Source organism: Sceloporus occidentalis, unplaced genomic scaffold (genome assembly GCF_023333645.1).
Source record: "Sceloporus occidentalis isolate IW3139 unplaced genomic scaffold, rSceOcc1.0.p SCAF_199, whole genome shotgun sequence".
NCBI lineage: Eukaryota > Metazoa > Chordata > Lepidosauria > Squamata > Phrynosomatidae > Sceloporus > Sceloporus occidentalis.
In genome coordinates, this window is record NW_028317179.1 from 390,362 (window position 1) to 461,504 (window position 71,143).

Consider the following 71,143-nt stretch of genomic DNA (forward strand, 5'->3'; position numbering starts at 1 on the left):
GTTTATATTTATATGTGCAATAAGAAAACGCAACTGGGGAAGATCCTGCTTTATTTTTTTGTCGCGTCTTTCTGAGCCACGTTTAAAGGTTTTCCGAGACTCCTCAAGAATATTTTTATAAACGCATCGCGATCTCGTACGTAGATTTGCTTTTCTAGCGTCTGGAATAGGTGTTCTAAATTCAAACGTTTTGCGCCGAGGATCGGATGCGGAAAATGGCCAAAAAAAAGAGGGGGGGGGGAAGAAAAATCCATTATTTGTGGTATATTTCGAACCAAGCTGTAGGGATCAAGGAAAATAATCAAAAAAAAAAATAAAACGAAAAAAAAACAACTTTTTGTTGAGCTCAAGGTTTTAAAATGTTAAGATTTGTATGGAGTTGTGGTGGAACTAGTTAAGTTAGAGCTTTTGGTATGTAATGACTATTTGCTATGGACTGATATTAAATGTTTCAAAAGATTGCGTTCTTAAATTTTTCTGGATTTTTTTTTTTTGGTTCCATTATTTTGATTATATTACAGTTTTCTTTGTATTCTTATCACATTAAAATATATCTCTGGGTCTCCAGTATTTATTTTCCATTGTTATACTAATTTTTTTTAGGGAACACTTTTTTTTTTTTTTTTAAATAAATGTTTTTAAATATATAATATATATGTGCACACACTGCCATTCAAAAGTTTGGGGTCACTCAGCTGTTTTCATGGAAAACGAAGACGTTTCTGGCTGTAATATAATTACAAAAAGGGTTTTCTAACCATCAGTTAGCCTTTTAAACTTGGATCAGCGAACACAACGTGCCATTGGAACACAGGCGTGATGGGAGTGATAAAGGGCCGTTGGAACACAGGCGTGATGGGAGTGATAAAGGGCCGTTGGAACACAGGAGTGATGGGAGTGATAAAGGGCCGTTGGAACACAGGAGTGATGGGAGGGATAAAGGGCCGTTGGAACACAGGAGTGATGGGAGTGATAAAGGGCCGTTGGAACACAGGAGTGATGGGAGTGATAAAGGGCCTCGGTATGCCTAAGAAGAGATTCCATTAAAAATCAGCCGTTTTCCAAACTTTTGGATGATAGTATCTGTATATATTAATATATATTTTTCTTTCAAAGGGTTTTGTTGTTTTAATCACTGGACGGCACTCGGCAAAAATCGTTTGTATTCCATTTCTTTCAAGTCAATAAACAGAATGAATAACCGGACTACATTTTTTTTTTTTTACCTTTTTAATGTCTCAAAAAAAAAAAAAATGTATATAAAACTAGAGGTCCTTGGAGCAAAGAGTAAGCTAAACAAAGGCATTTAGAAGGCAATTGGGTATGATTCGCGAAAATTACAGGGGGGGGGCCGAATGGGTCTTATCTCCAGGCAAATACTCTCTATGGATCAATCGTTTCTATATTCAGTCGGTGCTAATTTAATTGCAGTTGCCCAAACTGCACAGTATTTGGACAGAGAAGGCACAAACATTTTTTGGTGGGCGCACGCTCTCGTGCACCCTTTATACTTTAATATAAAGAGATTAGGTCCCCCCCCCCCCACGATATTCCTATTCATAGCCCTTAAGCTTAGTAGCATAGTATCAATGCATATATTTAACAAAAATAGTCTCTGCTTTTGCTATGCATGATGCAGGGCAAGCTCTGCTCTTACAGAAACAGGGATTGCCCATCTTAATGAATAACCAAAGTGAGAAGAAAAGTCCCTCAGTGCACCTCAGCTTAGTGAATAATGCCCAGATTCTGTGTATATTAATCGTTCTCGCCGTCAACAGGAAAATTGAAGATTTCCAAGAAAAGCTATTTATTGCATTGTTCAACAGATTTACAAAGAAACAACCCGATCACCCCCTACCGGGAAATATTTTAAAAAGGGCTCGGCTCGCTAAATAAATATAAACCAGAGCCTCATCTACGAACAAGTAAGTAAAATATACTTATAATCCCATCTCGTTGTATGGTGCCACCTGTTGCATTGTGGATTCTAAAGCAGGATAAATACCACAAATGTTTGAACTGCAACTCCCATGACCCTCAGCTGCCTGGAATGTGAAACTTATTTCACTTCCCGGGATTCCAACACGTTGCAGGACTATCTGAGAACGGCTCGGAGAAAAAAAAAGAGCCCCCAAGGAATGAGGAGGGGAAAAACACAAAGTGAATGATTTTTTTTTTTCTTTTTACAGGTTTATGTTAAATAAAAATACAGCAAAAATATTTCTTTCAAAAAGGAAAAGAAAAAATCTTGCAGTAAGGGATTTAAGGTCTTGGCTGATGTTGATCACTGCGGCTCTGCTGTACGTGGATGCAGCTAGACGTCTCAGGGCTTTATCTTGCTGCGCGTTTCAGTCGTTAATTAAGGCCAAGATCATGCTGGGGGGGGGGAAAAAAAATTATATATAAAATAAGGCAAGCTCATGCTGTATTAATCCATTTAGTTTATACATTATATGGGGCTGGCTTGGCACCTTCATAATGAATAGTGAAGTAAGGGAGCTGGAACCACAACACACCTGCCTAACTTTTTAGGACCTCGGAGGTTACAGCATCACCTTAAACCAACCCAGTTTGTAATTTTAATAACCCTTGTAGTTCTGATGCTGCTGTACTGCGGTTGAAGTTTATAGGAGTTGCAATTAAACAAAATGCTGCTAGCCTGCCCCCCACCCCCTTTACTACAGGATAGTTTATCAGATCTAATCAGAGTTAGCAGAAATGCTTTTGACTTGATAAAGGGAGGACTCCCGAAAGCTCGTCTATTATTTTAAATACTGTTAGTCCAATAAAAAAAGGTATTACAAGATTCTGCAACATTCTGTTTTTTTGCATTCAGAACAGAGAAACGATTACAGATTCCCATTTGCCGCCAGAAGTGCCGGTATGGTCATGTGTTTTAAAGCCCTCAACTGTCTCCTCGTCAAACATTATAAATTACCGGGTACGGGACCTAGCACTTTATTTATAGCCTGGATGAAAGCACTCCACATAAAGAAATAGGTCAGGACGTCACTTAAGCTGTGACTAAGTGGATTTAATTGGAATGATGTTGATCTTATTGCACTTCCCTCCCAATATGACTTATTACTAAGGCATTGTTTTCGGATTCAGGTTGGTAGCCAAGTGCATGGTGGTTACAGACTCCCCCTGCTGGCAGCATAGAGCATTGCATCAGCCTCGCAGCACAACAACGCAGTATTTCCCGAACGGCTTGTGACCCATCCTGCTCATCGGCTTCAGAAGCATTAGAATGCCGTTCCGTTTCCTATTCACGCTGAGCAGGCTCAGTATATATATTCTACGCTCGTGGAGCCAGGACATTGGGTCTGAACCAACATGGGCTCTGCCAGCTGTAACGGAGCGTGTACCCACCTGTACAAGTAGATAAAGAAGCATAGTAGATGAAAGCCAAGCTTGATCATAGCTTCCTTCATGTGCGACTTGAGCTGCCCTCGGTTGTGGATCTCAGTTGGATCAAAGACCCCGAGGTTTCCGCTCGGCACCATGATAAACCTACCGTTTCAAGAAAACGCAAGTTATCGCCCTTCCAGAGCAAGCATAAACCCCAGCTCTGTATACAATAATATAGAAGTAGTGACAAACACCATAAGACCAACAGCGGAAGTAGAGAAAGTTCTGTCAATGAACAGACCCCTCGAACAGGCTTTTATTAGCAATCTCATAACGCGATCGCAAAACGTAGATTACAGATTGTCATTTAAAATAAATAGAGATGAGAAAGCTATTTAAAGTGCTGTGAGCAAGTCAGACCCAGGCCCGGCTTCCACGCCTGGACATATTCCTATCTATATACTCACCGATATATATTCCATGTCGCTACAGGTAAGTTTAAGAGGAAGATGAACCAATGCAAAAAAATCAGCATCAACACGGCGACCAGAGTATGGCCGATAATCTCCGGGCGCACCCACTGCAGGGAATGGAATAGAAAGAGTCAGATAGAGATTATGTGTATATATATATATATATATATATATATATATATATATATATATATATATATATGTATACACACACTTATACAAAATCCAAACAACCTATGGGGCTGGCTTTGGTTGGAGTCCGCTGTATAAACATAAAGGGTGTATTCACACAAGCTGTTATGAAGGGCTATCATGAGCAGCTTGATGGGCCCTGTATAATGTATAGAGAAGCCAGCTCATTGAACTAGACATATGGGGTCATCCAAGCTCTTCATTCCAAGCTATTCATCACCGGGGAAGGGTCGTCATAATGCACGGTGTATACGGACGGTACAAAGCAGCAACTTTATTACCACTAGAACACATTCTGCAACATAAACCGGGGAAAGGAATCATCAACGCTGTCCAGATATCTAGCACTGGATACCCTGGAGCACATTGAGAAATCGGCACATAGCATATATATATATATATATATATATATATATATATATATATATATATATATATATATATATATATATATATATACACATATACACACACACACACACACACACACTCCCAATGGTTTTAAAAGCAGATGTGTTATATAAACTACTTTTTAAAAGTTGGGGGTCATTCAGCTGCTTTCACATCTGTGTGAATGAGTGTGTGTCTGGGAATGAGGGAGCGGAACACACGTCACGGGCGGTAACGGTCAGAAATTCAGCAGGAGCGGGTTTAAGAAAACAGTCTACCGTATTTGCTCGATTATAAGACGAGGTTTTTTCCAGAGCAAATGCTCTGAAAAATACCCCTCGTCTTATAATCAGGGTCGTCTTATAATCAGACCTCAAATAGGTCTGATTATGAGACTAAGATCCAGATCCCCCGCAGCGATGCAGAGGACCTGGATCCTCCTGTGTTAATCCCCCCCCCCCCCCAATTTACCGGTGCTTCTGAGTCCCCGGTGCTTAGTCCGATACAATCTCGTAGAGCTCTAAACGCTGCCCGGACTAAGCACCGGGGACTCAGAAGCACCGGTAAGTTGGAGGGGGGGGGCATAACACAGGAGGATGCAGGGGACCTGCATCCTCCTGTGTTATGCCCCCTCCAACGTACCGGTGCTTCTGAGTCCCCGGTGCTTAGAGCTCTACGCGATTCGCGTGGAGCTCTACATGCTGCCCGGACTAAGCACCTGGGGCTCAGATGCAGGGGACCTGGACCCTCCTGTGTTATGCGCCCCCCCCCCCCCAACTCAGAAGCACCGGTAAGTTTGGAGGAGGGAGGGGGAGTGTTAAATGTGGGTTTGAGGCATTTCTGGAGGCAGAGTGCTCTGTGAAATGCCTTTTAACCCCTTTAATGCCACTCTGCCTCCTGAAATGCCTTAAACCTCCCTATATGCCACTCTTCCCCATAATATGCCTTTTAACCCTCTAAGTGCCAGAGTGGCATATAGGGTTAAAAGGCATATCATGGGGCACAGTGGCATATAGGATTAAAAGGCATATTATGGGGCACTGTGGCATTTAGAGGGTTAAAAGGCATATCATGGGGCACAGTGGCATATAGGGGGTATAAGGCACTTCTGGGGCAGATGTGCATAACTGGGGGACAGGTTGGAAAATAGAAGGAAATAAAACCAAAATATTTTTCTCAAGCATAGCTTTTATTAAAAAAAGTGTTTAAATGAATTAACATTTACTGGTAAAACTTTTTTCCTATAGGGTCGTCTTATATTCAGGCTTTTTCTTTTTTTCCTAAATTAATATTAAGATTTGGGGGGTCGTCTTATAATCAGGGTCGTCTTATAATCGAGCAAATACGGTACTTCAATGTACCTACAATACTGGGTGTCAGATTGCAGGGCGCATGTGGTGTTACGCCATTTTTACACATGCAGGATATTTAGCATGAAGTCATCTGGGTTCCCAGACGCTTCCACGCGCAATACCACGAGTCAGACCGACGGACTGTACCTTGTTGAGCTTGGAGCAGCACGAGCGAGCGTTGATGTAGTCGCATTCTAAATCAGACAGCGTGATTATCTGGGCTCCAGATAAGGACAAAACATATTACATGAAACATGTGAAGTTACACGGGGTGCAGAGTCCACAGCGAGAAATAGAACATTAAGCAACACTACAGCTTACAGTATCTCATACAGGCTGACGGTGTACTCCACCCTACACAGAGATAAGCAGGGCCAAAGATTCCACGGGGAAAATACAGCAGCTGCCACCTAAACCGCATCTTTTAAGCTTCAACTGGTACACGGAGGGAATGAAACAGAATCTGACAGCAGATCAGCCCCCCCCCCCACTCACTTTTTCTTCCTGTAAAGTCTGAAACCTTAATCAGTCGTTGGTCTCACCTTAGATTCAGGAGCCGTATGTCTATCCCATGCATGTTTAATACCCCCTCACTGTAATACCCTCTACCACTTCTGCTGGGAGGCTGTTCCACTTATCAACCATGCTCTCAGCACAGTAAAACATCCTTACAGTTAACACTGCCTTCCTTAAGGTACATCCAACAATTAGAGTGTCTTATAGATTGTAAGCTCTTTGAGCAGGGTCATCCCCTTTGGTTCAATTTGTTGAGACATCATGTTTACCCATTGTACAGCGCTATGGAATATAATGGCACTATATAATATATATATAATTTACCATCCCCGGTATTCCCACCACAGAAGAATCCATAATAAAGTACTGATACGACGCATGAGACGGCCGCAGAGTCCCCTTAAAGGGCCAAATTTAAACATTATTTCTTAATACACGTAACAAAAGCGGAGGGTTTGGGGCAAAAAGCCAACCCTTCATTCCTTCAGATAGGGGGTATTTGGGGCAGATAATCTATACAGGCAATCCAATATCACTCTCTAGACTAGGGCTCTGATTACCCCTGACCCCAAGAGCTAACAATCTAGAGACAGCTCTATGCTGTGTCTGCAGAGGAAGTGACACAGGAAGCAAAGCCATAAGAAGTAACCCTTCACGTGCCAGAGCATGCTGTACCGCTGTGTGTGTGTGTTTGTTTGTTTGTATGTTTAAAAGCCCATTTCCCTCAGTCAGGCCCCGGCATTACTGCGGCAGCACCCCTGGGTAGGCACGGTGTACGGAGATCTAAGGGACCCCGGTACCGATGGGCTTGGTGCCTCGCACCCACCTTTCCCGACCCCGAGAACCCCATCCACAAGCCCGAAAACCATCGGAAACCGGGACCGCAAACCTCCCGCCTCCGCCCCAAAGGATACAAAGTAAACCGACAGAAAAATCAAGGCGCAGCAATCAATGAGGGAGAAGATGAACAGCGCGGCCTCCATAATGCCGCCAGCAGAGCCGCTCCAATCCGCCGCTCCCCTCGCCGATCACGTGACAACAGCGTCTGCACAGCATCTCGGGACATGTAGTCTGAGCGGCGCCAGAGCGGTCACGTGCTCCACATCCAGCTACAGCAAATCAAAGAGCCCGGCCGTAATAATGTCACTGCCTTCCAAGCAATAAATTATGATCACTGTATGACATCATCGCATGATTGGCGTCATATTTCTGATGTTTAACAGGAAAGACAAATTAAAAGTGTAAATATCGAGTACAGGTTATCTAATGCTGCCGGGGAGTTAATGTGAGATGCACGACAGCACTTGGAGGTGACATTGCTGTTTATGCGCTGAATGTAACCCTGTTAAAGCTCACTAAGGTTACAATAGCGAGGGATCATAGTAACATAGTAACATAGTTCATAAGGTTGAAAAAAGACCAAAGTCCATCAAGTTCAACCTATATACATATTGTGTCCCTACTGTGTTGATCCAGAGGAAGGCAAAAAACCCTTATGAAGCAGATGCCAATTGCCCCATACCAGGGGGAAAATTCCTTCCCGACTCCAAATATGGCAATCAGAATAAATCCCTGGATCAACGTTCTGTCCCTATTAATCTAATATCGATAACTTGTAATATTATTGCTTTCAAGAAACACGTCCAGGCGCCTTTTGAACTCTTTTATTGAGTTTACCATCACCACTTCCTCTGGCAGAGAGTTCCATAATCTCACCGCTCTTACTGTAAAGAACCCCCGTCTGTGCTGGTGTAGAAACCTTCTTTCCTCCAGCCGTAGAGGATGTCCCCTTGTTATAGATACAGTCCTGGGTATAAATAGGTCCTGGGAGTGATCTCTGTACTGTCCCCTTATATATTTATACATAGTTATTAAGTCCCCCCTAAGCCGTCTTTTTTCCAAACTAAATAACCCCAATTCTGATAATCTTTCTGGGTACTGTAGTCCTCCCATTCCCCTTATTACTCTGGTTGCCCGTCTTTGAACCCTCTCCAGCTCCACTATATCTTTCTTGTACACTGGTGCCCAGTACTGTACACAGTATTCCATGTGTGGTCTGACTAGTGACTTGTACAGGGGTAGAATTATTTCCTTGTCGTGGGCATCTATGCCCCTTTTGATGCACCCCATGATTTTATTTGCCTTAGCAGCAGCTGCCTGACACTGGTCGCTACAGGTAAATTTACTGTTAACTAAAACTCCTAAGTCCTTTTCCATGTCAGTCGTCCCCAGTGTTTTCCCATTTAATACATATTCCCAGCCTGGATTTTTCTTCCCCATGTGCATAACCTTACATTTATCTGTGTTGAACCTCATCTGCCACATCCCAGCCCAAGCCTCCAACCTATGCAGATCCATTTGTAATCGTGCGCTGTCCTCTATTGTGTTAACCACGTTACAGAGCTTAGTATCGTCTGCAAAGATTGATACTTTACTATACAATCCCTCTACAAGGTCATTAATAAATATATTAAAAAGAATAGGACCCAAAACTGACCCCTGTGGTACCCCACTAGCAACAGTCACCCACTCAGAGTATGTACCATTAATAACCACCCTCTGTTTCCTATCACTGAGCCAGTTACTTACCCACATACACACATTCTCCCCCAGCCCAAGCATTCTCATTTTATGTACGAGCCTTTTATGTGGCACCGTATCAAATGCTTTGGAAAAATCAAGATATACGACATCCAGCGATTCACCCCGATCCAGTCTTGAGCTCACCTCCTCATAAAAGCTGATCAGGTTAGTTTGACAGGACTGATCCCTTGTAAACCCATGCTGATATGGAGTCATACACTTATTTTCATTGAGATACTCCAAAATAGCATCTCTTAGGAAACCCTCAAACAGTTTACACACAACAGAAGTTAAACTAACAGGCCTATAATTCCCCGGGTCACTTTTTGCCCCCTTTTTGAATATTGGCACAACATTTGCTATGCGCCAGTCCTGGGGAACAGACCCTGTCACTATAGAGTCCTTGAATATTAGAAATAGGGGTCTGTCTATTACATTACTTAACTCCCTTAGAACGCGGGGGTGAATGCCATCTGGACCTGGTGATTTGTCTATTTTGATTTTTTTTAGGCGGCACTGCACTTCTTCCTGCGTTAGACAGGCGACATGTACTGGGGCATTTATCTCATCCTGCTGTATATTACCTGGCATTTCATTTTCCTCTGTGAATACAGCAGAGAAGAATATATTTAATAGATTAGCTTTTTCCTGATCCCCGTCTATAACTTCTCCCTCATTACTTTTTAAGGGGCCAACGCTTTCATTGTTAACCTTTTTACTATTTATATAGTTAAAGAACATTTTGGGGTTTGTTTTACTCTCTTTGGCAATGAGTCTTTCTGTCTCCAATTTTGCTGCTTTTATCTGATCAGCGTCCACAAGATAATACCGAATAGAAGATGCCGACAGACAGGCTCAACCAGTATAAGATCTAATAGCCCTTTAACAGGCATTTATATGACAATACTTCCCAACTTTCCTTCTTTAGGAACCCAAATCCTTCTGGCACTCATTCCTCCCTTGATGCCCCTCTTTGCAGGGTATCACAGTGTTCTATGGTCCTAAATTCTTCCCTAAAAGCATTACTCAGACACATAAATGATAATAGGTGACAAACTGACATAAAAAGTCTGGTAAAGCTCCCCTAGTCCCTATTTAGCCAATTGCAATGTTTGCAGATATGGGGCAATATTCACACGGTAATTTCATATCAACAGCAGTCTCGTTAGACTGTTCCCCCATATTTCAGAATTCATGTATATTAATCACCACACAAGACTCGTTAACATGTGCATGCTGTCATCTGATTCTAATAAAGTTTAAAAATTCAATCTTAGCTGCCCAAATTACTGCCTGTAAAAAAACACGTAACAACAAACAGCATTTAAAGCATGCAGTAGTGTTACTTCGCTACTGAATCAGAATAGTAACCCAATAATAGTAATTATAAAAGCACCGCGAACGGGTTTATCTGTGTAAATTAACGAGATCAGGCAGCGAATAGGGCAGCCCTCCCTGGGGTCTTTTGCTCACACATGGTGCTGAATGCCCTGGAACATCCGGATTGATACATGTGATTGGGGTTCAGCATGAAAAACCGGCTGTCATCCCCGGGGATTGACGGGAGATTGAAATATAGATTGGAACAGGTACAAGCTAGTACGGGACAGCGGCACAGGCCGTTTATATAATGTCACCTCAATGTATATGAACTTATAATGGTTTTATGGGTGAGAATGGGGCTTCGCATGATAAGTGATACAGTCTGAGTATTTAGGTACATGCTGACAGGACCTGTTAGAGTGGAGATACAATGGCATTTAACTGTGTATATGTGTAATATATATATATATATGTGTACAATGACAGCAGTCATATAATCATTACAGTGGTCTACAGTCATTTAGATCAGCACACAATATGTATGAATACATTAGGAAAGGCGGTCCCTGTCCCTTAGAGCTACAATATAAGATGTCATTTTTGTTGTTTCTTAACCCATTATAGCTGCTGGAATGTTCCCCATCTAAAATGTTTACATCCGTTCTCCTCCCTAAAATAGCTTTTTAGAAACCTTGCCCTAGTAACTGCCTTAAATAAGCTCATTATCAAGTTAAGTAACTCAATTAAACAGGATCGCTCCTGAAAATGTTGGCTTCTGGCTATTATGGAGTGGAGTTGGACTGTCTTACTTTATTTCACTTTATTTCTTACGCTTTTAAGCGGTCTTGCATACATTTCTGACATTCGTAGAAAATACATTATTTATTTATAAAACGCCGGCAGATTCCGCAGCGTGTAGTCATATTGTACTGGATTGGAACCTCCCTGTCCCTGTAGCTTGTAGTGGGGTTCACATTAAAGGAGATGTTAAATGTCCCTGGCAGCCTTAATCCTCTGTACCCTGAGTATTTTAATATACGTTCTCTAAAAACTCTTCTCTGTCACTTACCCTCACTCTCTCTCTCATTCCCTCACTCTCTCTCAAGCTCTCTCTCCGCAATGTCTCCCTACCTTCTCTGCAGACGCTTCTGTTTCCCTGTCTCCTTTTTCTCTTGTTTCTCTGTCTTTTTCTTTGTTCACTTGTCCCAGCATCAGCTCCGTTATCCAGGCGCTTCCGCAAAGGGAATGTGCATTATAGTCCATGTGATGGCTGGAGTGTCCCTTTAATCTCACTTCAGGTCCTGCAGAGGATGATGCATTCTACGTGTATGTTGGTCAAAATATAATTTTTGAACCCTTAAATAAATAGAAAACAAATATGCAGGAACAGCAATACTCCATACCCTATATGTGAGAGCCTTTAAAGAGAAGTATCACCACCAGGGCTTTAGTAGAATTAAAATATTTTATTTAAAAAAACCTGCTTATGGTTTGTGTTATTTTTTGTCACAATAATTGTGTTTTGTTTTTTCAGTACCTCAGCAGTAACAGATGTGGCAGTTTTGTGGATATCGCGGTTGTCGCTGCTGATCTTCAGAAAGCATACAGGTAACACACATAATTGTGCAAATAAATGCAGCTAATTGTGTGACTTTGTCTCGTCTGCAAATAAGAAGCTGTTAGCATGTCTTACGACGAATGTACAGGTAATGTATAAAGACTGACTGCAATTGGGTGACAATTTACAATTCTGGCCAATAAGGGGTTAAGTAGGAAGAAGTGATATTTTTTTTTTATAATTTGGGTTATTTTCCTTTATAAATGTTAATAAAGGTCAAATTAATTATTTGCTACTCCTTTCCTTTTGCTGACGGCTGCTTGGGTTTATAGCGAACCCGTATATATTATTAGTGATGAGATTGGTGACTTCTAAAATTGTATATATCATATATATAATATAATATAATATGTTTTATAATTTACAAATATCTTATTTGTTTAGAGCGGAGTATGGGAGAAGAAAACAAAATGCCTTCAGATTACAGGTAGAAAAAGGTAAGAACGTTAAATGGCTAATTAAATATTCTATATAAAATCTGTGCCTTGCCGAGTATGTTGTTGTTGTTATTATTATTATTATTCCATCAATATATATAATAATCTATAGCGTCTGCTAAGTGTTTTTAGAAGATGCTGTATCCTAGGTACTATTGAGCCAGAATAATTTTATGATGAAACACAATTTATTTTTTTCCTTATTCACCTTATAGCCTGTCGTATATTTTTAATTTCCAAAATCACATCAGTTTCCCTTAAATATATCATTTTGGATTCTCTAAATAAACACACAGAGCCTTTTCCTTCTGGTTTATGGCCACTTTTATAAATGAAGTTCCGATCGTTACTGTAAGCCTGAGACTGTCCCCCTGTTTTCTCTTTGCAGTGTTTAAGGTTATCTGCAGCGAGAACGAGCAGTTTGGGAATCTAGAAGAAGCGCACGTGGCAAAGAGAGCAAGAAGAGGAGATGGAGGGTGAGGGGGCATTCTGCGGCTTAAAAAATAAATAAATACTCGTGTAAAGGGGTCTATTCCTCAGAATGTAATTAATTTGGAACTATATGTCGCCTCTGCATAAGAAGTACTTTGCAACATTCTTTCCAGTAGTTTTTTTATTTCTTTCTTTTTACTGGGAAATACGTTCCCGCAGTCCTCAACCTGGATGCAGCCGAGTGTTAGCAAATGATAATGGGAAATTATTCAAAATATGTTCTGAGCAAGAGGAAGAGTGTCAAAAAAACCAGTATAGAAATATAGACTTTGACGGCAGATACAAGCTATTTGACCCAAGATCGGTCCAAGATGTTGTCTTAGCCTGTTTGAATTCCCTTGCTGTATTAGCCTCTACCACTTCTGATGGGAGGCTGTTCAGTTTATCTATTACTGTCTCAGTAAAGAAAAAAAGAGGTTTATTGACTAAAGAGGGAGATGGCTGGAGAGTTGCACTTTTATCTCTCTTACTCAGTGAATAGTATAGCTCCTCCAAGTCCAGCTTTACGGCACATTAAGGCTAGAGTGCCATTCGCGCTGGCATGGCTCAGTCTTGGTCTGCTTGCCAAGCGGTGACATCATTTCCCCTTTAATCTGGTATGCTTTTGCCACTCTTTGTATGTCGACCCCTTAACTTTGTGTTCATATACAAAGTCTCCCTTCGGTATTTGACGAGGGGGCGCACGGCATGAAATGTGCGAACCGTGCCTCATCCGGATTAAACTAAAAATTCCTCCGAACTCCAAGGATTCACGCCGTACTTTAGTATTTTTAGAAAGCAAGGCTTGGACGAGTATTGGTATTTTAAATACCGGATATGTATTCATTTATTTGTTCACTTTTGCTTACAGGGATTTAGAAAGTTTTTCGGGGGACTCCACAGACAGCGATGACATCGATTACGCCGATCAGCCTGTAAGTTGTGAGAATTTAAGAGGGGGCTGACATCATATTAAATGTAATATCAGATTTTAAAGGCACCCTTCATTTCTTACACCATGTAATATCATATTATAGTAAAACTACACTTTATTTTCCAGAGAAAACAGTTAATAACAAGGGTTGCAGGCTTCCAATTTGCTGTTTTACTCCTACTTATGATTTTTTTCCCAAAAAAACCTTTTTGTTTCTCTCTGTTTTGTCCTTCTAGTCCTCTAATCACCTGAATAACTCCCTGCTGTCCCTGTACCGCAAAGGAAATCCAGACTCCCTTTTGGAAACCCCTTCCAAAAATGAAAACCCGGACACCAGTACTCCAGCCCCTGCCAGAACTACTCGGAGAGAGACGGACGAGACGCCACGGGATGCCAAGACCCCGGCAGCCGGCTGGTTCATTGATAAAACCCCAAGCAGGGCGATCGGGCAAAGCATCCTGATAGACCTGAGTGAAGATGTAGAAGAAGAAGCAGCAGCCAAATGGAGAGAGGTGCTCAATTCTCATGAAATATTGGATATGGGTTTTGGGAATAGCGTAGGGACTGGTGTATTATGCATTGTGTAAATTAAGAATCGCTTTGCTCCACCATCATCAGCGTGTGGCCCCCAAATGCGGATTAGGGTTTCTCCATTTAGCATGCAAGGCTACATGCTAAAGTTCTACTACTACTGTGTGTTTAAAGTCCGGTTCATAGTCCTACCTTGGTCCTGGCTCACGATAAAATATATGGCATGTTTGCATTGCATGTTCATGGAGGTTGTTAACGGAGCATAACACGGATACAGATAAAATAAATGCACCCCCCTCTTTAAGTGCTTACCGATAGATACTATATATTTCCATAAAATGTTAGTAGGTTTCCCGCTGTGATATGCTGAAACCTCCTCTTTGTTAGACACAGAATCCTACGGATGTTTCTCTTTTGGAAAGCGAAAAGAAGAAACCTAAGTTCAAGAAAAGCCGAAAGGTGAAGACCGTGTCCCAGGACCCCGACAAGGAGATAGAATCCGCTCTGCTTAACGGCAAAGGTACTGTGTTACACATACACTGAACTACTAACTATATATATATATGTATGTGTGTGTGTATATATATATATATATATATATTATTAGTATTATATAATATGTGTGTGTATATATATAATATATATTATTATTATTATTATAAATATATATTATTAGTAGTATTATATATATATATACATATTATAATACTAATATATATATATATATTATTAGTATTATAATAATGTATATATATTATTAGTATTATAATGTGTGTGTATATATATAATACTAATAATAATATATATATACCGTATTTGCTCGATTATAAGACGAGGTTTTTTTCAGAGCAAATGCTCTGAAAAATACCCCTCGTCTTCTAATCGGGGTCGTCTTCTAATCAGACCTCAAATAGAGGTCTGATTATGAGACTAAGATCCAGATCCCCCGCACCGCTGCAGGGGACCTGGATCCTCCTGTCTCCCCCCCCCACACTTACTTACCGGTGCTTCCTGCTGTATTGCCGGGGCAGCGGGTTGACGTCTACGCGATCCGCGTAGACAACGTCCGCTGCAGCCGGAAGGAGGTGTGGCTAGCAGCGGGGGTTGTCTGCGTCCGTCGCGGATACCTTCCCCGACTGTCAGAAATCAGAGTTCCCCGCACAGGTGCCGGAACTCTGATCTCTGACAGCCGGGAAAGGTATCCGCGACGGACGCAGACAACCCCCCGCTGCCAACTCCACCTCCTTCCGGCTGCAGCGGAAGGAGACGTCAACCCGCTGCCCCGGCAATACAGCAGGAATTTGGAAGCACCGGTAAGTGTGTGTGCGTGTGTGTGTTAAATGGGGGACATAGGGCATTTCTGGAATGCCTTATACCCCTATATGCCACTCTGGCACTTAGGGGGTTAAAAGGCATATTATGGGGCAGAGTGGCATATAGGGAGTTATAAGGCATTTCAGGAGGCAGAGTGGCGTTAAGGGGGCATTTAATAGAGCACTCTGCCTCCTGAAATGCCTTATAGAGTGCTCTATACAATGCCTTTTAACTCCCTTAATGCCACTGCCTCCTGGAATGCCTTATACCTCCCTATATGCCACTCTGCCCCATAATATGCATTTTAACCCCCTAAATGCCAGAATGGGATATAGGGGTATAAGGCATTTCTGGAGGCAGAGTGGCACATAGGGGGTCAAAAGGCATACCATGGGGCACAGTGGCATATAGAGGGTTAAAAGGCATATCATGGGCCACAGTGCCATATTGGTGTGGCAAGCCTGGGGGCAGATGTGCGTAACTGGGGGACAGGTTGGAAAATACAAGGAAATAAAAACAAAAAAAATATTTTTCTCAATCATAGCTTTTATTTAAAAAAATAGTTTACATGAATTAACATTTACTGGTAAAACTTTTTTCCTTTAGGGTCGTCTTATATTCAGGCTTTTTCTTTTTTTCCTAAGTTAATATTCAGATTTTGGGGGGTCGTCTTATAATCAGGGTCGTCTTATAATCGAGCAAATACGGTATATATTATAATACTAATAATATTATATATATATTATTATTAGTATTATAATATGTGTATATTATAATACTAATAATAATATATATTTATAATAATAATAATTATTATTATTAATATATTGTTAAATGCTTCACTTTAAGGAACAGTCTAGTCCCCCAAATTTTTTTTTTATTTTTTAATCCATTTTTCATTTATTTATTTTGCAGTAAGAAAATTAGAATTCTGTAATTTAAGCAGCAGCTAATTGCATGTATGATAAGAAAACATCAGTGTGATTGGTACATGTAATTGGTTGCTGCTATTTCTATGGATTTTAATAAATAAGGGGGGTTTACAGAGACCTGTATTAGGTCATGTTAGCGACCCCAAACCTTTGGACGGTAGCATGTATGCTCAAGACAGACATAAAAATTATCCCAGAAAAGTCAAACAGCCTGGTAACAAAACGTCTGCTCTAAAAACAGGGCAGTTCCATTTAAACTCACAAGAGACAAAACAAAGCAGATTGGTCGGGATAACAAGTAATTCTATCTTTATATGGAATGTTTTTCGGTTGCTGCGTAAACCGTCACCATCTCTACGTTTACATGCAGACGGTCATAGGAAGGTACAGCGGTGTATGAGCATTCCCAACTATATAATGAGCTAGAAGCAGAGATCTGAGTAGTCCTGAAAGCTTGCAATCTAATACAATTAAGTCACCCTTACGAAATTTTCTTATAGCCGGAGTCTATGTTTTTATATAGGATCGTCTCGTCCCTACAGCTCGCGCTCTCTTTCTAATCCCTGTATCTGATTTCCAGGCACAAGAAAAGTTTATGAGATGCAGCGTTCAAACGTGAGCTTCCAGGACGTGGGGGGCAACGATAACACTCTAAAGGTACATTTTTGGTTTACGGAAATCCTTTTTTTCCCCCCAATTTTTATTTGACGTACCCTCTTTTCAGATTGCCGGACTGTACAGGGAAACCATTGTTACGTTTTTTTTAACGTGAGGCTTTCCAGTCGGTCTCCTGGTATGATGTCATTCATTGATCATGCGTGTGGCTGATCATACAATGTCTTTACAGGAGGTCTGCAAGATGCTGATTCACATGCGGCACCCTGAGGTTTACCAGCATCTGGGAGTGGTGCCGCCGCGGGGCTTTCTGCTCCACGGACCCCCGGGGTGTGGCAAGACCTTACTGGCTCAGGCGATTGCTGGGGTGAGTCTGCATCATCAACACCCGTCTAAATATACCAGCCATGACACCCCCCCCCCCCATAGGGTTATTATTGAGTCTACATTGAAATATTAAAGCAGGGCTTATTCACTAAACTAGGAGTTGGCAGGACAGTTGTGGTTTCATACCCCAACTGCCCCCCTCCCCGAAGGGCCATCCCTGGTAAGTTTGTCTGGAAGAAGAGCAAATCTATTTCTGCATAATGTATAGTTCAATCAGTGAGGTCACATTCGAGCAAGTTAATTATACATTATACAGGGCTAGCCAAGCTCTAGGCCTGCAGCAGAAGCTCACTGGGGTTGGAAACTGTCAGTGGCTCTCCTGCCAGCTCCCTCTTTACCAATGCATGTTGTATCTCAAATTCACCCAATCCGCTTTCTGGAAACAATATCCATAAAAAGAGACTGTTGTGCTTCCTGAAAACCCAGAATTAGGAACTTCATTGATTCTCTGTTCTAATTTTTTTTTAGGAACTTAATCTGCCGATGATTAAGGTGGCAGCCACGGAAATGGTGTCCGGCGTGTCGGGGGAGTCGGAACAGAAACTCCGGGAGCTCTTTGACCAAGCCGTGGTGAGCCTCGTGTTTCTGCGTCGTGTAATACCTGCGCGTTCCTCTCGGGGGCAGGATTTCCATGAAAATGTCTAGATTGGGTTTTTGTAATGTGATGTCATTTTATTTGTATATGGTGCCATGCGGTGATGTCACAGCCGAGGGACGGATCCAATGTATATTTTTATACATTATACACAGATAGGGAGGTCTGAAGAACTTACTGCTGTTGCTTTAGATTTTATTGCTTAGAATCTTCTGGATTATTTAGGTTAATTTATGTCATTCTGGAGACTGAAGCCTTTTCTTCCCGGGTTACGTATAGCGTTCCCACGTAGTCTGGTATCTCGGTTTAAATTGAGTTGGGAGTCTCCTGAAAAATGTTCTAAAATGAGTGGGAACCCTTGCCGAGCCAGCACTGGCTCTGACTGGGGGTGAGTCTGCGGGTCTGACTGGTGTGAGTGTGCGGGTCTAACTGGTGGTGAGTGTGCGGGTCTGACTGGGGGTGAGTGTGCGGGTCTGACTTGGGGGTGAGTGTGCGGGTCTGACTTGGGGGTGAGTGTGCGGGTCTGACTGGTGGTGAGTGAACGGGTCTGACTGGGGGTGAGTGTGCGGGTCTGACTGGGGGTGAGTGTGCGGGTCTGACTGGGGGTGAGTGTGCGGGTCTGACTTGGGGGTGAGTGTGCGGGTCTGACTGGGGGTGAGTGTGCGGGTCTGACTGGGGGTGAGTGTGCGGGTCTGACTGGGGGTGAGTGTGCGGGTCTGACTTGGGGGTGAGTGTGCGGGTCTGACTTGGGGGTGAGTGTGCGGGTCTGACTTGGGGGTGAGTGTGCGGGTCTGACTGGTGGTGAGTGTGCGGGTCTGACTGGTGGTGAGTGTGCGGGTCTGACTGGTGGTGAGTGCATCACGAGGGGGCACGCGTAACGTGCATATGACGGCTGTCCCTTTAGGTCCACTTGTTTGCTTTGGGCAGAGGCAGCTGGAGAAGGTGACGAGCGTCTCGTTTAACTCCTAGAACCAATTTGCAAGCAGTAAAATACGCTGACGTCCATGCAAAATAGTCTGCAGTATGTACTTTACATGAAGTCGGGGCCGGTGCGGACCTCTCATGATGTTGTTATAGTTTTTATGTTTTACCGGATGGAATATCGTCCCTCTGCGACAATTGTTTTATGTTTATTAGACGTTGCTGGAGGGCACTTCATTCCTAACTCCACTTACCTATAGCGTGTAATGGAGTGTAAGCTCATAAGCTCAGAATCGTCTCCTCTTTCAGTTCCAATATGTCTTTTTTCTTTTGTTTTGTATATTGTCTTCTTTTAATGCTGCTGTGTAATGGAGCCGTGTAATCGGCTGAGAGTGAATGGTTTGCAGGATAAAAATGCAGCAGAGAAGTTTATTTCAAAGGAGGAGAAATGTTACAACAAGAGACCATAATCTAAAACCCTGCTCAAAGAGTTTACGATCTAGAAGAGACTTTAATGGTTAAATATGCCTTAAGGAAGGCAGTTTTAACTGTAAGGAAGTTTTATTTATGGTAGATAAGTGGAGCAGCCTCCCAGCAGAAGTGTTAGAGGCTAATACAGCGATGGAATTTAAACATCCGTGGGATGGACATACGGCTCCTGAATCTAACACGAGACCAACGACCGAGTTAAGGTCTTTACAGCAGGAGAAACGGGCAACTAGATGGGGCCGAATGGGGCCGATCTGCCGACAGGTTCTATTTTTCTATAAATGAAGGGTACGGTAAAGGTTACTGATTGGCTATTATAAGATTAATCTGTTGTGCAATTAAGCCTTGGGGGAGATTTATGATCTTAATCGGTGTTAAAATAGTTCTATAATGTGTGCGTTTATGTATGTGGAATATATGTGTGTGTGTGTGTGTGTGTGTGTGTGTGTGTGTATATATATAATGTGTGTGTGTAATATATATATATATATATATATATATATATATGTGTGTGTGTATATATATATATATATATATATAATGTGTGTGTGTAATATATATATATATATATATATATATGTGTGTGTGTGTGTGTGTATATATATATATATATATATATATATGTGTGTGTGTATATATATATATTGCAATCCCCCAGTCTGTAAGGGTCTTGAAGTAATTGTATCTGTGACGGTTCTCTGAAAACTAACCTGCTGAACCACTAATCACCAGCAGGTGTCGCTATTCTTCAAATCCCATGATCCCAGATAGGACCACGTTGGGCACCTTTTATATTATTTTGCATATTTTTACATATTTTACTCAGTATGTTTATTATGGTTTCTATTATAGTAAATACCGAATGAATCAGCCATGTATATCCTAAATTAAAAGTAAATGTTTTCCATTAAACAGCGAAAACATAGAAACATATAATTTGCAGGCAGATCAGCCCCGTTCGGCCCCCATCTAGTTTCTCCTGCTGTAAAGACTCAAACCTTATTCAGTCGTTGGTCTCGTCTTCGATTCAGGAGCCGTATGTCTATCCCATGCATGTCTCGGTTGTAGTGGCGCAGTGCAGACCACACATTAACCCCTTTGCTACCCTATAGACGTACAGCTATGTCCACAAAACCAGAAGTACTGAAAATTCTACCCTATAGGGTACTCTGTAAGGGATGTGGCCCCCCGGCAATCGGGGAATGTTCACGAATATAAATTGGGTCATTGTTGATCAGGGGCACCTAAAGTGTAGAAGAAATTCTAAGCAGAATTACATTAAAAAACTAAGCATGGAAAGAGTTAATGGATAAATGGAAGAATTCCGTCCCGTTTGCATAGGGACTGTGATACGATCTGTCTCTGCAGCCAGATACTCGCTGACCTGGTCTGATTCCCCTATTCTGGGTTTTGGGATATATAGCTGTATAGAAATAAATGCTATATAGGGCACCCTAGATATGCATACCGCGTGCCTTCCGTGGCCTGCCGTGTTTTTTGCTGAGACAGCCGTGTTTTATTCCGGCAACACGTGACATTCCGTGCGTTCTGCGTGCAGCATAAACTATCTGTATAGATTTCAGTTGCTTTTAAAAATGGAAATGGTTTCAGATTTTATATAAAATAATATTTTGTATAAATATAATTTTATATATATATATAATATACAGTAGGTTTCTTCTAGATGTCTTGGATTTTTTATTTTAAGTCTTGTATAATTTATTTTTTTATATTATTATTTTCTTTTTAATGTGATTTGGCAAAGCTTTGGTCGATCACAAGGGAAACGGAGATTAGCGGCACCACGAATGGGATATGGGCTTTGACTCATGGGTCCCCTAGGCCATTTGGTTAAACCGGCGAGATGTCGTATGATTCGGTGGCAGCTCAACCCTTCCTGCCTGAGAAGCTCCGCAGGGTCGGCCCTTCATACCCCACAGATATTTACTGATATGTCTGTTGTTTCTCCAGTCCAGCGCTCCTTGCATCCTCTTCATTGATGAGATCGATGCCATCACTCCCAAGAGAGAAGTGGCTTCCAAGGACATGGAGCGACGGATCGTGGCCCAGCTGCTAACCTGCATGGACGGTCGGTAACGCGTCGTCGTGATCCTTACCCCTGGGCAGCATCACTTTCTGTTCTGAATGCATGCGATCTGATGTACACTACCGTACAACGTTAGAAATGTGAATTTTGTCCATTAAATAACATGAAATGGATCAGAAATCCAGAGCTGTATCTGGAAAGGTTGATTTTCAATGGAATCTTTTCCTAGGTGTACAGAGGCCCTTTATCACTCCCATCACTCCTGTGTTCCAGTGGCTCTTTATCACTCCCATCGCTCCTGTGTTCCAGTGGCCCTTTATCACTCCCATCACTCCTGTGTTCCAGTGGCTCTTTATCACTCCCATCACTCCTGTGTTCCAATGGCCCTTTATCACTCCCATCACTCCTGTGTTCCAGTGGCCCTTTATCACTCCCATCACTCCTGTGTTCCAGTGGCCCTTTATCACTCCCATCACTCCTGTGTTCCAGTAGCCCTTTATCACTCCCATCACTCCTGTGTTCCAATGGCCCTTTATCACTCCCATCACTCCTGTGTTCCAACGGCCCTTTATCACTCCCATCACTCCTGTGTTCCAACAGCCCTTTATCACTCCCATCACTCCTGTGCTCCAATGAGGTCTCTTCCAGCCCAAAGAATATCCTTTTCCAGACAGATGGATGCTTTTTGAAGCTTAAAACCGAAGTGTCACTTTTACCCAATCATTATTATTAATTTTTGTGATTTATGTAGTGTGGTCTCATTCTGCAGCTCTTTGTTGTGCAGTTTTTGGTAAAAATAAAAAAATCTTAGTTTCCTGTAAAAAGTAAATCAGCCCCCCTAGCTTTTTAAGGCTGGGAAAAAAAACTGCATAGTTAAGTGAATTTAGTTACGCTGAATGGTTCCCATTTTTTTGCCCCCTCTATTCGTGGAATCTTTTGATGGTTGGCGTTTAGCTCCCCTGCCAATTACCCTCTCTGTGCTGTTTTGTGTGATTTGGCTCTTCTAATGCTTTTGTTCCCCTTCATAGATTTGAACAATCTGGCTATCACCGCGCAAGTCCTCGTGATCGGAGCCACAAACAGACCGGATTCCTTAGATCCGGCTCTGAGGCGCGCCGGCAGGTTTGACCGAGAGATCTGCCTGGGTATACCCGACGAAGGGGCAAGGGAGAGGTAAGTCAGCCCTGGGATAATAAAAAAAGTCTTTAAAGAACAGCAAAAAAAACACAATTTTTCACCAATCTTGTAATCCTGACAGCAGGTCAGCCCATCTTTATCGCTGGGTAGGTACCTATAATCTTTAAGTACCCTTACTTATAAGCACACACTGGAGTCATTGCGAAACATATAGGGTGCTTTTTAAGGTTACAGATGGAAAAATCAAAGTTTTCAGATATCAAATATTCTTAGTGTTCTAAATACGTTTGCAATCTCACCGGTGCACACTTTGCCCAGTAATGTGCTTTAACTACACGAACACAGTGTTTAATGTACCGTATTGGCTCGAATATAGGCCGCACTTTTTCCCCCACTTTAAGTCTTTAAAGTGGGGGTGCGGCCTATATTCGGGGTCGGGCGCCGGGCAGGGTTAGGATACCGATCCCCCGCAGCGGTGCAGGGGACCTGCATCCTACTCCCCGATACGCTCAGACAGCCTCCCCTGCCAGCACTTTCCACGGGGGGGGTGCCGGCACGGGAGGTTGTCTAAGCGCATCGTGCGGATGGTCACCGGCTGCGGAGGTTGTTTACCCGCATCGCCGCAGCCAGTGACCGTCCGCACGATGCGTTTTACCTCTGCCCCCAAGACTTACCAGAGGAGACTCCCGGGTGTCTTGCGGGGCCGGCGGGGGACATCTACGCAATACGCGTATACAACTTCCGGTGCCAGCACATCAGCTGAGAGCCGGCACCGGAAGTTGTGTACGCGTATTGCGTAGATGTCCCCTGCCGGCCCCGCAAGAAACCCGGGAGTCTCCTCTGGTAAGTCGGGGGGGGGGGGGGGGCAGAGTGGCAGCATATCTCGGGGGGGAGAAGGACAGTGGCAGCATATCTCGGGGGGGGGGAAGGACAGTGGCAGCATATCTCGGGGGGGGAAGGACAGTGGCAGCATATCTCGGGGGGGGGAGGACAGTGGCAGCATATCTCGGGGGGGGAAGGACAGTGGCAGCATATCTCGGGGGGGGAAGGACAGTGGCAGCATATCTCGGGGGGGGGGAGGACAGTGGCAGCATATCTCGGGGGGGGAAGGACAGTGGCAGCATATCTCGGGGGGGGAAAGACAGTGGCAGCATATCTCGGGGGGGGGACAGTGGTAGCATATCTCGGGGCGGGGGGGGAGACAGAGTGGCAGCATGTTTTTTTGGTGCTTTTTTAAAGAAAAAAAACTTTTCTTTAAAAAAGCACCAAACTTTTAGGGTGCGGCCTATATACGGGGGCGGCCTATATCCGAGCCAATACGGTATTTAAGGATTAATTAAATTATGATAGGATCCCTTTTTTTATATTTTTTACTCCATCTTATTATTATTATTATTTATTGTTTTATATAGCGCCATCAAATTCCGTAGCGCTGTACAATTTTAATGATGAGGAAATTAGTCAGTTATATTATTCATGATATTTTTCTGGTTTTTGCACAAAGCTGGTTGGTTGTAAAAAAAAAAAAAAAATAACTTATTTGCACCTCTCAATACGATAAAGTGATTCAAATTGTGCACCTCTCAGTAAAAGTGAGTGAGCATCTGTCTCATTATACTCCTCCCCCTGGCTGCTTCCGCTGCAAACAGGAAGCGTACTTAAGTACACTTCCTGTGCGTTTTCAGGAGCACTCCTGTTGAAGTCAATAGAAGTGTTTCCGCTAGTATCCGTGCACGTGTCTGCTGCCGTAAATATTAAACGACTCCAATATCCTAAAGGTTCATGCATCGAGTACACGCAGTGATATAAAGTGGAGTCCATGGAAAGTAGGGTCCCTTTTGTATGTTACGTGAAGACAGGGCTGGGAGTGTTCCTGGAGTGGTCCTGCTTGTTGGAGTGTGCTCTTCCTTACCCGCGAGTTTTATTTTAGCGGCATTTTAGCTTCTCGGTATCGAGCTGACAACGTTCATTCTTCCGCTTTCAGGATTCTGCAGACTCTGTGCCGGAAGCTGAGACTCCCAGAATCCTTTGAGTTCAAGCGCTTGGCTCACCTGACGCCGGGCTACGTGGGGGCCGATTTGATGGCGCTGTGCCGGGAGGCGGCAATGTGTGCCGTAAACAGAGTCCTGATCCGGCTTCAGCAGCAGCCGCCGCTGCCGGATCCCTCCGCGGCAGAACTTCCCTCCGCGGCAGAACTTCCCTCCGCGGCAGAACTTCCCTCCGCGGCAGAACTTCCCTCCGCGGCAGAACTTCCCTCCGAATGCCCCGCGTCCCAGGTCCACGCATTGGAAATAGTACAGGTAACTCACTTGCTCCATTCCTTAACCCCTTAAGGACCAGGCTGTGTTTCACCTTTGGGACTCATTTAGTGAACCCACACAAGTTATATGTTGTTATGTTCAAGACAAGAAGGGCTTTCTTCAGATACCATTTTTTATCATATTATGTCATTTCCCATAAAAAAATACGATGAAAAAGGGAAGAAGAAAAAAAAACAAAAAACACATTTGCTGACTTTTACACAAAAAATCTTTTACTCATCCAAAAAAGCTAATGAATAAACCTGCTAAATAGAGTCTACTATTCTTCCTGAGTTTAGAAATACCCAATGTTTTTATGTTTTTTTTGCTTTTTTTCCTGCAAGTTATTGGGCAATAAGTACCAGTAGCGTTTTGCTATTTTAAAACCATTTTTTTCCCCAAAGCTGGTCATTCGGCCCCCATGTGCTATTTCGGGTATCTTTGAAGCCGGCCAATGCAATTTACCCCATCAAACCATGTAGTTTTGAAAACTAGACACCTCAGGATGAGATGGCAGCGCAGCTTTCATGAAGGCATTTATTTTTGTTCTTCAGGATGAACTTCGCAGGCTGCTGGAGCTCTTGAAGAACCAGGACCCGATACCCGAGGAGCTGCTGCAGAGCCTCTGCATCGAAATGGATGACTTTCTGGACGCTCTGCCCTCCGTCCAGCCGTCTGCCAAGCGTGAGGGCTTTGCCACCGTCCCCGACGTGACCTGGGCTGACATAGGAGCCCTGGAGGAAATCCGGGAAGAGCTAACGATGGCCATATTGGTAAGAGCCGCACAATGCATAGGCGAAGCCGCGTGTTATTAGCCGTAGCTTCCTCCGGTAAAGATACAGTCTGCGCCATATGGATCCACAAAAAAGTTCTTATCACATGTGTCCGATTTATTTTTCTTTAAGGCGCCCGTGCGGAACCCGGAGCAGTTTAAAGCTCTCGGCTTGATGGCACCCGCGGGTGTTTTACTGGCAGGACCTCCCGGCTGCGGCAAGACACTGCTTGCAAAAGTAAGAAAGGTCTTTGGTCTTTAAACCCGTCCCCGTTTAAAGTCGACAGCAGTTTCGGGTCACATGAAGTATATCATTAATTGGGGTTAAAATTGGCAAAATATACGTAACAATAATACGTGTTAAAGCAGACTGGTGCAGCTCTGCCCTTGTGAGCTCACAATCTAATAATGCCTCTACTCTGATTATGAAACAGGGAAGCAATTTCAGGGGGTTCTATTTAGATAGAAGAAACGAATACCCCAGCCCGTTCATTATATTTAGCATATATCACTGTCATCAATATGATTTGTGTTTTTTTGGGGCACTTTGGGAGGTTTCGATTAGTGGGGTAAATGTACAATAAGGGCAGTTTTCTTCAGCTACAGTAGGTGTATGCAGATTAATTATAGAAAAGCAAGTGTTCTGTTATATAATGGTTTGGTTTTTAGATATTAAACCAGGTACACAACCACTGTGATGAATGTTCTTTTTTTTTTCCTCCCCTTTCAGGCCGTTGCAAATGAATCCGGTCTCAATTTCATCTCCGTGAAAGGCCCGGAGCTGTTAAACATGGTGGGTTTCTATTCAGATAGGATAGATGGCTCGATACGCCGATTAATATTTAACTTCTAGTGAAGCGATAAGAGGAGATAAGCTATGTGATGTTCTGCGCGGCGTCACGTACTCCCTGCCTGCCTGGGAAGCTCGGGCTGGTGGCAGCTTGTGGCAGATCCAGCATTATGTATTTTCCCGTCCTGAAGTTCTCTCCCCATCCACACTAACGTTTCCTGAAACAATCAGCAACTTAATGAGGAGGAATAACCATGTGGATCCTCAGAAGAGGAAATAAAGATGGCGGCTCCCATTGGAACACGCATAAACCGGGCCTCCTACAGCATGAACATATTGCTCGTTTTACTCTACTGTTCTGTGAAAAAGTAATTGCCCCCTAAACCTAAAAACACTGGTGGAGGGTTTCAGCTGCTTAGCGGATAAAACACCCCCCCCGGCGCCCCTTCCGCTTCTATATGCGGGTGTGATATCGGCGCAGCGATCACCGCTAACCCGGCCCCAGGAGCCCTATTTGCAGGTCCGTTTTTTAGCGATCCGTGTTTTATTCAGCTTCGTTAATGGCAGAAAACACCTTTTATTATTTAAAAATCCACTTGAGGCAGTCTTGGGCTAAACCACACAAACCCGACGTGCGGTTGGGTTCCTTACGGTATGTTGGAGATTCCGTTCGCTTCTCGCTGTTAGGTTTGTACGCATACATTGGTTTTTATTTAATAAGATGAGGGTTTCGCTCTCTGCCTGCCGCTAATCCATCGCTCCTGCCGCGTGTCTCTTTCTCCGGCAGTATGTTGGCGAGAGCGAGCGCGCCGTCCGGCAGGTCTTCCAAAGAGCCGCTAACTCTTCCCCCTGCGTGATCTTCTTTGATGAGATCGATGCTTTGTGCCCTCGTCGCTCTGGCCATGAGGTGAGTGCTGTACGCCCTAAATCTGTAAACTGGTGTTAGATTGGTATCATCTAGGGAGCTTTGCCTCCCCTCCCTTTATCGAATAATGGTGTTATCCACTATTACCCCAAATAGCCCAGAGCACCCGTTACTGTGATGATCCGCAATGTAGTACCTCTGAGCGCTCCTTAGTACAAAATAACTTATAGATAAGAGCGGCAGGTTGGGCTGTTGGCTGAGGATGATGAGAGTTGTAGTTATCAAAGCCACAGAGTGCATTGCTGCCCCTAGTGTTTAACGGGTGTTAGTGTTTACCAGTTTCCCGTGTGGCCGGCTGGCAGGCGTCGGCAGGAGCCGGCGTGTTCCTTGGCTTGTGTGCCACCCTGGGTGCTGTCTTCATGTTTAATGATTATGACATCACCTCTCCCGTTAGTGTGTCCTCATCACCCCGTACCGCAGGATTTACATACAGCTGGAACATGAGAAATGCAAACAACATAATGAATGTGTGTTTACAGGCAGTCAATAAATGCCATGTGTGTTCCAACAGTCTGGCAGCGTGACAATCACGCGGCAACCTGATCCGGCGCTCTCCCAGCCAGGCGCGTTTCTCAACAGAGAGATAAACCTAAATAACGCTCCAGTTATTCTGGTCCAGACCCTGGGAGCCGCCGTTGCTGTCAGTGATATTTTGGGCGACTTTCCTGGCTCAAACACCACACTGAGCTGATGCTTTATGGCAACGCTAATGAAGTCAGTTCGGCTAGGTGATTAGGACTGAGGCATTCTTTTATTTCCCGCAGTCGAGGGGTTTGATTAGTAGATTAGGGTACAGATAACAGAGTGAAAACAGTGAGAGCTGCCTGAAAACATTAGGAAAACCTAAATTTTTTTATTAAAAAAAATACTTTCTTGAGCATCTGATGCTAGTAATAAAAAAAAAAAACAACAATTGTGATTTCTTTTTAACGATCTCTCCTCCTACCCCGTAGTCTGGAGCCGGCGTACGAGTTGTCAATCAGCTGCTGACAGAGATGGACGGCTTGGAAAGCCGGCGTCAGGTCTTCATCATGGCAGCAACTAACCGACCAGGTGAGTCCTTTAACACCGCACGGGGGGTCCGCACAATAAGACCCCCTAAACAGCACAAACCACATCCAGAATGGGGGGGGGGGGGAATACTAGGAACATTCATTCAAGTATAACATTCCACGTTCAAGCACAACGTTCTCTTTGGAGATTACTTGTAATACCATGAATTCCTTACCCGAGGAGCTTTAATGTAGTGTTACGGATATGCTGTGAATAGAATAAATCAAGTGAGGCTCCGTTCAATCATTCATTCAATCGATCATTTATTCATTCGTTCATTCATTTATAAAAATACTCAAAAGCCTTAGCCTTGAAGTTTGATTCTGAATGAGTTAAATCTGCCCCTCTTATCCGCTTCTGCTCCGTCCCCACCGCTTGAGTCCTACGGAAAGCCGCACACATGTTAAATAAATACCCCCGGGCACTGTGTGCTCTCCTCCTTTGTGTCCGCTCAGCCTCACGGTCTTGGCTTCTGTCCTAAAGTAAACTCCATTCTCCTGAAGTCATCTCTCAATTACTTTCAATTGGCGAATACTTTGGCCGTGCCGATTAGATAAGACCACGTTACAGTAGCCGGCCCCGTGTTTGCTCTGGGTAAGTGCTGTTTGCTTAATGAAACTTTTAGTCCTTGTTCACACAAATGAAGGTAAGAGTTCACATCACCTGGACTCTGATACCTTGTGCTGCCAAAGGCATGCTGGGAAGGTTTGAGTGCTGTCTCAAGGAAGGAATAAAACTTTTCTTATTATTATTTGGGTGGGAAAAAGGTGAATTAAATGTTCTATCACAAAAAAGAAAATGCTAATGTCACGTTCCAGACAGCCCGATTCATCTTTAAGGAAGTCTAAAGCGTTCCGCGGTTCTATACTCTCGTCTCCAGGGTTCCAGGATTAAATCAGTGGGTGTCCTGTCGGAACGATAGGGTTTTTCTGGTCAGCGCTGTAGTATGTTGGCCCCCAGCCCATCTCGGTTTTGCCAGCCCTGTTTGTATTGCTCTATGATATAGCCGGTTGTCCTATTTGCTGAAGAGCTTCCCTCGAGGGGCCGCGTTTAGAAACGTTTGCCGTGGCCTCTGACGCTCCACTGCTTCTCCCAATCTTTCAGATATCATTGACCCAGCTATTCTTCGGCCGGGAAGACTGGACAAGACCCTGTACGTGGGACTCCCTCCCCCCGCTGACCGGTTTGCCATATTAAAGACCATTACCAGGGTGAGTAAGAGCTTCCGCCGTACATTCAAGAGGAATGACGCTGACCTTGAAGTTGAACCTCAGCTTGCAGTACCTAGCGGAGCTCAGTCTTTACTCCTGATTTCTTTATCACTGTAACCTTGGACTGACTTCTATTGTGTACATTTTCCTCCACCACATGGTATTAGTGTCTGTGTCTGGAAACCTGTTATATAACACTATTGTGTAACTTTTTTTGTGTCATATTGCCCCCCCTCCCCCCCCAGTCATCTGCTGGTTGGAGTATCCATGTCCACGTTTCAACTTTTTTTTTTTATTCTCTCTCCCAATTTTTCATTCCCTCGCCTTTTACTCACAGGATGGGACTCGGCCGCCTCTTAGCTCAGATGTCAACCTCGAAGTAATTGCTTCCGATGAGCGTTGCGACTGCTTTACGTGAGTTTGTCTCTCCTTGTTCCTTATACGCGGTTTATGTGCTGTCTATATACTGCACATGTGCACACACAGTCTTCATTCATACGCACTTTAATGGATAGGATAGCTGAAACGTCCTCCCGTACGCATTTGCCCCTTTCCCACCCCAGCTATTTGCGCGCATAAGATGCGTTCTAGTAAATGTACTTACCGCCCCAGTGCTGGGTCGTCTGCTGGGAGTCGTGCCCATGTGTGGAAGGCCCTTCATTCTTCCACCTATCGTACATTTACAGAATATTAAGTAGTGCATATTCTCCCCGTTACCTCCAGTAAGGAAGTTCCGTGTTCCAGAGAAATGACTGTTGGCCGTTCCACCCCGTGTTTGTTGATGTTGTCAGTTCCTAACAGACCTCTTAAGAAGTTACCGTTAAGGATGATGTCATTTTAACCCCTTCCAGTAGGGAACATACTGTTCTCTGCCACAGTGCATTTATTGTGTTACCTTTAATCAATATCGACCTCGTTGACCTCGATTCCGAGCTCTGTGTGATTTCTGTCTTTCTCCGTCGCGCAGGGGTGCCGACCTCTCTGCGCTGGTGCGGGAAGCATCCATTAGCGCCTTGAGACGTGAAATGCTGCAGAAGAGTCCGGCCGCCGGGACAGGTGAGCGGAGGGTGCCGTATAAAACATGCCTTTACCAGATGGGGAGACCACGGGGGTCTGGGGGCTGAAGCGTATATTTCAATGTGATTATTGCATAAAATATCAAAGCGGAATATATGGAGATAAACTACTGGTCCCAGATCAGTGGCGAGTGGATTGCCTAAAATGTATTGAATCCCATGCCAGATATTTAATTATATATTATTAATCCTACGGGGTGATGAAAATCACAACATCCCATCATCTGTACAATGTGTCTGTTTCCCTCTTTTCCTCCCCGATGCCCCCTATTTTCTAGGAGGTCAGAATGTTTGCTGGTTACGTTTTTTAACCGGTCCCTTGCTGGTTCATGGCAGCCTCTTTAACACTTTGACATTTGCTGTCAGTCGGTAATAACCAGTCGGCTGTTATAAGCCGTGTAAACAGACGCTTCAGTCCGCTATCTACACTTGAAGGTGACGATCACAGCGTGGACTAAGTACTTTATCATTAGAAGGCAATCTGGGATTTATATGTGAAGAGCGCGGTGCCCTTCCTTATCAGTATTGGCGTTACAATCAGCGCATGCTTCCTCGACATTACTGTATACAGCGCTGGGGTTATATTACTGTATACAGCGCTGGGGGTTATATTACTGTATACAGAGCTGGGGGGTTATATTACTGTATACAGCGCCGGGGGTTATATTACTGTATACAGAGCTGGGGGGTTATATTACTGTATACAGCGCCGGGGGTTATATTACTGTATACAGCGCTGGGGGTTATATTACTGTATACAGCGCTGGGGTTATATTACTGTATACAGCGCTGGGGGGTTATATTACTGTATACAGCGCTGGGGGTTATATTACTGTATACAGCACTGGGGTTATATTACTGTATACAGCGCTGGGGGTTATATTACTGTATACAGCGCTGGGGGTTATATTACTGTATATAGCGCTTGGGGTTATATTACTGTATACAGCGCTGGGGGGTTATGTTACTGTATACAGAGCTGGGGGGTTATATTACTGTATACAGCGCCGGGGGTTATATTACTGTATACAGCGCTGGGGGTTATATTACTGTATACAGCGCTGGGGTTATATTACTGTATACAGCGCTGGGGGGTTATATTACTGTATACAGCGCTGGGGGTTATATTACTGTATACAGCACCGGGGGTTATATTACTGTATACAGCGCTGGGGGGTTATATTACTGTATACAGCACTGGGGGGTTATATTACTGTATACAGCGCTGGGGGGTTATATTACTGTATACAGCGCTGGGGGGTTATATTACTGTATACAGCGCTGGGGGGGTTATATTACTGTATACAGCGCTGGGGGGGGTTGTTCCTGTGTTTGGTGCTCATGGGGAGGAAAGCCTTTAGTAACGCGTAATTAATCCTGCTGCTTTGGTGTTAGTAGCGGGTTGGTTGTTGGCGGTTGAGTCGCCGGCTCGTCGCATGCCGCTGCTGTAATGTTTTTTTTCCTCAATGTTCTTCCTGGTTTTTTCTCTTTTAGGGGAAATCAAGGTCGGCCAGAAACACTTTGAGGAGGCGTTTAACAAGGTGAAGCCGTCCGTTTCCAAGAAGGTGAGAGAGCGGATCGTTGTTCCCTGCGATGAATGTCTCTGTCGATGGTGTTGACATCGGATGTGGCTCTGCCATGCTGGGGGGGGCAGCTCGGAGGTGTAATTAGTGCCGCCTGTGCTGATGCTGATCACTCGCCACGTGCCAGCCCTTGTAGAATGACCTGCTTCCCCACTCCAAAACGCTTAGAGGGATTGTGGCTGTCCTTTGTAATATTGCTGGACCCCTCTCTTCATTCAGAGACGTTGCCGGATTGAGCTGCCTCCGGCCCCCTGGATAGCTGAGGTTAACGGGGGTTGCAGTAAAGCACATTTATGAGGCTTCCTACTCCTGCTGAGAATTCTCCAAGAGAAATTCATCACGTTTGGTCTACGTTTGGTAAATTTGCAGGTCAATCTTACAAAACCTAAATCGGTGACAAGACGCACAGCTTAGCAGAAACAGTTGCTGGAATAGAATATGATTACAGGGGAGGAATAACTGCATGTAAATTAACACGCGGCCGCGTCCTGTCTGTGTTTTTTTTTTTGGGTTGAGATCCTCCGTTTTCGGCTGTGATTATGTTTCGCAATTTGTAACCAGTCTATAACTTGCTTTATTATCTCTCTGTGTTTAGGATCAGATGATGTATGAGCTCCTTCGCCAGTCCCTGAGCCGGTGACCACGTTAAATATTCATCATCGCAAGTATTTATCTGCTCCGTGAGTGGCGGCGTTTAACCTGTCGGGGTCAGAATGGAGTATTCTGGGTTTTTAGTTTTTTTTTTTTTTTTTTTAACCAATCAAAAATTATACCGGACCCCAAGAAAAGCAGAGGGACTTTAATGTGATCATCGATTTCCTCCCAGAATCTATACGTTTATTTGTACAACTAACCAGCCTCCTGTCTGCAATAAAAGAGAAAAAACGTCAAATGAGGACGGTGTCGGTAAAAAATCTACAAATAAATGTCGATTTCACACCCTTCGTGTGATGCCCAAAAAAAAATCTTCTAGTGCTTTAAGGGTTAAAAGGGTTGAATAGATTGTTCCAGAATCTAGAATTTATTAACATATATATATATATATATATATATATATATAATTTTTTTAATGAATAGGCTTTGCTGTGCCCGGTTTGGACCCCGTTCCCCGCCGCCTCCCCGTATGGTCAGGGGAAGGTGTTTGGAGGACCCGGGTCTGTCCGTAGAATTCCTTGGTGTTATGTTACTGATATGGGGATAGTCAGATTATTGTTAAGCCTTTACCGGGGTTCCTGTGCAGTGATTAACTCGTGAAGCCGCGCAGGGTGGTTTACCTCCTGCTTCGGGCTTTCATTGTATTTTATCAGCCAAGCGTGTGCCGATTGGGGGGGGGGGACAGGGTCAGGTTTCAGATCTACGAGTCTGTTAGATCCCTCGTACCACCTGTCGGTACCGCAAGCGGGGCGGAAAAACATTTAAATATTTAAAAGGCATTTAACAACGTACAGGAGGGACATTTATTTCAAAGGAGGAAAAAAGTTGGAACAAGAGGCCAGTTTTACTTTACTGAGGGGGTGGTAGATAAGTGGAGCAGCCTCCCAGCAAAAGTGGTAGAGGCTAATACAGTGAAGGACTGGGATAGGGATATGGCTCGTGATCTCGGAGGGGAATAACTGTCGTGAAGTTAGCGAACTCCTAATCTTTGTGAACTTTAACCCTTCAGGGGCCAAAACCTCTCCATTCGTGCCGAGTAAGTGAATTATACATCACATCGTCTAACATTCATTAACAGTAATGGCCCAAACACAACAATATTTAACACCTTCAGTCTTGGAAGAGTCCTGGGCCGTAAATTTTTGTACCGAATGCCTCGGGGCTTTCAGCGGTGTCATCCACGCCCTTACAGGCAGCCCAGTTATGATGGCCAGATTCTACATCGGTAATGAAAGAACCCGCATACCTTGAGCTTGTGCAGGCGGAACAAGTCGGAGGTGATAGGAGGTGAGATTACGCAGTAACTGCCCGGCTGCTTGGAACTTAAACCTTGGACGCCACGTACCTGTTTATTGCGGGCTCTTGGGCTGACTCCCTGGATTTCTTCTACCCCGAGGCAGCCGTCCGCGTTCAATCGCAAAACATTAATCTACGCCGGCCGAGATTTATAGGAAAAGCTTTCTCGTTTTAGAAAACGAAAGTAAACAAGTATTATAAAAAGATGCGGAACATAAAACAATATAAAGAAACATTTAATATCCTTTTATTATATAATTGTGTGGTTTAAATAGTCCGTTCACAGGAAGTCCTGGTCCATGATGGCGCTATATAAAACCATTAATAGTAATAGGCACTTATGGCAGGGCTTATGTTATCTCCATGTCTATGCTTGTTGTCATTTTACTGAAAGGGTGGTAGATAAATGGAACAGTGTCCCAGCAGAAGTGGTAGAGGGTAATACAGTGAGGGGATTAAACATGCATGAATCTAAGACGAGACCAACGACTGATTAAGGTTTACTGAGTCTTTACTGCAGGAGAAACGGGCAGACTAGACGGGGGCCGAATGGGGCCGATCTGGCGGCAGTTTGTCGGGATGCCATTGCTGCTTTCCCAGATGGCGGCCTCCAGGAACAGACATAAAAATGATAGAAGAATGAATACTGTATACAGGCCGATCGTGTCCAGAATCTAATAAAATGATCTCCGAGCCTCCATCAGACCTTTCCTGCTGCTACAAATAAAATATGTAAAACTGAAGTGCTGACGTTGTGCTCATGGCTGTACAGCGCGTTGGAGAGATGTCGCGTGACTTACATGATCTTCTTTATTAATCACAACCGTGGCAGACATCCAGCATCCCGCTCGGTGCCAACCCTGCCCTGATGGTGTATTCTGCTGAAATAAGTTAAAATGTTATATATTGTAAATAAAGTGCGGCTGTACCGCCATAAAAAATCAGCCCCCCCCCCCCGAGCGTAAAAAATATATTTTATAATAATAATAATATTGTATATTTACTATTGTTTTATTTTAATGACAATAATGCTAGTTATTTATAGTTTTATTATTTTTATTGTGAATATTAATACTATAATAATAATAATATTGTTAGTTGTTCTAATTAATTATTGTTTTCTTATTATTTTAATAATTATGTAGTGTGGTAATACGGTCCTAATGCCCGGTTCCAGAGGGTATCAATGAACATCCCTTTTTAAATTATTTTATTATTTATTATTAACTTTATTTGTTTTTAGCTTTATTATTATTGTTGTATCCACTTCTGTAGAATATAGCGCTAGTAACAATTGGCGTACTATTGAAGTATCGCATGTCTGCCGCCCCAGTTCCTCCGTGGGAAAGTTACCGTAAAAGCGTATTAAATGTCTTCTAAATGACACAGCGCGCGGCTCGCTCCCCCCCGGCGGCCGAGGATCGCTTTTCCTTTTGGCAGAGATATAATCGAACGGTTTTACGAAACAATCGCGGGTGGAACGAGACGAGTTTCCGGGACGAATCACGTGAATATTAAACGCTCGCGCTCTATAAAGAGGCTCGGTGACCTTTCTAGATTTTCATTTCAGATTCACAAAAGGGAAAAGTTTTTTTTTTTAAAGTAAAAAATCACTATTTTTGGCCTTCTTAGAAAATAAAATACAAGCCCACGCTATTTTGTCTCTGTTCGTCGTCTAATTTCCCAGCGGGCCGCTTGCCTCGGGCTGATCTCCGAGGGTCCTCCAGGTTGGCCACGGAGATTTAACATCTTTTAAGAAAATGAAAAAAAAAACAAGAAACAAACTTGCGTGTATTTAACCCCTTTAATGCTGTGGCGATCGTCGTATTGAATAGAAACGCGTTGCTATTGATCAGGGTCGGGCTATTGGCGGCTCAGATGGCCAGCGGCCACCAAGCGTTGTCAGTGCCAGCTCCGTGTTATTATACACACGCCGTGGGGCGTATATCCGTCTGGTGGCCGCACCCTGCGTGATCTCTTTCTAGGACAATATGCCAATTATTAAGTCTGTTACCAGCTGTTCTCAAGCAGGGACATGTTGCCCGTAAGCTGTTCCTTAGACGGACGTCACTAGAGCCCATTCGAATGGCCTGTCTCTATCCACTACGGTTGGCTAGTGGCCCGCTGGGCATTTGCCCGGTTTGCCGGATGGCCAGTCCGGGCCAGCTATTGGTAAGTGATACGTATATCAGGGAACTCTTCCTCTGCTTTGTGGAGGGGCAGCGGTGTCATCATAGCCAAAGAGAGAGAAGAAACGGACTCGGAGCCCCCGGTGCCGAGACGCAGACATGTTACGTGTTATAAATCTGGGTCAAATGACTTTAACTGAGAGGTAACGCTGTAACATGGAACGTTAGCGTGTGTGTGGCTGAGTGTGGTGGGTATGTTTTGCTGGGAATACTGTGTGCGTTAGGCTGAGGGAGGTATGTGCTATTGGTCATTAGTATGGCTGAGAGTGATCCGTGCGTGTTGCTGTGGCTGAGAGTGATCCGTGCGTGTCGCTGTGGCTGAGAGTGATCCGTGCGTGTCGCTGTGGCTGAGAGTGATCCGTGCGTGTCGCTGTGGCTGAGAGTGATCCGTGCGTGTCGCTGTGGCTGAGAGTGATCCGTGCGTGTTGCTGTGGCTGAGAGTGATCCGTGCGTGTCGCTGTGGCTGAGAGTGATCCGTGCGTGTCGCTGTGGCTGAGCGTGATCCGTGCGTGTCGCTGTGGCTGAGAGTGATCCGTGCGTGCCACTGTGGCTGTGCAAGGTCTGAGAGTGGTTAGAGTTTGCATATTATTAAGACATAACTAATACAGGGTTGCTTGATGTTTTATAAAGACAGACAGATGGATGCTTTTTGTGTGGGGCTCCCTACCTGGGACCCCCCCCCCCCCCCGGTTACAATCTCAGAGCTTTAGGAGAGGGGGAGCACAGAGAGGGTTTTATCAACTAAACTGCTGCAACAGCAAATTCCTCAAGGCTTTGAGCCGTCAACACCGTGAAATCTCTCTAACGCTGTATTTAGTTATAAAAATCTGCGAGGATTGGAAATCCGCTGACGCTCCGGAAATAAAACCTCATTAAAAACGTTACTTTCTGAACATTGACTTTTTCGGCTGCTCTGTCGCTAAATGTCATCCAAAGCAGTCGTTTGTTAACTTAATGGAATGGAAATTAAATCATTTGCAAATCTCGGGTTACTTTGGTGTTTTTTTTGGCATAAACAACTAAGCAATGCATGTATGTGTGTTTATGTAAATATAATGCAGATTAACACGCGTGTCCGTGTTGGGGTTGTGTGTGTCGAGTCGCCCATTTCTCCTGCTGTAAAAACCCGAACCTTAATCAGTCGTTGGTCTCGTCTTAGATTCTGGAGCCGTATGTCTATCCCATGCATGTTTAATACCCTCACTGTATTACCCCACTTCTGCTGGGAGGCTGTTCCACTTATCTATCACCCTCTCAGTATAGGTACTGATACATTTTCCATACATAAGGCAAAATGTGACTCTTTAAGAATGAAGGTTCTCGGAGTCGTGTCTGGGTTGGTTTAGGTAATAGTAAAAGGCATGATTCTGTTAAAGTTTGGAAGGTGGTCTAGTCACCATAGCGACTGGTGCCATTAGAAAATGTGTTGTCACTATAGCAACTAATGGAATGACCCGATCATTAGGAACAGAGTATATTCTCTGCCTAGAACAAGAAACATATTCCGTGGCCTAGACTGCGGGAGTATACTCACTTCTCATAGAGATGTATGAACAAAGGGGTTTATTCACTAAGGTGGGTGTTTGCGACATGGACTAGCATCAGGTTAAAAATAGTTGTATGAGTTCTCGCTCTGTTATCTGAGCCGAGCCTAGACAAACACCGGACTCCTTCACATACTGCCAGTGGGAAACAACAGAATGGCTTGGTCTTAATCACCTCACCAGACACTTTGAATAATGAAAGTCTATGCCATAAAGCATCAGCTCAGTGTGGTGTTTGAGCCAGGAAAGTCACCCAAAAATTCACATGACCGACAGCAACGGCGGCTCCAGGTCTGCCGATAAAGAGCGTTTATTGGAACAAAGTTAGATAAATCCAGGTTTTTGTCAGTGACCGACATTACTGTATACAGCGCCAGTATGGGAATATTACATACATACATACATATATATATATATATATATTTCCTTGAACACAGACATCTTCATATTAAAATAGGGCCAAAGACAAGTTCCGTTTATCCCGGGGTGAAGTTGTCTCTGTATATAGTTCTAGAAATATTTATCGGTATTAAGTCTAATTAGACGAAGGTGACCTTGTTGCAGAGTCATGGGCCGACCCCACATAGTAAAAGGGGAAACGTCACATTATCAACAAAATTAATTCACACTGAGGCTCGTGAGAAGTTTCTATTCATCGTTTTAGAAATATTTGGTTTGAAAAGGGGGGATTATTTTATTTTCTCTCCGTTCCCCTCCCTCCAGATTTATAAACTTCATACGTATCATAGCTGAGCGGTCCCTTTAAATGTACAGAGACACCCCCCCCCCCCATGGAGATGAGTGGCTTTTAGGGCTGTAGAACCCTGCGATACCCTCATACCCAGCAAACATTTTGAGTTCCTAGAAAAGAGGGGCAACAGGGGTGGAAAAACAGAAGGTGGGTCGACCCTTCTAAGCAGGTGCACTTGGAGTATGGAGGAAAATAGATCTACCTGACAAAATCACACGCAGCACCGGTATCAGCGAGCAGAGACTTTAATCAAATCCTTTATTTGCACGACATGAAAGGTTAAGCCGAGTAAGAAAAGTCTGCAAACAAACTGAAGCGACTCGCTGGAAGAACTGATTTCACTATACATCATGAAGGGCCAACCCCAGCGAGCTCCAGCTGCAGGGAGAGCTTGACCGGCCCTGGATAAAGTATAGTTAAACCAATGAGACGTCCCAAATAACATTAACTCGTCGCTCATTGAGTTATATATTACACAGGGCGAGAAGTTGAACCACGACTCTCTCTTTAGTGAATAAAGCCCTATATCCCGACAGAGAGGTGCGGTTCTGAGACGCGGAGTTTAACCCATTATGGAGAATCATCTCTCGGCGGTCATCCCAGGGAACAGAAGACTTCGCTGAGATAATAAACGGTGAGAGGTGTCGGGAATTAATGTGTATGTCGGGAAAGACATGAGGACGTCGTCTGTCCGGTCCGGCCCAAAAGCATACGATGATCAGGAGAGCAGAGGTTAAAAATAAAATGTATAGAAGAAGCTGGTGCCGTTTGCGTGCCGCTGGAGCGGGGTAACGGACACATTCTGCCCGTCCAGTAATCTCTCCAATCTGCCCCTTTACTGGTCCCAGTATCGTTGTCTACCGCAGACCACCCGGCTTCCGTGGCGGACCAGCATCCAGCTGCCACCATCACCCCACGACCTCACTGCCCAACGATGCCCAATTTGTTTACATTCCCTCACTGTATTACCCTCTACCACTGCTGCTGGGAGACTGTTCCACTTATCTACCACCCTCTCAGTAAAGTAAAAGACATATAGAAAAAACCACACACACACAGGCAGGAACCAATCACAATGCAGAATCCAGCAACACAACAGCCATATGCAGGAGGTCAGCAGGTAAACATACAATGCTTTTGATTTGATTGATAAGAGCCGGTTACCCTGGTGATAACATTTTGAAGCTGAAATCGATAAAACGCACACAGAATGGAAAAATTCATTAAATCTTTTAATAAATCGAAATGTTAATACTGACATTAAAAATAAAGAGCTTTTCAGTAAGCGAGGGGGCGGCCTACAAAGTCTTAAAGAATAAACGGCCAGAAAACGTTCAGAACAGCAGAAAAAACATTTAGAGCAGGGGTTCTCAAACTGCGGCCCTCCAGCTGCTGCAGGACTACATCTCCCATACTCCTCAGCCAGCCCCTTAGCTGAAGGAGCATTATGGGAGATGTAGTCCTGCAGCAGCTGGAGGGCCGCAGTTTGAGAACCCCTGACTTAGAGACAGTTATAACGATTACAGGTGACGGGGTGGGTTAAAGCGAGCGCACCATTACCGTCACCTGCCAACGTGGAGCACATAAAGAGTTAATCCGCAATCCATCTACAGCGCTCTTACACGTCCCCTAAAGATAACGCTGAGGGCGAGGGGTATGTGCAAATATTAAATACCCAGGGCACAGCGTGTGGCGCAGCCCAGTTTGACTACCGGGGGACACTGGTTTAACCCCTCACTGCCCAGGACGACACCATCCAGGGCCATTTCCTGCAACATGGAGAATAACTGGTAAGGGGTGGCTGCGCGTAAATATCCAGTAAGAGCTGGAAGCCCCGGCTCGCGGCAAAAACAAATATTTTAAAGGGATTTGGAATGGGAGGAATAAATTCACAGACCGGCGAGCGGAGTGCGAGACGCTGAAAAGGGATCGTTTCCTTATCGCACAGATAACGCGTCATTGATATCTTGGGGGCTCGTAGGGCTTTATCATCTAAACATTACCCCTGGGATTGACAACTCGAGTGAATCCCAAGGCAGGAGTGTAAGGACCAGAGCAGAAAGAAGACGGAGTGTTTACTACAAGAACCAAGGCTCGGGCCTGAATGAATTCTCTTCTCCATCAGTAGTCATTATACGCGTGAAAACGGGCCCTATCTGCTCAACGGCGGCGATCCAGCGAAATTAACGTTTTAGTGGCCAGGACAAGACCGTCGTTTATAGCAAACCTTTTAAAGCTCGTGATCTCTCTCTTTTAAATACACATTTGACATATAGATGCAGCGACTCGAACATCGCAGACGTCAATCTCACATCTAGGATTTAAAGGGCCGGAGCGCGCCTCTCCGCTGAATAAGACTGTTCTGCAGGAATTACTTTTTAATCTACATTGAGTTTCTAAATTCTTGATTCCTGGCATACAGAGAACCGGAAAAGGTTAATTATTGCATATTTTGAACAATTTGAAGGTTTTTGTTTCTTTATTTAAAAAAGGTGTATTTTGACCTTCAGCAATTATTTAACCTCTGCAGGAAAGGCGGACCAGATAGTGGGGTCAGCGGAGTTTATTGGCTTTTTTAAGTAGCCGATAAACCAGAAGGTACTTGGTGAATGTGTAAGAATTCTCCTTAACAGCGAGAACGTCCGCTTTTGGTGAAAATATATCGTAAGGTTTGCTCAGTTATAACCTTAAGAGATTCATTAAGAGCGAAATCGCTCCCCGGAGGCGAGGATCCGACCGCCATGCCCGGGAAGACGCCGCAGGGAGTGAGCACCGGAAGGTAAATTACTTGCCTTTTTATTACATCCCTTAAGATGGCAACAGTGCAAACCTTTATTATATAACTTAATCCTAAAAAAAAACCAAAAAGGGCTTCCTTGAAAACTTGTGCAGAGAAAAAGTGACCGGATGCCTAAGTGCATCAAGTACGGCGGCAGGAAAATTAAAGCGGACCTTTTTCCCCTAAACTACACGACAGCAGCAAACAGAGGTAAAACCCATAAAAGCGTTAGACGGGTAACCTGCGCAGACATACGGCCACAGAAAATGCCCCGGGGGTAAAATACTAGCCTAGTCGGAGAGGGGGGGTTTGAAGGGCAAGTCCATGTACATATAAAGCATTATCTGTGTCCCAGACGTGGGGCGTGAAATGGCTGCGACGTCAGATCAGGGAACCACGGGAGGGGGATAAATGTGCAGAGCGGGCAGCCGAAGCCATGGGCCAGGGCAACAGAATGACTCTAGGGCACACCGATGCTATCGTCCAGGACCATGTGTTGGACAATAACAGAGCAGCCCTGTTTGGCTACTGAATACTGCCCCATGGCCACTAAACCGTCAGCACCTTAAACACCCGACCGCCAAAACAGAACAGTCTGTGGAGCCGCATGGTGGAAGCGGGGGGCCGTGGGATCTGAGTGGAGGAGCAGACGCTGCAGCCGCTGAAACCAGTTGTCTGAGGCTCTGTTTTCTGCGCATGCGCGTCTTACAGTCTCTAGGGGTTTCTCACGCGCGGCCCGTTCAGTCTTGTTTTATTTCCCCTTTCAGTTTCCTCTTCATGCGCGAGTACGGGCTGAGCGTGTCGTCCATTATGAAGTCGTACAGCACCCTGACCCAGGAGGTATACTGCGGGAGGGGATCGTAATACTCGGCTGCAATTTTCCGCACCTATAAAAAAGACAAAGTATGAGTGAGAGAAGTGAGGTCACAAGTCACATGAACATCCCAGCCAATAACGGGAGTCCCAGACACTGCAGCCAATAAACCTCATGAGGGATCGTTTACTTTGTCATATTAAACAGAAGAGACTGGGGTACAAAGCCGCCTCTGCCATGAAAGGGTTAAGAGAAGGTTCTTACCTTGGGCAGGTTCTTGCCGGGGATGCTGGGGAAGTCGTGGTGCTCGTTGTGATAGCCGACATTGAAGGTTAGGTAGTTCAAGGGCCCGTAGTAGGAATAGGTCTCGTGGCCTTTCAGAAACATGTAATGTTCGGCTATGAAATGGCCCGATATCGGATGAAGTCCTAGCCCAAGTATGGATCCAGCCAGCATGTAAACGACTGTCTTAACCCCCAGAAAGTGGTAAACGACGGCATCGAAGGCAAACTGCACCAGCAGGTTCACGATCTCCAGCCGAGACACCGGCTTGGGGTTGATGCAGAGGGGCCGGATGGTGTAGAAGAGCGGCTGTAGAATGATCCACACCAGCTTCCGGAGAGAGGTGCAGAAAAACCACCCTTCGAAGTCCGTCGGGATGTCCACGTCGATGCCGTCCCCACCCAGGTAGCGGTGGTGGTCCATGTGATAGCGCTTGAAGGAGACGGAATAGGGAAGGCCTAGCGGCAGGTTGGCAAACATCCCGAAGCAGCGGTTCCACATGGCTTTGCCGTTGCCGAAGGCGCTGTTGTGCGAGATCTCATGGATGGCCAGGGTCATGGAATGGCTGATGCAGCTTCCAAACACGTATGTCCAGAACATGAGCCACTTCCAGTCCAGGTCTTTGACCAAGTAGAACGCTATGAACTGCGTGAAGACCATGCAGGTTACAATCCAGATGAGGTTGTGATCCGGTTTCATGAGGGACTTGATCTCCGGATACTTTGCTGCAAGAAGAAAGGACAAGGGGAATGAGCGCTCGCATTATTATTAAAGGTGCTGTTCCACTAAAGAAAACCTTTAATTCCCCTCCCTGGTATTAAATGTTAAAAAGTCACTTTCCTCACATATGATGTTTCTATGGCAATAGCCTATTACTGCCTGGCACTGGGTCACATGATCAGCATTGAAGAAACGGTATGATGCGTTTAATACTGCATTCAGTTATAACAGCTTTAGATACACAAACGGATTCTGAATAATAATAATAATAAATAATATTATTAAAATTAAATAAATATTAACAACATTAACAAATAATGATTAATTATTATAATTAATGCCCCCAATATAAGGCACAAAGAGAGGATGTTGGCTTTGTCCGCTGGGGCCGTTGTTTGTTGTGTTACTCGGATAAGGCGCAGTGCGTCTGCTGCGATTCTATACAAATGACACTAAATAAAACATGTTTTTCTCCGAGTGAGAGATCTGTTTGAAGGATTTGCCCCATCCTGTGTTCTGTGCCTTTAAAAGCTCGGCCATGGAGTGAAAACAAGACCAAAGATATGGACCCCACGAGCCAGAGTGACTTAAACTCCAGCAATCATTCACTTCAAAGCATATCGGACCCCAGACCACCCCTTACATTTCTGCTGTGCCCCTCGTAAAGGAGAGGGCTACAGAATCCCCCCCAATATGCATTCGGCGCCCTTTCCCCACTCCCAGCCATATGCTGCTCGGCCCTCCAGTTCTGGGAATGCTTTCTCCCACTGGGCAGCTGCAGCTTCTGATCTCGCTCCCCCCCCCCGTTGTTTCTTCTTAAGAACGTGTTTTAAAGTATTTGCTTTCTAACGGCAAGCGCGATGGAAACGCGGCTCGTGCCCTCAACGGACCGATTCAACGCGATCAGCCCGCAGTATCGGGAGGACTATGACGCAACAGCCAGCATGCTAGAATAAAGGTCTTGGGCTTGATGGGAGTTGTAGTCGCCTGGGAATGGTCTGCGTAAGAGGGATCTGCACATTGTGTGATGTCTGCCCTGCTCTTATCTCTTCACACATGCACGGACGCTGTGCGCATGCGCGGGAAGCTGCAGTAAACAAGCCAGACCGTGGTATTTCCCCGCTCGCTGCGTGGATTCGAAGCTGATTATGAGCGCGGATGGACTGTGGATCACACCGGAAGGCGGCACACGGGCAGCGAATCGATGGCACTGGGCCAGTCCGAGCCCCATTAAGACACTACAGAGCCCGCCTGGGCTCACAGATTCTTCACATTGTAACCAAAAAAACACGTAGGAAGCAGAGCTCCGCGGCAAGCCCAGCGTGGAATATTACACGGAACGCACACGCATACCACATCAACCCGCACACACTCACACTTACCCCACACCCAGCACAGAACACAATAATGGTATGGACTATATCCATAGTCTGAAACCTTAATCAGTTGTTGGTCTCGTTTTAGATTCAGGAGCCGTATGTCTATCCCATGCATGTTTAATACCCCTCGCTGTATTACCCTCTACCACTTCTGCTGGGAGGCTGCTCCACGTAGCCATCATTCTCTCAGGAAAGTAAAAGTTCCGCACATTCCATCTAAGCCTCTGATACAGGATCTGGATCGTCTGGCTCACAGACGGCCGCTCCCAGGTAAGTTTATATAACCTCAAGCTACACAGCTGTGACCTTACACAACGCAGCACAGTACACACTGCTTTCTGAAAGGAATCATCTGCCGCTCCGCTTGCCGCAACACATTCCTCTGAGCCACGGCTGATGAAGGCAGATCACATCTGGCCAAACTTCACCGAGCGTGCGCCGGTTTATTCGCATAACTGTGTGCGCCGACAGGTTTTGACACTTTAATGTATATGATAGCGGAGGATGCCCTTTAAATGCATTCATTTTCATTTCAGTGCTTTCTCACCACCCATCGCTGTTTCAAGCTGCAGCAGCAAGCAGCAGGAAACTTGGACTGCAGAGGAGGCAGAGCGCTGCAGCTTCTCCCACAGGTAAGCGACTTGAATTATGAAATACTTTCATACGCATTCTTTGGTGGCGAGGCTTCAGGGAACAATAAACCGTCCATTAAATAGCGGCTACAGTCCTTATGCACACAATACAGTCCTACTTCACAATTCTGACGCCGCACTTAAAAAAAAGGACGCTGTGACCTGCAAATAACGAATGCGATAGCTGGAAGGTCTCTTTAAATTCACATGGTGTCCCCCTTACAAATGCATTGGGGGCATTTACAGAATCCACACACATGGATTTGCCCCGCTGCCGGCACCCATATGCTCTCAGCGCAGGAGGGGTGTTAATCGCCTGGCATACGACGGATTTCGGATCAGGGATACCCAACATGTACGAAAATAATCCTTGGCCGGCCAGCTGCAGAAGCACCCCTGCAATTTGCCTGCAAAGCAAGCAGGACATGTCATTACACGGGAGGCAACACGAACGCGGGTGAAGAATCCCAACGCAATGTGTTTTCGCTCTCTGGGCCACGCGGGGATTACGTGGCTGCCACCAGAGCCCCATTAGGCAAAAAGCATTCTCATCAGCGGGTATAAAGGGGTTAATGAGGCAGACGCGGGACTGGCGGTGGGAAATCATTCACAGCCACGCGAGGAGGAAGGAAGCCGAGAAATACCCAGACGCGGCAGAGCTTCTGCGGATCACAAAGAACGGCGTCAAAGCGCAAGCGACAGCAGGAAACGGGAACGTAACCGGCCGGGGAACACGGGGTTAAGACTGAAGGACATAGATAATGCTCGCGCAGGCAGCCACGCGCTTACAGGGCCCACGGCGGGTGGAAACAAGGCGTGGAGTGGGGCAGGGTGTAGTGGGGTGGGGTAACAATCAGAAAAGGAAAAGAAAATAATTATATAGCGGGTCGGAAGCTTAACCCTCAAGCTGCCAGGACAGAGAACCTCAGTGCTGCGCATCGAAAGCTTACATAAAGCCACCGCCTCTATAATCAGAGCAAAAAAAAGTCACCCTTAAAGAGCAGAGGGGAGGAATAACTCCAGGCACGCGCTCCCACGGGATATGACAGCAGGGAGAGGCCGTCAGTAACCCTTCTGGATGTTGTATACGATGGCCTAGGGGCTAATAGCTGCAAACTCCACACCAGGGAACATGACAAATCGGGGCCTGAAAACAGCCCGGCATGTCCGGATCACACTGTGGGGGTAAATCGTTGGGGTATCACAGGTCATGCCCCCAAACATCCAGAGCTAAGGGGGGCCCATGCCAATTCAAAACACCACCTGTGGCATTGGTGGGGGGGCCACGCCAGATAAAAACCAACAGCGTATGGCACAGAAATCGTCACCAGGCCCACCCCATGGGCGACCCCGCACCGCTGCCATGCAGTAGAGGGCACTACAGGCTGTCTGCCCCGGGGCAATTAAAGCCCTAGGCCTCGCTTCCCCAGATGCACAGTTTATAATGTATATATATTCACAACGGGAAAAGGACTTTATATAGATGTTGCATACAACGTCACAGTATATGACGGCGCTATAATAATAATAAGCAATTGATCTCATAGATAAGAACCCTGTTTAATTTACAAAATATTGACCTTCGGGGAATGTTAATAGAAGACACCCACATTAAAGCGCGAGTGTAACGGTCCCAGCCATGTACACGCGTGTAACGGTCCCACGGACATGTATGTAACGGTCCACCCGGCCAAGGACAGTCAAGCACAATATATATAACACATACGTAATGCTCGTTACTACTGCACGATAATGCAATCGTCTCCACTCACCCAGGATCTCCTTCCGGCGGTCTGCGTGGGGCTGGTCGGTGTAAACCCACTCGAAGTCCTCCCTAGCCGTACTGTTCCCCATGGCTGCGATGCGTCTGCCGCGCTGCGCCTGGATCGCCTGACTGACTACCCCGCTGGAACCGGAAACCGAGTGACCAGGCGCAGAACACGCCCCTTCCAGCTGACAGGGGGGGGAGAGGGAAAGCTCAACAACTGTCCATGAGCGCAGCTCGAGTAACCACGCCCACTCCCTTTGACACTCCGCCGAGTGATCAAAGACCCGCCTACTTGAAAAAAGCAAAAGAGAACCGGCCGGGTCCGCGTCTAACCTCGTTCATATAAAGCCTGCTTTTTAGTTTTTTTTATATTATTATTATTATAATTGTTATTAAAAAAAGTAAGGAAAAAAAACTTTTTTTTTTACATAATGCAGTTTTGTTAATGGTGAGTGTTGGACCGGATACGGAGCTGCACTAACGCCGTTTCCACACTCCGTGTGAGGGAAGTTTAGCTGTCCGGATGACTGTAGTTTATATGAGGCACATAAATGCGTATTGCGTGTTCGGGCAGGCCCTCGAACCATCCTGACTCAAGGCAACAAGGCCGAGAATGGCCCCTTGGTCGCTATGGTGATCGCCATACCAAGGCACTCTCAGGGTTTTTGCCCCAATCTCGGTGAAGAGGAAGGGGCAGATTTTCGGGGTCACACAGTCTGCAGCCGACTCCTTCCTATTCTTCACTGCTGGGATAGTATATAAGGCTCCCAGGTGGGGCTTTTGCCCCCAGTATGTTATGGTAGATATCCCTACTTGAATGCAGGTGGCTCAATTAAGTGTATCTTTAAATAATGACAAGTTAAGGTTTCCGTGAGGCATTTGACCCCAGTTTATAAGAACCCCCCTCCTATTAACAAACTCTTGTATCTTGCTGTACCTAACCCTCCGATGCTTCGTTCCTTTTAATACATCTGAAGGAACGGGGGTCGGTGTTTTCCCGGATCACGTTATTAATATCGCACATTAATGGGATGATATCGTTTTATCGTTTGAGTTTATTTCTAGCATATAAATAGCTGCCCTTCTGGGGTGTTGGGGCACGCTGCAAGATGTACGGTTGGGACCCCCAAGTCCCACATGCACACAGACAAACATATACGCCACACGCATACTTAACATACACACGGTAAAATGCTTACAGATTCTAACATATAAACACACACGGTAACATTCATATACGTAAAGTAACATACACACACACAAACTTACACATACCAACATACACACACATACAGTAACATAAATACACATACATACCAATATAAACACACATACAATATCATACACACACATACAGTAACATACATACACACATACAGTAACATACATGCCAACATACTTACACACATACAGTAAGATTCTCACACTCTAACATACTTGTTTACGCATACAGTGTTGTGGGTCAGAAAGGAGAAGTCCTTTGGCCTGTGGCTCTTCTGCTCCCTCGGGGTCCTCTCAAGCTGCTGGGGTCTCCTTTACTCCACGGCTTCCTATTCCACCCTGCTATCTAAGACTCCCCGCTGGTGCTTTTGCTAATCAGTATGTTATGGTTGATATCCCTGCTTGAATGCAGGTGGCTCAATTAAATCTTTAAGTGTCAGGGTTTCCTTGAGAACCGTTATTAGAATTGTTGCGCTACATAAAGATGGCCGAGGCTATAAGAAGATTGCCAAGACCCTGAAACTGAGCTGCAGCACGGTGGGCAAGACCATACAGCGGTTTCACAGGACAGGTTCCACTCGTAACAGGCCTCGCCATGGTCGACCAAAGAAGTTGAGTGCACGTGCTCAGCGTCATATCCAGAGGTTGTCTTTGGGAAATAGACGTATGAGTGCTGCCAGCATTGAAGGGGTCCGCCTGTCAGTGCTCAGACCATTCGCCGCACACTGCATCAAATTGGTCTGCATGGCTGTCGTCCCAGAAGGAAGCCTCTTCTAAAGATGATGCACAAGGAAGCCCGCAAACCGTTTGCTGAAGACAAGCAGACTGAGGACATGGATTACTGAGACCATGTCCTGGGTCCAATGAGACCCAGATAAACTTATTTGGTTCCGATGGTGCCAAGCGTGTGTGGCGGCAACCAGGTGAGGAGTACAAAGACAAGTGTGTCTTGCCTACCGTCAAGCATGGTGGTGGGGGTATCATGGTCTGGGCCTGAATGAGTGCTGCCGGCACTGGGAAGCTACAGTTCATTGATGGAACCATGAATGCCAACATGTACCGTGACATACTGAAGCAGAGCATGACCCCCCCTCCCTTTGGAGACAGGGCCGCAGGGCAGTATTCCAACATAATGACCCCAAACACACCTCCAAGACGACCACTGACTTGCTAAAGAAGCTGAGGGTGAAGGTGATGGACGGGCCAAGCAAGTCTCCAGACCTAAACCCTATTGAGCATCTGTGGGGCTTCCTCAAACGGAAGGTGGGGGAGCGCAAGGAATATTTTTACTCTATTTCCCTTTTTTGTTTCTGAAATAAGCAAGTTGATAAACACGTTTTGGTCTTAGAGGCTTTTACCAGTGTTCACTCTTAACTTTCTGATCTAATTTTCTAAACAAATAAATGAAAGATTTAATTTCGATTAAAGATCCTTTTTCCCCTTGTATTTGTTACCTGCCGCTGATTGGGCACCTTCATTTATATTTTAGGAAAATGAGAAAGGTTGCATTTTTGATCACGGGCCATTAATCTCTACATTGCTCTCCAATAATTATCAAATGCAAACATATTGTTATTATAATAACCCTCATTAAACTGTTTGGGTTTTTTTTTTACGAGCTCATAAAGCCCTGATCAGATAACGGAAGTGGTAGACTGGTAACTGCTTTAATAAGCGATGTCGGCCAAGACCGTCATCAGTCTTCTTTAGAAACCGGCTTATTACCTGAAGAGCTTTGTTTACATTAGAATAGAATGTATGTATTATGTAAGCGATGATTACAAAACAAACACCGCAAGGTCGTTTGATTTCGAGATGCCATTGTGACAGCTTGTTTTGCTCTCTGGGTTATTATTACCCAGTAATTCCTGGTCCGTGCCTCCTAACCATATCTGAGAACTTTCTTAATGAGCTGAGACTCTTGAAATATTAACCATTTAACGGCCCATCCTGAAGATTCTATGTAGTCACTAGTCAAATGTTTTACCCAAATCACTCTAATACTAGCCCTCATGGAAGCCTGCAAGCAGGGATACATAGTGGGAGACTGGATTTTTCCTAAATATTTTTTGTTTATAAATAGATTATTTTGGGTTTTATGGCTGTAGAGCCCTGTGATATCCTCATACTCAGCAAACATTCTGAGAGACATCAGAGGAGGAAAAAGGAACAGAGGTGAGGAGGTGGAGCTCATAGGCAGGGAGCCATCTAAAGTGGAAAGATGGTGCAGAGGCAGCAGTCAGGTACGGACTGACCCATGGATCACATGCTGAGGGCCAGTGCTCAATATATAGTGATGGGAGTTGTGCTGTACCACCCTCAATGCCTGGCTCAGTATATAGTGATGTAAGTTATGCTGTACCACTGTCAATGTCTGGCTCAGTATATAGTGATGTGAGTTATGGTGTACCACAATCAATACTGGTTCAGTATATAGTGATGGGAGTTATGCTATACTGCTGTCAATGTCTGACTCACTACATAGCAATTAGAGTTTTGCTGTACCATCGTCAATGTGGGTTTACCCAGATGCAGCTTCAGGGACAGGGTTAAACGTTTCTTCGGTTTCCACATGCTGCCCGATTGCTCTGTTAAGATATCTATCTTTTAGTGGAGACCCCCTGGAAAGCCATGGTGAACGGGACAGAGTACCAGGAACATGAAGGAACATATTTTTTTTAGTCCCTGAAGCCAAGTCTGCCCCTGCTATGAATTAATTATATTCTGTCTATGGATGCAGCTGGCCTCCTCAATCTGCCACCGGCCCCCTCATTAAGGACTTATTTGAACATGGAGGGGGAGTTGGGAGGTCTATTGGGCAAGGCAGTGTGAAGAGTATGGGTTGAGATAGGGCAGAGGGTCCCTATTCTTAGATTTGTGCTGGGACCCAAGATTTCTGATGGCGTCCCTGGTAGGGCGAAGTCCATCTTTAGAGTAGACCTTAAAGGGACAGTCATTTGTTTCAGGGATTAGTGAATTTATGCATTATTTGCTAATCAGGTTGGGATGCCAGGACAGCTCCAGGAAAGGACGGCGACTTATGGCAACAGAGAGTTTCCCATGGGAACCGCCATCTGACGCAGAAACCAAATATAATTTTTTTTATGGTACGAATGTCCCTTTTAAACAATACCAATTTTGTTGGACTTACTTTTCAGCACAATATGACAATCATTTGTAAAGATCTCATTTTGTGCAGTAAAATGAATTTTCCAAGATTACAGTTTTTTGAAGCTCCGAAACATATCGAAACATGGCTATCTTACATGCGTCAGAATAAATATACTTTATTTGCGTGAACGCACTAGACTTGTGCATTCGTCTTCGGGCGAACATGAAAACGAGCACGAAGAGGCCGTTTTTTTGTTCGTTCCGAAGGAACGTAGAACAGAATACAGTGCCGGCAAACCGTAGGCGAAGACGAAGACTCACAATCACGAAGAATCGAAGATTCTTCGTGATCGTCTTCGTTTTTGCCGCGCAACCGCCAAAATTTCAAACAGGAGTGAGCTGATCCTCGTCTGTCCAATCAGCTCACTCTTGTGACGTAACGCTAAGGGTCTCGTCCAATGCCTGTGCTGCTGTTTTTTGAATTCTGAAGGCGCCTTTATAAGACCAGAGCTTGCCTGAGAGATCCATTCATTTTTCGCTGTGACTGCTTTGGCAACACTGCTGTGCTGCATCCGAGCGTTACAGAGAGAGATTGTTCTGTTCTGTGTGAGACTGGTAAGCCTTAGCCTGCCATTTCTCACTGTGTACTTCATCCTCACTTCAGTGCTACTTAATTAATATATTTAATAATAATAATTTGATTAATTTAATTTTTTTAAAATTAATTTGTCATCAACTTTAGTGTAAGTGCTGTTGAGTTGACAGTGCACCCAGTGCCTCAGTGGCACTGGGGTGCCCTTGCCCTGGGCTGGCACTAGTGCCTATTGCCTGTCCTGCTTAAATAAATTAAATAGAATTTATAAATTACAATTTAATAGAATCTATAATTTAATAGTTCATTATAATATTATATATATATATATATATTTGTCAGTCATATATATATATATATATTATAGTATACTAGTGTAGAGTGTACTGTAGACATTCATCTACTAGTGTCTAATTTAAAATCAGTAATATTAATTAATATAATTAATAATTGAATTCATTATAAAATTATATATATATTTGTCAGTTATAGTTAGTAATAGTATACTAGTGTAGAGTGTACTGTAGACATTCAGAACATCTACTAGTGTCTAATCTAAAATCAGTAATATCAATAATTCTCTAATTCTTTCTTATCTTAATAGTTAATTAAATTAGCTATAAATAAAAGTAATAATATTAATTAATTACTACTAGCGTATAGTTCAGCTAATCTTATTAGTACTGGTGCTGCAGCTCTATAGTTTGTGCTTTGTTTTAGCAACAGTAAGAGACCAAGTCAATTTTTCTTAATTAATCTTTCATTTTATTTCATTTGTTTTGCTCACCTCAGTCCATCAGTGAAGTGAACTTGTTGGGCTAGTGAGTGCAGCCGCATAAGTGCTGTGTTTTTTTTTGATCAGCAAGCAGTGACGTTAACTGTTTTGCAAAGATTTTCTCATTTATTTTACATTTTATTTCAATTTTATTAAAAGTACCCTTAGTGTTTTGCTCACCTCAGTCCATCAGTGAAGTGAACTTGTTGGGCTAGTGAGTGCAGCAAGCAGTGAAGATAACTGTTTTGCTGTGACATTTTATTTTATTTCTAATTCTTTTCAAGAAAAATTGACTGTGACGAGCTGTACTAAGCAAAGCTTCAAGCTACTAGCTGTAGTACTAAAATAATTCTAATCTTCTTTAATCTTAATCTATAATATATTATAAATAATAATATTCTAATTCATAATCTATAATATAAGTAATTCTAATTCTAAATTCTAATTCATAATCTATATTCTTCTATCTATAATACATAATATATAAGTAAATTAGTTCTAATCTATTAATATTATATAACTTAATATTAATTAATAAATCATATACTGAATCTGATTTAACCTCACTTTAGCTTAGTGGGTTTGAGAGCGTCTGCCTAGAGGTAGACTTATAGTAAGGAAATATAGCTTTAGGCTAGCATAGTGGTAGGCTAAGCTCTTAGGTCCGTGTAAATTCAAATTAAAAATAAAATACTGCTAGTTATTAAATAGTTAATCTTGAGTTAATAATTTCAATAACTTTAGGATTTTGGCAGATTGCACACAGCACAGTGCAGTAGTGCATAGTTTTACTTTTTAAGCAGTAGCACTGAAGAGAACTTCCTCTAATTTTTTTGTCTTTAATTCGTTTTTCCTTTTTTTTATTTTTATTTTTTTATTTTTTTTTTTATAGTTTTTTAAACACTACACTACACTACACTACACTACACTACACACACAACACAAAATTTGAAATGGATCCTCCTTTTGGGACTAAGGAGGGACAAGCTCCATCTACCACCACCACCACCACCACCAGCACCACCACCAGCACCACCACCAGCTCTAAGATGCAGCCTTTGCGTCAGTCTAGTCGGCCAAGTAGGCCAAGCTCTCGCTTATCATTTGGGGAAGCATTGCTTGAAGGATCATCAAGTAAAGGAAAGGCACCAAAAGCAGGCAGTAGTAGTGCGGCTAGGCCCACAAGCTCTATGGTTTTTTACGGAAAGCCTAAAGCACCAGAAGCACGTTCAAAGTTAAAGGGTAGCACAAGTAGTACCAGCCCAGTGACTAAAAAGAAGTGCCTTTTGCCCCAAGCAGCATCTTCCCCATCCACCAGCAGCATGCAAGGTACCAAGCAGAGCCAAATTAGCAGCAAGACTCAGAGGGGTCCCAAACCAAAGCGATCTCATTCCTTTGTAGGGAAAACCACCACCACCACCACCCCCGCCTCTACCACCACTAGTGCTGCGCCTACTGTTCCCACTGGTACCGCCACGCCATGTCCTCCTAGTACCTCTAGCAAGCCACCAAGTCCTTACAAAATTTTTGTAAAGACAGTTAGAGAGAGGGCTACACATAGTGGAACTCCACCTAGCGAGGTAGCAGAGGAGCCTGAGACTGAGAGGCCAAGTGCAGAGTCTATTCTTCCTGCTCGCACTACTACTAGTCACGAGTCTCACGACGATATCAGTCTTAGCTCCAGCCTAGCAGGAATTCCATTCGATCTGGCTAATGAAGAGCTAGACTATGAGCCAGAGGAAGTAGAGGAGATGAGTGGTCAGGAATCAGATTCCTCAGGGAGCAGTGTCCAAATGACTAGTGCACAATTTTCCCCTGAGCCTCCACCTTCTCCGCTACGATCATCACCATCACCACCACCAGCAGCAGCAGCAAAACCTAGCAAATCTAAAGCAATTAGCAGTCCCACTATGGCCAGTACTGTTACCACCAGTCCCACCACCACTAGTTCTGCCTCTGTTCATCCACCCCGAGCAGTAAGAGCAGCACCCAAGGCACACTCCAAGGCTATGCGCGCCCCAATTTGGGAGCACTTTGAAAATGTTGAAGAAGGGCGCTATGGAAAGTGCAAACATTGTGGGAAGCTAATAAGCAGAGGGAAAGTGTCTGGCCATTTTACCAGTGCTAGCATGAAGCATCACCTCAGCACTCAACACAACGCTGTGCTATTGGGGAAAGATGCAGAGGTAAAACTTAGTGCAGGCAGCATAGCTGGTGGCCGTGGAAAAACCCCAACAGCTTCTTCTTCTGAGCCAATAGCAGCAGCAGCAGCAGCAGCAGCAACTAGTGCTGGCAGCCAGAGACCAAGGCAGGTTGGAGCACTGCATGCCCAGCCCACCCTGGAAGAATTTGGGGCATTCCACTCCAAGAGAACGATGCCCAAACAGCAGGCCAATAAAGTAACGCGACTTATTGGTCAGTTCATTGCTGTTGGAGGGGCATCCTTCTCCATGATTGAAGGGGAGCCTTTCAAACAATTGATGGCGGCTGTGGCTCCACAATACACAGTTCCGTCACGTTCCACTTTCAGCAGGAACATTGTCCCCTCGCTGTATCGGTCCTGTGTTGCAGCAGTGAAAGAGGAGCTTTCCAAGGCTGCTGGTCAGTGTGTTCATTTCACTACAGATTTGTGGAGTGCACCTAGCGCCCAGCATGCCTTTCTTTCTTTGACAGCACACTGGTGGCAGCCCGGTGTGTCTAAGGAAGTTGCTGCAGCAGGCTACCGATCATTCCTTCTCCATGCAGAAGTGATGGATGAAAAGCACACTTCCCAAAATATTCTGCATGCGATTAGGAAAATGTTTAGCCTTTGGGTGGGAGCAGAGGCGGGCACCAATGTTGAAGTTGGTTTTGTGGTAACTGACGGAGGTGCCAATATGGTGAAAGCGCTGCGAGATGGTCATATTGTTGGTGTGCGCTGTGCAGCCCACATCATCCATCTTGTAGTGAAGGCAGCAATGTCAGAAGGAACTAATGTGGCAGCAGTAGTTCTGTCCCGCTGCAGAAAGATCGCTGGGCACTTTCACCATAGTGTTAAGGCTAGCCAACTTTTGAGGGAAGAGCAGGCGAGGTCAGGTCTTCCCGTACACTGCCTACGTCAGGATGTCAGTACACGGTGGAACTCCACGTTAGACATGCTAGAGAGGATTTTGGAGCAGCAGAGGGCAATCCATAATCTTGCCTCAGAGCACAATATTGGGATTACCTCTCCATTGAATAGGGAGGATTGGACAGTGATCGCCCAGCTAGTGGCAGTCGTTAAACCATTCAGGGATGCCACAGAAAATTTAAGCTCAAACACTGCCAGTCTGGCCCAGGTAATCCCTGTGTTCTCCCATCTAGGCAGCAAGATGGATGTGTTCCTTGGAAACCGTGAGGCTGTTCAAGGTGGCACTCTACATCCTGACGTACCAGCCATAGTCAGGAAGCTGAAGGATCTGCTAAAAGTACACCTTCGCAAGCGAATGGAAGAGAGTCCCGAAATGATGCTAGCGTGCCTTTGTGATCCAAGAATTAAGGGAAAGCTAGCTTTGAAATTCAATGTTCTCAGTAGCTACCAGGAGCAATTGGTCAACAAGGTGCGTGACTGGCAGCGTAAAATGGGAATGCTGTCCGAGGAGGGTGAGGTGCAGGAGGAGGAAGAGATGATGTGGTCTGCTACCCCTAGCAGCAGCATCAGCAGCAGTGCCACAAGCAGCACAACACAGCTGAGTGGAGCAGCTGCGTTTTGGGAAGAGGCACTTGGCAGTATAGTTGGACCATCTGACAGAGCTAGCAGCAGAAAGGAGAGTAGTGCTGCTGAAATGGTCAAACTTTACCTCTGTGAAGTTCCTTCTGCTCCTAATGTTGATCCTCTTAGATACTGGGATGAAAAGAAGAGTGTGTGGCCTGCACTCTCATGGGTTGCGCAGCAGCTTCTATCATGTCCGCCAACCACTGTTCAAAGTGAGCGCGTGTTTTCTATGACTGGAAACATACTGAGTCCACAGCGCTCACGCATGGCACCTCATCTGATGGAGCAGATTGCCTTTCTTAAATTCAATCTGCCCAAATTGGGTTACCCAGCTCTTAGCTTGGAAAGTTAAATTTTTTCTCTCTAATGTTTAAGGTAGTTTCTCCCCCTGGTTGCACTTGCTGCGGTGTGGCAATGCCTGCTACCTCCGCTGGTGTAGCCAATTTACGCTAGGGCCTAGTGTCTGAGCTCTGTAAGTCCGCTCCCAAACGCCAAGGACTGACAGTCTTTGGATGCTTTGCCCTGGGGTGAAACAGGTGAGTGGGTCGTCAATTGCCCACTCATTCACCTTTTTCCGTTTCCAACGCTGCTGCTGGTGGTGGTGCCAGTATCTTTTGCCAGTTCGCTTCCTGGCTGAAATCATGCCTCAGATGTCCCTAATGGAAAGGGTAGTTTCTCCCCCCTGGTTGCACTTGCTGCGGTGTGGCAACGCCTGCTACCTCCGCCGGTGTAGCTAGCTTATGCTAGGGCCTTCTGTCTGAGTTCTGTAGGTCTGCTCCCAAACGCCAAGGACTGACAGTGCTTGGATGCTTTGCCCTGGGGTGAAACAGGTGAGCGGGTCGTCAATTGCCCACTCATTCGCCTTTCCCAATTCTGCTGCTGCTGGTGGTGGTGCCAGTGTCTCTCTTCAATGCCAGTTCGCTTCCTGGCTAGTGTCATGCCTCGAATGTCCCTGATGGTAAGGGTAGTTTCTCCCCCCTGGTTGCACTTGCTGCGGTGTGGCAACGCCTGCTACCTCCGCCGGTGTAGCCAGCTTACGCTAGGGCCTTGTGTCTGAGTTCTGTAGGTCTGCTCCCAAACGCCAAGGACTGACAGTGCTTGGATGCTTTGCCCTGGGGTGAAACAGGTGAGCGGGTCGTCAATTGCCCACTCATTCGCCTTTCCCAATTCTGCTGCTGCTGGTGGTGGTGCCAGTGTCTCTCTTCAATGCCAGTTCGCTTCCTGGCTAGTGTCATGCCTCGAATGTCCCTGATGGTAAGGGTAGTTTCTCCCCCCTGGTTGCACTTGTTGCGGTGTGGCAACGCCTGCTACCTCCGCCGGTGTAGCCAGCTTACGCTAGGGCCTTGTGTCTGAGTTCTGGAAGTCCGCTCCCAAACGCCAAGGACTGACAGTGTTTGGATGCTTTGCTCTGGGGTGAAACAGGTGAGAGGGTCGCCAATTGCCCACTCATTCGCCTTTCCCAATTCTGCTGCTGCTGCTGGTGGTGGTGCCAGTGTCTCTTCGATGCCAGTTCGCTTCCTTGCTAGTGTCATGAATCAAATGTCCCTAATGGTAAGGGCAGTTTCTCCCCCCTGGCTGCCTCTGTCTGCGGTGTGGCAACGCCTGCTACCTCCGCCGGAGTGGCCAGCTTACGCTAGGGCCTTGTGTCTGAGCTCTGGAAGTCTGCTGCCAAACGTCTAAGACTGACAGTGTTTGGGTGCTTTGCCCTGGGGTGAAACAGGTGAGTGGGTCGCCAATTGCCCACTCATTCGCCTTTCCCATTTTTCGCTGCTGCTGCTGGTGGTGGTGGTGGTGCCAGCATCTCTTCTCTGCCAGTTCGCTTCCTGGCTAGAGTCATGCCCAAAATGTCCCTAATTGTAAGGGCAGTTTCTCCCCCCTGGCTGCCTCTGTCTGCGGTGTGGCAACGCCTGCTACCTCCGCCGGAGTGGCCAGCTTACGCTAGGGCCTTGTGTCTGAGCTCTGGAAGTCTGCTGCCAAACGTCTAAGACTGACAGTGTTTGGGTGCTTTGCCCTGGGGTGAAACAGGTGAGTGGGTCGCCAATTGCCCACTCATTCGCCTTTTCAATGCTGCTGCTGGTGGTGGTGCCAGCATCTCTTCTCTGCCAGTTCGCTTCCTGGCTAGAGTCATGCCCAAAATGTCCCTAATGGTAAGGGCAGTTTCTCCCCCCTGGCTGCCTCTGTTTGCGGTGTGGCAACGCCTGCTACCTCCGCCGGAGTGGCCAGCTTACGCTAGGGCCTTGTGTCTGAGCTCTGGAAGTCTGCTGCCAAACGTCTAAGACTGACAGTGTTTGGGTGCTTTGCCCTGGGGTGAAACAGGTGAGTGGGTCGCCAATTGCCCACTCATTCGCCTTTTCAATGCTGCTGCTGGTGGTGGTGCCAGCATCTCTTCTCTGCCAGTTCGCTTCCTGGCTAGTGTCATGCCTCAAATGTCCCTAATTGTAAGGGCAGTTTCTCCCCCCTGGCTGCCTCTGTCTGCGGTGTGGCAACGCCTGCTACCTCCGCCGGAGTGGCCAGCTTACGCTAGGGCCTTGTGTCTGAGCTCTGGAAGTCTGCTGCCAAACGTCTAAGACTGACAGTGTTTGGGTGCTTTGCCCTGGGGTGAAACAGGTGAGCGGGTCGCCAATTGCCCTCTCATTCGCCTTTCCAATTTTTCAATGCTGCTGGTGGTGGTGGTGGTGGTGGTGGTGCCAGCATCTCTTCTCTGCCAGTTCGCTTCCTGGCTAGAGTCATGCCCAAAATGTCCCTAATTGTAAGGGCAGTTTCTCCCCCCTGGCTGCCTCTGTCTGCGGTGTGGCAACGCCTGCTACCTCCGCCGGAGTGGCCAGCTTACGCTAGGGCCTTGTGTCTGAGCTCTGGAAGTCTGCTGCCAAACGTCTAAGACTGACAGTGTTTGGGTGCTTTGCCCTGGGGTGAAACAGGTGAGTGGGTCGCCAATTGCCCACTCATTCGCCTTTTCAATGCTGCTGCTGGTGGTGGTGCCAGCATCTCTTCTCTGCCAGTTCGCTTCCTGGCTAGTGTCATGCCTCAAATGTCCCTAATTGTAAGGGCAGTTTCTCCCCCCTGGCTGCCTCTGTCTGCAGTGTGGCAACGCCTGCTACCTCCGCCGGAGTGGCCAGCTTACGCTAGGGCCTTGTGTCTGAGCTCTGGAAGTCTGCTGCCAAACGTCTAAGACTGACAGTGTTTGGGTGCTTTGCCCTGGGGTGAAACAGGTGAGTGGGTCGCCAATTGCCCACTCATTCGCCTTTTCAATGCTGCTGCTGGTGGTGGTGCCAGCATCTCTTCTCTGCCAGTTCGCTTCCTGGCTAGTGTCATGCCTCAAATGTCCCTAATTGTAAGGGCAGTTTCTCCCCCCTGGCTGCCTCTGTCTGCGGTGTGGCAACGCCTGCTACCTCCGCCGGAGTGGCCAGCTTACGCTAGGGCCTTGTGTCTGAGCTCTGGAAGTCTGCTGCCAAACGTCTAAGACTGACAGTGTTTGGGTGCTTTGCCCTGGGGTGAAACAGGTGAGTGGGTCGCCAATTGCCCACTCATTCGCCTTTTCAATGCTGCTGCTGGTGGTGGTGCCAGCATCTCTTCTCTGCCAGTTCGCTTCCTGGCTAGAGTCATGCCCAAAATGTCCCTAATGGTAAGGGCAGTTTCTCCCCCCTGGCTGCCTCTGTTTGCGGTGTGGCAACGCCTGCTACCTCCGCCGGAGTGGCCAGCTTACGCTAGGGCCTTGTGTCTGAGCTCTGGAAGTCTGCTGCCAAACGTCTAAGACTGACAGTGTTTGGGTGCTTTGCCCTGGGGTGAAACAGGTGAGCGGGTCGCCAATTGCCCACTCATTTGCCTTTCCCATTTCCTTTTCCATTTCATTATTTTCCTTCTGATACACAACCAACCAAACATAACACACACAATAACACATATAACACATATAACACACAGTGACATCACACATAACACACATACACACACACTTACAATGCACAAAACACAAGGACCTTTTCCTTGTTATTTGCCCTGGCCTTCACTCACTAATAGCATTACATTAACACTATAACTCACACTTCACCCTATAACATTTTTCCATCCACATACCTGCCAACAGACCCAACTTTTTCAGGGACAGTCCTGCTTTTTTTCCAGTCCTGTCCCATCTAATTTAGCTAAACTAGGTATGCAAAATGCAAATACACATAGGTAGTTATAGCTCGGTAGGTAACGCTACTATAAACATTTAATAAATATAATCAAGTACTAAATAATAAATCTAACTAATACATTTAAATAAACCCCTATTTTTTTTTTAAAAAAAACATTAAAATTAAATTATTATTATTTAGACATAATCCATCTTTAACCAAACCAGTGCACTGCTACTAATCTTAAACATAACCGTACATTAACCCTAAGCTATTTTTTAGTTCTTGTCCAACATTTTTCCATCAGCATACCTGCCAACACACCCAAGATTTTGGTGGACAGTCCTGCTATTTTCCAGTCCTGTCCAATAAGTAAGTTGGGTTGTTGCAAAGTATGCCATTGTAAATAGGTAGCAAATGTTAGGCATGTAAAGTGGTCCAAAATCAATTTAAAAATGTAAAATATTCCCTATTCTTTTATTAAACATCTATGGACAGTACACCTCGGTATGTGTGTGCAACTCTATTGGTCGTTTCGGCAGGGGGCTCGCCTGCCATCAACGAATGAAGTGCATTCTGCAGTTCTGCAATTCACTCGTTGATGCCAGACCAGCCCCCTGCCGAAACGACCAATAGAGCTGCACACACGTACCTTCACGGCAGCTGCTGCTGCTGTGATGTGTTATTAACCCCGTATTAACCCCTGCTAGGCAACCAGGAGGAAAACGAAGATTAAACGAGCACGAAGAATGTCCGCGAATATTCGCCCGAAGAGAAGACAGGAACGGGCGAATATTCGCGGAATACGAAGATTTTTTTTTCCCCGAAGACGAGCACGAAGACGAACACGAAGAGCCCCCTGGTGCCCAAGTCTAGAACGCACCGAGACGGATCTCGCCTTCCATGCTGCGGCTCCGTACAACGTCTTGGCTCCTGCTGATGGGTGGAACGACTACAGCTTAGCACAAAAGTGAAAAGTGAGTCCAATCAGATATCGCCTGGAACGGAAAAATCACAAGTTTATCTAAAAAAACAAATTACTCAATGTAGGTTTATAAACAAGGCAAGCTTGCACATGTTTGTTGGATTTTAAGGGGTAAGTGCTTATATTTAGACAAAATAGTTAAATAATTAAAGAGAAGCTCAGATTTAAAATAAAAATATATATATATTTTTTTATTATTATTATTTTTTGTAGTGTGTTTTGTATTTTTTCAGAACACTACTTATACAAGAAATAAATTGTAAGAAAAAAATAGAGAATATATTTTTGTTACTTGGAAACTGGTCAAGTAAATAAACTAAAATCAGATGGATTGCTCCAAACGGTCCTGGATGCTAGCCAATATCACTTCAGGCACTCAACTCATCTGCCACTCCAATAGCAGATCAGGTGCTTCAGTGTGCAGCCAGTGGCTGGATCTGCCCGGATACAAGCTACATCACCTAGCTTGCCATTGGCTGATCTTATGTCATCACACGGCCGCTGGCCTTAAAGCGCCAGTCCAGTCCTGGCTCCCAGCCTTTGATATTATTGGCATCTGTCATTTATATCAGACATCCAAAGTGAGGGCAGGGGTGGTTGAAGGTCTTGAGGAAGCCCAAGCAAAAATGTTTTTTGCTCCCACCTTAAACACAGAAATGTTGTTATACGGATATTGTGATGTTCCGTACATACGTTCAGGGATCTGTTAAGTTAAATACATTATTATAGTAAATCTTGTGTCTCTCTTAAGTACATTGTAGGCCAATGAGTGTCTAATAAACTGTGCTACGAAAGTCCAGAAGACTTTTTTTTTCAACAGTAATAGTAATAAAAGGGGCTAAGATGTAATGTAAAGACATTTTACTGTAGTGAGAGGGTGGAAGGAACAGCCTCCCAGCAACAGTGGTAGAGGCGCCTAGAAACGGGCAGACTAGACGGGCTGAGAATGGGTCTGATCTGCCATTAGGTTCTATGTTTCTGTATGTCGCAGGTATCCTCAGAATCTTGAATGGCCGGTCCTGGAATGTAAGTTTCTGCATCCAAATTAAAGCCTCTGTTTACTAAACGCCTGTACCCAGCAGAGCAAGATTATGTCGGAAAGATCTGACCGCAGTTTAATAAATGGTTCCACTTGAGATGAATGTTTTGTAAATAAGGTCTGGGTGGTTCCGTGAATTAATCCGGTTAAGCGGTGTTAAAGCTGCTGTGGCCTGGAATACCTGGGTTTAGGACAGTCTCAAGAAGCAGAGACAGGGGACAAAAACCAAACATATGTGACTTTCAATTTTACATTATTTCTCCTACTGGTCGAAACATCCTATTCACTTTAAGGCATATGATAGGTGCGCGGTCCTTTAAATTGTCATTCTGCAGAATGACCCCAAATGAATTTGCCCCTTTCCCTTCCTCCCCTATATGTACATATGCCCCCTATAAGCAGATATACTCATCCTTGCACATGATAGACTCCCCTCCAGTGAGCTCCAGCCCTGGCTTGGCAAATGCTGCGAGTGGGAATCCGTTCAGACCCACCGTGTGTATATTGGGGGGGAAAGCGCTCCCCTTGATCGTGATTGAATCATCAGATCGTGTAGGAGAAGGGCAGCTGCAGGGTTGCAGCTTCTAGCCCGGGTAAATCCTTTTATATTCTGGATGATAAAGAATGCATAATAAAGTACCTGCAGAGGGTTAGAGTTACTCGCACAGAGTAATTTAAAATACATTCTCCTTTAGTAGGGATGTCAGGGACATTAAACTGTCCCTTTAAAGCAATAAGGACGGGTGGTGTCGGGGGGGGGGCGAGGGGTTAAAGGGTTTCGGACAGGGAGGTGACATTGGATTTTACAGCAGAAAAAAATTAGTTCTACCATATGGTTCTTATCTTCTAAGTTTATATCAGCCAGATCATAGAGATACCCCCTAACATGTTACATGGCTAAAGGGGGACAATTTTGTTTTTGTGGGGACTTTTTGGAGGCACGTGGCATACTGGGCAAATGTCCGGTGGTCCGCTGGCTGCCTCTTTGTCCCCAGTCTGGCCGTGGCTAGAGGACAGGGCTTTATAATAATAATAATATGTGACTGTGACCTTTTCATGTAATGGAGTAGGTCATTTTGGTTTAAGTCATAAACCAATTTCCTGCTGTTTCTATGCACATTATCGGGGCTTTTAGGGCTGTAGAACCCTGTGATACCCTCATACCCAGCAAACATTCTGAGCTCCTAGGAAAAGAGGGGCATCAGGGGAGGAAAAATGGACAGGACTGTCCTTCCTAAATAAGGACACATGAGAGCTATGCAGCCGTCTGTGATGTATATGACTTTACAGATCTATTTGTAGAATTCTGCAGACCTACAAAATATTTTCTGGATGTCAAAATTAGAGGTAACAGAAAAGGACATGTTTTAATTTCATGATAACCATTTTATCTCCCATCAATTTCTATGTTTCTATAACAATTAAACATTCAGATGTATCAAGCCATAGTGAACAAAACAGTTTTTTATTGAGTTAATAAAAACTGGAACTCCTACACAGAACTTTACAAACACAAAACTCTGTCGCCCCCTAGTGGCACGAGGTGATCGGGTTAAAAACAGAAATCAGATTCTGGCAAAGTGGTTACTAGCATCTTCAATACAAAAATACTCAATTTAGAAACATGTAATGTAAATAGGTGCGACCTAGAGTACGGCATGATGCTTCCATCATTTTTTGACACATATTTCTGAGAGTATAATCAGAGAGGTAGGAGTGTTTATGTAGTAGCATGAATGTGTATGTGGAAGTATTTGTGTGTTAGCATGAATGTGTATGTGGAAGTATTAGTGTGTTAGCATGAATGTGTATGTGGAAGTATTAGTGTGTTAGCATGAATGTGTATGTGGAAGTATTAGTGTGTTAGCATGAATGTGTATGTGGAAGTATTTGTGTGTTAGCATGAATGTGTATGTGGAAGTATTAGTGTGTTAGCATGAATGTGTATGTGGAAGTATTTGTGTGTTAGCATGAATGTGTATGTGGAAGTATTAGTGTGTTAGCATGAATGTGTATGTGGAAGTATTAGTGTGTTAGCATGAATGTGTATGTGGAAGTATTTGTGTGTTAGCATGAATGTGTATGTGGAAGTATTAGTGTGTTAGCATGAATGTGTATGTGGAAGTATTAGTGTGTTAGCATGAATGTGTATGTGGAAGTATTAGTGTGTTAGCATGAATGTGTATGTGGAAGTATTAGTGTGTTAGCATGAATGTGTATGTGGAAGTATTTGTGTGTTAGCATGAATGTGTATGTGGAAGTATTAGTGTGTTAGCATGAATGTGTATGTGGAAGTATTTGTGTGTTAGCATGAATGTGTATGTGGAAGTATTAGTGTGTTAGCATGAATGTGTATGTGGAAGTATTAGTGTGTTAGCATGAATGTGTATGTGGAAGTATTTGTGTGTTAGCATGAATGTGTATGTGGAAGTATTAGTGTGTTAGCATGAATGTGTATGTGGAAGTATTAGTGTGTTAGCATGAATGTGTATGTGGAAGTATTAGTGTGTTAGCATGAATGTGTATGTGGAAGTATTAGTGTGTTAGCATGAATGTGTATGTGGAAGTATTTGTGTGTTAGCATGAATGTGTATGTGGAAGTATTAGTGTGTTAGCATGAATGTGTATGTGGAAGTATTAGTGTGTTAGCATGAATGTGTATGTGGAAGTATTAGTGTGTTAGCATGAATGTGTATGTGGAAGTATTTGTGTGTTAGCATGGATGCACATATAGATAAGAACCCCTTCTTTTCCCACTATACAATCCGTGATGTCTGATTCCTCCGTAACTTTCGTTTCTGTAATAGAAAATTGTTTGCCTATTGTACATCTCCACAGAAGGTGATGGCACTGAATAAATCAATAACATTACATCATAATTAATTTTACACAAACCATTCGGCAATTTGTGGATTTTATAATCTAATCCATATTAAACAAGAGGACGAGTGTAAGACAATACGGGGTACAGTCATGATGAGTCCTCCTGGTCTAGGGGGGCAGGTCCAGGGTAGGGGAGCAGCAGTTCCCCAGCTGCTAAACTGGGGGGCAGATCCGCCTCTTGGGCAATCAGGCCTCACGGTATCCCACTTCTCGATGGGCTGGTTACAGGGGAGATCTAAGGCTGTGCAGCGCGTCGGCCGTCTTCCATGCTTTTTGGCATGCCCTTTATGACAGTCTGGACGCGGTGACGATGTGAAACCCATAGAAAGGAGCAGGGCCGTAAATCTCCGGTCCACCACGGCCACAAACAGTCCACAGTTCTTGGATATTCCATCTTATGCGCAGGCATCTCAAACAAATCCAATCCAATTGTTTTCAGGCAAAGATATAAAATTCCTTGCCTGTTTGTGGCCCTTGGGGAGCGAAGCTGTGCCTCGGACCCCTACATGCACTTTTTATTTTTGTATACAGTAGCCTTATCGCTAGGTGTGCGGTGTATACAGGGTACATTTTTTTTATCACACCAGCCTAAGGGCTGGGGCTTCTTGGGGAGAACTATATACCGTATTTGCTCGATTATAAGACGACCCTGATTATAAGACGACCCCCTCAAAATCTGAATATTAATTTATGAAAAAAAGAAAAAGCCTGAATATAAGACGACCCTATAGGAAAAAAAAAGTTTTACCAGTAAATGTTAATTCATGTAAACTATGTGAACAATTGTTTGTTAATAAAAGCTACGATTGAGAAAAATGTTTTTATTTCCTTTTTTTTTTTTCCAACCTGCCCCCCCCAGTTCTGCACATCTGCCCCAGAAATGCCTTATACCCCATATATACCACTGTGCCCCATGATATGCCTTTTAAGACTCTAAATGCCACTGTGCCCCATAATACACCTTTTAACCCTCTATATGCCACTGTGCCCCATGATATGCCTTTTGACCCCCTATGTGCCACTCTGCCTCCAGAAGAGGCAGAGTGGCATTAATGGGGATTAAAAGGCATTTCACAGGGCACTCTGCCTCCAGAAATGCCTTATGCCCCCCATTTAACACTCCCTCCCTCCTCCAAACTTACCAGAGCTTCTGAGTCCCCCGGTGCTTAGTCCGGACTAAGCACCGGGGACTCAGAAGCACCGGTAAATTGGGGGGGGGGGGGGGGCATACACAGGAGGATCCAGGTCCCCTGCATCGCTGCGGGGGATCTGGATCTTAGTCTCATAGTCAGACCTATTTGAGGTCTGATTATAAGACGACCCCGATTATAAGACGAGGGGGATTTTTCAGAGCATTTGCTCTGGAAAAAACCTTGTCTTATAATCGAGCAAATACGGTAGTTTTTTTTGGGTGGGGGGGGGTTGTTTTGTTTTTTTTCTACACGATTGCACAGATTTTTTTCACAGAGAATGGGTGTTTTTTTTGTACTTATTTTCAATAAACACTAGTAAGAATTTGACACTGGAAAGCCGAGGTGGAGGCCTGTTTTTTTCTGGTGAGGAAGGGGGAGTTTGGTAGCTCTTTTGAGAGCTCTTTTTATTTCAGTGGTCCTAACCCTTGCGGAGAGGGTCCAAGAAGATCCGACCCTCCTCATGCCCGGGGAGGGAATGAAGGGGGCCGCATATCCCTTGTGGAGCGAGACGCACAAAGAAGATTAAGGAGACCTGGTGTCCACCGCGGCCTTACGGCACGCTGGCACTTTTTGTTTTTCTTCACCGTGGAGCCACTGACCTCGGGGCTTCAAAAGAAAAGATAAACGTACATCTGGGGTTGTTGGTTTCCTTGTGCAAAAGAAACTTGCCTCGCATTTCGGTTCTGGACGGCCCTTGTGGACAGGATCAGATTAATGCGTCGATTTTTCCTCTGTTACGGAACATAACCCGAGATTCTCCCGAGCGCGGTCGCGTACGGCAGGCTATTATTACGATGCCCTCGGTCGAGTTGCTCTCATGCCTTTTTGTAACTTGCCAAAATAACGATTTTCATTTTAAGCGCGTTTTAGCTCAATTAAAAAAAAAAAAAAATAAAAAAAAAAAGCACACGATATTTAAATTCAAAAATTTATTTTTTCTTTTTAGAGTCTCTTTAAATATAATAAATACCACGCTGGTTTCAAGAGTTCTAAAAATTAAAACGGATATAACTTTTAGCGATGGAGCCAATTGAAGATTACTTTAAAAATGTATATTGGCAAATTCTAGAGAAGTAACCACTTTCGGGAACTTTTCCTCCCCCTCCCCCACATTCATGGTGCCAACAAGTAAAAGTTACAAAATAACAGACCAGATGATAAGTAATCAGGGTATATTTATCACGATGAATAACGATATACAGGTGGTAATACACGCAGGGGACCTGCTCTTCCCGGAAACAGAAACCCAAATTAGAAATTTACTTCACAACATTCTTAGCGCATTAAAAAAAAAAAAAAAGTTATTAAGGGAGTCCAGTTACATTAAACTTACCCTGGAATAATAACAAGCTTATTTTATAGTGTATCGTTTTACACTGCAGTAAAGGCGGCTGGAGCATCACCCAACACCAGGGTAGGGAACCGGTGCCTCCAACGTTCCCTGGTCTAGCACGGGACTGATCTAACGCGTACGTCACAGCTGCCCCAATTTAAGCAGGACAGTCCTGTTACCCAGGCACCCTCCTGCATTAGCAAAACAAGCTATCGGAGTGGAGTGCTGGGACGGGACATCCTATGACGGCGCTTTGCGTCAAGTTACATGGCGGCTGCAAAGCCAAGCCCTGCCTCTTATGTTGGAGGTACGCAAATAAAACTAAAGCAAAATAAATGGTTTATACCACTTGTCCAAGTGGCCATAGACGGGGGCCTCGTTCCCATAAGACGTATACAGACACTCCGAAACCAGAAGTCACTGGCCGTTGCCCGAGTGGCGGTGCAGTACGTTATATGCCAATCACAGTCACTTGTAATATATGAACACAGGAGTTCTACATATTCCTTCTCTACCCTTCCAAAGACTGCCTGAACCAATCAACAGCAATCAGCAACATCATGAGTGGGATAATCACGCAGATCCCAAGAACAGGACGCCGGCTGCCCCCCAGGGTATACGCAGCAGGTGGGCTTCTATATAACCCTATTTAATCTGTAAGCTACAATATATGGGTCTGTTTATGGTACGGAACAGTAGAATGTAAACGGATAACGTGGCCCATCGGGGAAAGTCGCCGGAAGCCAACGCTAGAGGAGAGATCACTTGGGGGGGAATCTGGCAAGACCCTGACCCTTTCGCACGTCTTTGGGAGTAGCGCAAGTTTGCCACACAGCTGAACGTTAGCTTTGTGATGGCCCCCTCCCAAGTGCACAACTACATATACTTGTTCACATGTATTATTAAACGTAATATTTGGTAAACACTGAGCAATGTTTAGAGGGAACAAAATCATATTTGCCCCAAAAAATGAATTACACGCAAAGTCCGGGATATATGTGCAGGGGCATAGATGCCAACAATTACATAAAGATATGCCAAGGTCTGGGCTAATGGTGTCACATTTTGGGACAGGGCGTTGTGCATAACACTGCGTGACAATAAATGGTAACCAGAAATAAGAAACAGAAAGAAAAAAAAGAGAAAAATGATGTTCATGCCGCATATACACAATTCCAGTCTACATGGTCTTATACAAAGAGCGACTCCTATGGCATCACCAAATGTAAAAGGGTTCCCTATTTGGACAGCACGTGGTGTAACATTTTAACAAGGATTAGTCTTTTTTTTGTATACTAACTGAAAACGGGAGAAAAAGAAAGAAAGAAAGAAAGAAATCACAAGGGTATGCAATTAGCCCAAAATCAGCCACAAAAAGGAAACAGGAGGGACTCAAAAAACAAAACCTAAATGCAAGAAACTGTGTTTGAGATTGGCTCCCATCACACCCCGAGAGGAAGGCGGGAGCCAAGCCCCAACATCCTTCAACAGACGCAGTTTGGGACCTTTGGGGTCTCCAGACCCGGTCACAGCTGGGTCCGCCAAGCTCGGGAAGAGAAGAAAGGCCCTGAACTCTAGAGAACGGCTATTTAAATCAGCGATACCCGTGTTTGGGGGCGTAGTGTTGGGGGTGGGTTGTTGCTTGAAGCATTTTATAAGCAGAATAAAACTGTGTATAAGCTGGGTATCACACACTAGTTTCGCGTTTAGTACATAGCTTTGACTGCGTTCCATACAACGGTGCTGGACCTGGAGGTCTATTCACCGAGGGCTTATTTTCGTCAGAAGGGCCGCTCAGCCCTTCTTGGGGAATCAGAAAAAAAAACTTCAGGGCTTGCAAAGTTTAGCATAACGTAAACTCTGGGTTTAGAGCATATTCTCCCGGACCTACTGAATGTAACGATTGAATTAGCATGCTTCTCCAGATTGCGCACACATTTACTACATCCGGCGGTCTCTCGCAGAGTGCTCTCACGTTCATAGTCTTTATGCACAGAGAGCGAGACAGATGTGCTGCCGACGTAACCCAACTCTCTGCGTTCTTCAAACCCGGGGATACCAAGGAGACAGACAGGAGCGCGTACACAGCAGAAGGAAGCACGCTGTCGTATGCTCTTCTCCCACCAGCGCCTTGGACTAAAAATCATGCCAAAACCCACCCCAGTTGCTAGCCAGTTCCTAATAACATCACTTCCGGCTTCGAAGCCGCTTAGACTTCCTTGGACAGTCCACAACATCCATCGCTTTCTTCCTCTTGCGCGGGGAGTCATCACTCTGGCCTGCTCCGGAAGAGCCTACAGCGCTTTCCATGACCTCGCGTAATTTGTGCTCTAGCTCAGTTAGGCGCACGTTCTGCTCGCCTATGATTTGGGTCTGTTCTAGAAGTTTCTGGTCCTGGTCTTGAAGCTGTTTCTGCTGCTCCTGGACCTTTGTACGCAGCTCCGTCAGCTCCCGTCTCAGAGAGGTCATGCCGGCCGTGTGGCCCCTCATCTGCTGCTGGAGTTTGGTCACCTCCTGCCTCGAAGGGTTCTGCTTGGAGAAAAGCTGCATGGAACTCAGCGCAGTGGAAGGACCAGGACCTACAGGGCAAAAAACACAAATTTAAACACAAAACCACCTAAATTCTTATTGGAAAGGACAAGGGGGGGGGGGGGTGGCATTAATCCCATCTTATTATCCATATATACGTCCTGGCAAAGCCACCGAACCTGGGGAAGATCCGCTGAGACGCCCAGACACGTCTGAACCTGGTAGCTTCTTTTTAAGTAACGGAACAATCTTCTCGTCGAAGTATTCCATGGCCATCGATGAGATGTCCCGTAATTCCTGTAGGACCTCATGAGCCCGCTGGGGAGATCTTGTGGAGTTGATGTATCTGAGCACTCGGAACATTTCATCGATGACCTAAAAAAAAGAAAAACACAACACGTTACTTGTTAACCCCTTCATTCCTCTATAGACGTACCGGGACGTCCAAAAAACGCCCACAAAGAAACCCCTTATGGACGTCCCGGTACGTCCAGCCCGTCGTTTG

General features: G+C 44.9%; 4 protein-coding genes across 5 annotated transcripts in view; 1 reads left to right on the forward strand and 3 right to left on the reverse strand.

Moving 5' to 3' along the window:
- Window positions 1-2,348: 2,348 nt before the first annotated feature.
- On the reverse strand, window positions 2,349-7,257 carry LOC149278151 (protein cornichon homolog 4). Of its 2 annotated transcripts, XM_089502284.1 has the most exons (5): window positions 7,189-7,257; window positions 5,906-5,974; window positions 3,819-3,931; window positions 3,373-3,513; window positions 2,349-2,376 (listed from the first exon to the last, which is right to left on the reverse strand). In XM_089502284.1, exons 1-5 carry the CDS (start codon window positions 7,255-7,257, stop codon window positions 2,349-2,351), a joined length of 420 nt encoding a protein of 139 aa, XP_089358410.1. The 2 variants fall into 2 exon arrangements, with proteins under 2 accessions (XP_089358410.1, XP_089358411.1); XM_089502285.1 differs by lacking the exon at window positions 3,373-3,513.
- A 3,129-nt stretch (window positions 7,258-10,386) lies between these two features.
- On the forward strand, window positions 10,387-32,958 carry LOC149278152 (nuclear valosin-containing protein-like). Its single transcript, XM_089502266.1, has 23 exons — window positions 10,387-10,446; window positions 11,715-11,788; window positions 12,183-12,235; window positions 12,624-12,711; window positions 13,578-13,641; window positions 13,877-14,152; window positions 14,565-14,691; window positions 16,998-17,074; window positions 17,265-17,399; window positions 17,888-17,989; window positions 21,396-21,513; window positions 22,500-22,644; window positions 24,593-24,851; window positions 25,463-25,681; window positions 25,814-25,918; window positions 26,411-26,473; window positions 27,258-27,377; window positions 28,349-28,448; window positions 29,553-29,659; window positions 29,997-30,073; window positions 30,627-30,715; window positions 32,230-32,300; window positions 32,914-32,958. Exons 1-23 carry the CDS (start codon window positions 10,387-10,389, stop codon window positions 32,956-32,958), a joined length of 2,574 nt encoding a protein of 857 aa, XP_089358392.1.
- Window positions 32,959-42,271: 9,313 nt separating this feature from the next.
- LOC149278153 (sphingolipid delta(4)-desaturase DES1) lies at window positions 42,272-47,212 on the reverse strand. The gene is made up of 3 exons (XM_089502263.1): window positions 47,131-47,212; window positions 42,610-43,352; window positions 42,272-42,418 (listed from the first exon to the last, which is right to left on the reverse strand). The coding sequence occupies exons 1-3, from the start codon at window positions 47,210-47,212 to the stop codon at window positions 42,272-42,274; spliced, it is 972 nt and encodes a 323-aa protein (XP_089358389.1).
- A 23,084-nt stretch (window positions 47,213-70,296) lies between these two features.
- The window catches only part of LOC149278154 (F-box only protein 28-like), an 8,675-nt gene continuing 7,828 nt past the window's right edge, over window positions 70,297-71,143 (reverse strand). Inside the window, exons 4-5 of the mRNA XM_089502267.1 lie at window positions 70,818-71,013; window positions 70,297-70,688 (exon numbers count right to left, since the gene is read on the reverse strand). Coding sequence (XP_089358393.1) covers window positions 70,297-70,688; window positions 70,818-71,013 — 588 coding nt within the window. The remainder of the gene's footprint in view (window positions 70,689-70,817; window positions 71,014-71,143) is intronic.

Coding starts and splice junctions, on each gene's coding strand:
- LOC149278153 (XM_089502263.1), bottom strand. CDS start 47,212: ATGGGGAACAGTACGGCTAGGGAGGACTTCGAGTGGGTTTACACCGAC. Junction 43,353..47,130: donor CCGCCGGAAGGAGATCCTGG/GTGAGTGGAGAC, acceptor TTCTTCTTGCAG/CAAAGTATCCGGAGATCAAG. Junction 42,419..42,609: donor CCGGCAAGAACCTGCCCAAG/GTAAGAACCTTC, acceptor TCTTTTTTATAG/GTGCGGAAAATTGCAGCCGA.
- LOC149278152 (XM_089502266.1), top strand. CDS start 10,387: ATGAAAAACCGGCTGTCATCCCCGGGGATTGACGGGAGATTGAAATAT. Junction 17,990..21,395: donor AGCTCTTTGACCAAGCCGTG/GTGAGCCTCGTG, acceptor TTGTTTCTCCAG/TCCAGCGCTCCTTGCATCCT. Junction 29,660..29,996: donor TATTAAAGACCATTACCAGG/GTGAGTAAGAGC, acceptor TTTTACTCACAG/GATGGGACTCGGCCGCCTCT.
- LOC149278151 (XM_089502284.1), bottom strand. CDS start 7,257: ATGGAGGCCGCGCTGTTCATCTTCTCCCTCATTGATTGCTGCGCCTTG. Junction 5,975..7,188: donor TTTTTCTGTCGGTTTACTTT/GTATCCTTTGGG, acceptor TCTGGAGCCCAG/ATAATCACGCTGTCTGATTT. Junction 3,514..3,818: donor GCGACATGGAATATATATCG/GTGAGTATATAG, acceptor TTGAAACGGTAG/GTTTATCATGGTGCCGAGCG.